Source organism: Dreissena polymorpha, chromosome 3 (assembly GCF_020536995.1).
Source record: "Dreissena polymorpha isolate Duluth1 chromosome 3, UMN_Dpol_1.0, whole genome shotgun sequence".
Classification (NCBI taxonomy): Eukaryota; Metazoa; Mollusca; class Bivalvia; order Myida; family Dreissenidae; genus Dreissena; species Dreissena polymorpha.
In genome coordinates, this window is record NC_068357.1 from 121,257,336 (window position 1) to 121,329,424 (window position 72,089).

Below are 72,089 nucleotides of genomic sequence, written 5' to 3' on the forward strand. Positions count from 1 at the left end.
GTCCCAAATTAGCCGGTTCGGGCCGCACATTCATCAAGCCCAGTTTTCCCTGAACGAGTCTGCTCCGTTATGGCCCTATTCCACTACGAAAACAAGCCCACGCTTCGCTACGATTTCTCACATTTATTGAATCGGGAAGACCCGTGACAGTCTGCGATTCAGTTACGACAGTGGTACGATTGAGTTACGACGAATCGTGGGGTTCCGTTTAAGTCTTCCGAATAGGGTCGCGACTTCACTTCGATGTGTAAGAATCTACTGCGACTGTACTACGAACGATGCAGATCGGTCACGACTAAGCTAGGACCTCACCGAACGCACCCATGAATTCGGCGCCAATATCTACTGATATTGATTCTAACATGGCACGCGACTTGTTTTCTATAGACAAAGAAGGAAATAAAGTGTGGGTTATTCTGCAATAAATTATGGAATAAGCTTAATGTTTCGAAAATAGTTCCGAATAAATAAAGAAAATATTGCAGTAAAATGCACGTGCTTAAATCCCGCTCTTAAAGAAATGTAAAAATGTAGCACGTATATAAATGTAATGAAACAAAAAATTGTATATTTGGTGATTGGTGATAAGTGGCATGACCACGACTGCTAAGAATTTGTTTGTTAAGAAACGTAATTAAGAAAACATTTATAGCATGTCAGCTTTCCAGAAGAATTAACACATGTGACGTCATTTAGTTTCTATGAGTGATGTTCTCAATGAAAGTGACGTAATTTGCAAAATATTTATGAATAAAAACGACGTCAAATGTTTGTACAATTCAATGACGTCACTAAATAGTGAACTTTGTACTAAGAAGGGCGGAGTATTGAAAAATATAGTTCACGTCCAAAAGCTTGAAGCAAATCAATCAGAATCGTGTAAGAATAGAAATAATATTTTTCTATGATGGCTTGTTGTCGAATAACCCACAGTAAGGAGTATAGATTCGTGTTATCAAAGCACTTGCGCTCTGCATTCGTGATTTAATTCCCAGCATCTATACTCCTTACTGTGGGTTATTCGACAACAAAACATGATGGAAAAATATTATTTCTTTATCATTTTTTACAAAATCGTAACTGTTTCGTAACTAAATCGCGAGAATCTTAGCGGGCTCGCAACTCAATCGGACTGAACCTCTTGAGAGTCTTGACAAAGTCGTAAATGATTCGTAGACAGATCACGTGATCACCGATTCCCCGATTGAGTCACGAATTACCTAAGATTCCATTACGACGCCAAAGAACGCACTACGACACTGTTACGAGTCAACTGCGATAAAATTCAGTCTTGGAGGTCTTGGTCAAATTTTAAACACGTTTAAAAACTGGCCGCGTTTTTTTGGGGGAGCTCGTGACTCGCCCGCGACTAGCTACGAATGAGTTAGGACCTTCGCCGATTGAGTTACGAATGTCCCCGACCTCAAAATATTGGAAATCGGGACAAACCGTGGGGAATCGGGTCGTAGTGGAATACCCCTTTTAGCTACGATTCTACACACGGAAGTTTCCTTTCACAAACAGTTTCCCACATATTTTGCAGCGATTTATTTGTTCGTTAATTAGCTAATCATCTTATATAATATTTGCTCATTTGTTATTAAAAAATTTAGTGCTGCGTTTTCTATGAATAATAACCAATATTGACTGTTAAGGCAGTTCTGTACTGTTCATATTAATATACTTTTATTATATGTGCGTCATTTCTGCATATTTTAATTGATTATGTTCTATGTTTATTTTGAAAATAATAAAATATCAATGGTAAAGTTCAATTCATGTTTTTATTGAAAAAAAAGTTAACGGTTTTTAAGGCCAATGTGATCGAGCTGATAAAACATATGATCATTGAGTAAAAAATATTCTTGCTTTTTTTTATTGGTTTTTTGGAACTTTACCTTGCAAGAAGCGAAAGTAAACATTTCCCGATTTGGAAATTTTGTAAACACGTACATTATAGCAGTCACTCAATCGTAAATACATCGACTGTCTTGTCCCCCTAATGCCCCTTAAAATTTGACATCAATATTGAAGTGTCATTCCAGATTAGCCTGCGCAGTCAACATGGGCTAATCTGGGACGACACTTTCCGATTTATTGAATGTTTCGTTTAAATGAAGTCTCTTCTAAAATCCATTCTCTGTGGAAATTGTCGTCCCGGATTCGCCTGCTGTGCGGACTGCACATCCTAATATGGAACGACACTGTATCATTGTACGCACATAATGATGCTTTAAGCTCGGTTTTCTCAGAGCGCGGATCATTTTAATAAGTAGGTCTTAACATTCTACGGTATGTCATTAGAAAAGAAATAACAATTTATGTCCCTATAATTGTTGCCATCGACTTACCTTGTATTTTTCATTTCAATTGGAACTGTGTGGATATAAAATCTTTCAGACAGCGCCTGTTCTTAAAATTGAACATGACTCAAAGTCAAAGTTAGTTAAACTCCATGGTTTATTACTATTGCCATGCCTTTGAATGTAAACAAATAAAGGGTTTCCAATAATGCGAGGTCTGAGAAGAGCAGGAGGTATCGTTACAATAGACTCAGTATAATAGAGACAACGACAATATCGGCATCGGCGATGATCAAATTGTATACACATACCCGCTTTTCTGTTCAGTCACATCTTTTTCTGAGGAGTGTTTTTTTACATTGGATGGGTTTACCTCCTCTTCTTCCTCTTCTTTGTCTTCTAAAATTGTCAATCTGTCTCAAAACTCGTTTCATAGCCTCCATGATTGTTGACTATAAATACGTCATCAGTATGATGACGTCATTACAACAGCATCAAGTATGGTGTCATATCGTAGTCTTCATACAAATAAACGCATATACGCAGGTAAAAAAAGTAAAGGAGTATTTTGAAACTGGTTAATCTAGTTTGCAGGACCGTAAGCATTCGAAATGTATTTTTTAATTTCTTGAGAATTGAAAATGTGATACGCTGTATAGAGTTGTATGAAATCGAAATTTATCGTGTAAGTACCTATTATCGAACAGAACCTGATATCGGACGGTTTGTTTTGGTTCTATATGCGCATGCGCAAAAGTGCGGCATGACGTCACATCCATAAACAAATGGTCATTTATGAAGTCCGTGACCTACTTGTCCACTAAGCTTGCAACAAATGCGCCGAAAACAGGTAAAAGAAATGCATTTATTGTTATTGACACGGTTTTATGTGTTTTTTGCTATTACTTTTTGAATGCATTTATCAAAACGTGCATTTCCATTTGCAATTTTGATTGCAGCAGACGTAGATTTTTTCGTCGAGTCCGGGTCACGTGACAGTCATGTAATAGTCATGTGACTTTGTTTTATTATCGCTCTTAGAGCTACAGCACAGTTCCGAAAAAATATTCAAGCTTTTCTTTCTTGACAATTGATCATCATAAAGTTAAGTTTGTTTTTCTTTTTCTTTTCAGTCTAAACCTAAGAAGATAATTAAACACAGAGGTCTTTACTCACCAACAGCTCTTCACAATGCATACCTAAAAGTAAAAGACAGTGGCTTGCCAGTAAGAACTGTTGCAAAACAGTATGGTGTTCCCCATACTACACTATGGGACCGTGTGAAAGGGGTTATTGACCCTGAATGCCTCAAAACCGGACCAGCTCCAATCTTCTCTCAGGAAGAAGAGGTCAAACTAGTTGACCATGTCAAGACAATGGCTGCCCTTGGGTATGGTTATACCATCAGTGAAGTTGTAGCAAGTGCTACTAACTATGCAGTGTTCCTTGGTAAGAGGCCAAATGATAAACCTTTGTCTGTGAAATGGTTTAAGGGTTTCCAGCAGCGATGGCCTGAGTTGCGAGTTGTTCGTCCGAGGGCATTGTCCAACTACAGAGCTGAAGCCACATTAGAGGTCAATGTTCATGAATAGTTCAACAATTTGATGAGCATTGTTGAAAAACATGACCTCCACAACAAACCTGAGTGTGTCATAACATTCTTGAATTAACATCTGGCAAAGAAATAACAGATCCGGTAATTGAACAGAAACTAAGGGAAAGAGCTGAAACAACAAATGAACAGAAAAACAAGCAACAAACTGAACAAGCCAACAAACATTCGAAGCTTATGCCCACAAAAGAAACAGTTTCACAAACAAGGAACAAACAACTGAAAAAAAAACAATCAACAAAACAACACACTTACCCAGAGCCTGGACCCTCCCATCTGAACACTGATGTTGAATCGTCTGAAGATGAAGATGGTGATGAAACTTGCTGTGTATGCAGCCGCTTTCAGCCAAAAGAACTTGCTAACTGCGTATCATTGATATTTGTGAAGTGGGCCAAGTGTGACTTTGATAACTGTAGCCACTGGGTGCACTTGCAGTTTTGCACAGCCACAAATGTTGTCAGGAGAAATGACCCGTTCTATTGTCCTTGCCACAATATTGCAGAGGAATAGACTTGTTTTTTTGTGTTCAAAGCTACATGCTTTTCTAATTTTGTTAATTTTCATGTTTCAATAAAAAAATATTCAGTTTCATGTTTGTTTATATTCACTGGAGTAGTATTTATGAACTGTTCGGTAATAGGTCATGTTTACATCGGCCGCCATTTTGTTTTGTCTGCTAGAGGTGACAATAAACAAGGAATCATTGTTATGAATTCTTGACGGATATTTGCTTGAAAACTTTACAGATAAGTTGTTTAATGATTGAACTGTTAGTCATTTGTTAAAACAAATTGTTTTTGTTATTTTAAGTGTTGCAAATTTAACTTAATTTCTTAGGTGTTCGATAACTGGTTCGTCTACCATAGTATTTGAAGCACAATAATTACTCTACATGATGGACAAGCAAAAACGTTTTAGACATATTTTAAGTATTTTTATTTTGTTTAAATCTATACTGATCATCCACTTCATGCTGTTTTCAAATTGAAATGTCTCGTTTATTGGTTGGCAAAATCTACCATTCCTTCGTGTGATGTTACCCCCCCCCCCCCCCCCCACCCAACCCCCCTAACCACCACCACCCCAATACAAAATGATAAAAGTTCTATTTATCTACTCAACCATGACCCGTGTCTAAAAAACTACCGTTTAGGATTTTGAAAAAGGGAACAAAAAAACGAGGAGCTAATCTCTCGCAAGTGGCTTTTGTTTTTCTCTTTTATCGAAGTGATATCCGTACCCGGATGATCAGAGTGGATTAATTATGGAAGAAAAGATTTATGATTTGCATTAACCGTTCCAGGGAGATGAAACCCCAGCTTGTTAATAATCAAGTGTATGCTTAATGTTGCGTTGTATGTATTGAGGTTACCACAGGGGCACTAAAAATTCCGGCATAGCTGGCGGCAGCAATAATGCATTTCGCTGGCAATTTAAATATAAATTCCCATAGATTGTAACCGCTGTTAATCGGACAATAAAAAATTATTTGTTTAGTTATAATAGCTCCATGCGAGTATTCAACAACTTGGGGCTATCGATATTAGGGATTTATGCATCCGCTCTGGACCTCAAAATCGTCGTCAATCGTTTATATGAGTCGTGTTCTGAGAAAACTTGGCATAATGCATGTGCGTAAATTTCCGCCTAAATTGGATTTTTGCTAAGAAGAGACTTCATTTAAACGAAAAATGTCAATGAGCGGAAAGTGTCGTCCCTGATTAGCCTGTGCGGACTGCAGGCGAATCTGGAACGACACTTTACGCACATGCATTATTCCCAGTTTTCTGAGAACACGACTCATATAAACTGTTGCAAAAAGTATAGCGTTCAATAACTTCTTGAACGCAAGCAAATTTCAACAACAACTTAGGGTTATCGCACTAAGAGATTTATGCATACACTCAGACCTCAAAATTGTCTTCAATTCACATATAAACAGTTGACAAAAATGTAGCGTTCAATAGGCTTAACTTCTTGAACGCATACAAACTCAACAGCAGTGGCCTAGTACAGTTAAGTACCAAGTGTATGTACACATCAGTACACCGAGATTAACATTTTAATAAACGTTATATTAAAATTATTGTGCAAACATGAACTGAATGATATGTTTGCAGAACTACTCAGGCAAAATTCAGCTCCTGTACTAGTTTCGATGTAATCATGAAAAAGTTCGGATGTTGCAGATCATATACGCAAATATTAGTTTTAGCTTACAGAATTGAGAGGGTGTAATAACGATACAAGTACTCGCAGAATAATGACACTTTGTTATTATAACAACGCGAGATTTGTTTAATTTAATTCAAATACATAGGTCAGCACACTTGCAATAAGGTTGAAGGCGACACTCGAGTTTGGTAACCTTAAAATAACAGATACATTATTAGCTGTTGTATTCCAGTGTATTTTATGTCGAAAATCGTTTATTTAATTGTGTTTTATCATCCTTCTGTTTCAATTTGTAAAAATCAAGTTTGCAATGTAGTGAGTGGTACTGTATGTTTTGTGCAATGTTCAACAATAGCTGACAATACCAATGAACCCTTTCCCACTTAGAAGCTACGTGAAAATGGCTATGTGCAAACAACATAAAACCAGAAAAGCCTGCGAGTTACTCGCAGTCTGTTCAGGTTTTATGCTGTTTGTTGCTCATCAGTATTTAAGGGTTGGAAATGAAGCCTTTAACACTTGAATTTAGTAAGAAAGGTACTTAATTCAATGTAATTTTCTAAGGGACTACAAGCGCGTAAAAATACGTATCTAAGCGGGAAAGGATTAAATTGTTATATATATATATATATATATATATATATATATATATAAGTCGCATAAAGCACCAGGCCGTGGCTGTGATCTCTACTCTTCCCAGGCATTTGAATGATCTGTATCCGACGACGAAAATGTCTCGACGGTGTCTACATAAGCATCTGGCTTTTGAGATATCCATGCGTCAAAGTTACATTAAAATAAAACTAGATGATAGTATTTCGTTTATCTATCTATAAAACAAAACACGTGTTACCGGTACTTTTAAACCACGTGTATATTTACAACCGTATGCTTCTAACATTTATGATAGATACACGTTGAATGTCTCGTGCAATTTGTATTGCATGGATTTTGTACAAGAAATTGACAATATCCGCTGTTTTCTTATTTAGATGCTAACTCAATAAATTACTCGTCAACTCAGATAATTATGCCTGCGAGACGTATACTTAGTTTGTTGCCAAGGTCATCAATTTGTCAAGGGGCGGGGCTAGAACCCTGATAAGATCGCCCTGCTGTCACCGACAAAACTTTTACCGTTATCCTGTATGTCTCGAACATAAAATATCCGATGAACACCCTCAAGTGTTTCATTAACGACTCGTAAAACCGTATCGATAATTATTGTTACGATGTAACAATGCAAGGCGGTGATAAAATTAATTTTTAACGAGGGTTGGCTCGTTAAAGTCATGATGACACTCAAACAAAAGATGTTTTTCAATTTCAAATATACAATCAAATATGCAAAATGTTGTACGGTTATCTCACATTTAGATTTGCTTGGCTGCGTTTTATGTTCTATTAGGACAAATATGCAAACGGTAGGAATTGTTATAAAATTATTTTTTATCGAACATACAATAAACGCTGGCATATTGGAAAAATTGTTCTCGCTAACAGAAAAACTAACATGTCGACGCTGAAAAAAGTTGAAAAACTAGACAATTCTCTTAATTCAAAAGGCGACTGTGTTGCAAATAATATTAATATACGTGTATAATTTTGAATCCAATACATATTAGGACGCAAAAGTCGGTTGGGTGACTGGAAAAACTTCACTATGTTTCATATGTCCTCCAGGGACCTATACAAACAGGTCCCTGTGTCCTCACATCTTCAATTCGCTTTTGCTTGTAGTGTTTTATGAATATTTTTTACATCATCATCATCATCATCATTATCACCACCATCATCATCATCATCATCATCATCATCATCATCATCATCCCATCATCATCATCATCATCATCATCATCATCATCATCATCATCATCATCATCATCATCATCACCATCAGTATTAGTATTATTATTATTATACATTGTACAATGTGAAGATTTAAAAGGAAACAGAGACTTCATTTGTTGCTGATTATTTAATGTATAGAATAATTGAGACACATTCCATGTATGTCGATGCTACGAAGCCAATTGCGGAAAAATGGAGCCTCGAGACATACCTTGGATAATTAATTAATTGCAAGTACTTCATAACATGATCAGCCTGAAATTATTCACCAAAATGTCAAAACCAAATCAAAGATGCATGAAGGGACAACTACAACAACTTAACAATTATTTACAGAGTTGCTTTCTAATATTTAACATGGCCCCTCGATTGTGTAACATAATCAAGTAAATTATTATACCGAAAACCATTTCATAATTGATCGCAACAATTCTTCTAGTAGCACTTTAAGTATTTAGTAACTTATTTCTTAGTATTACAACTTATTATTAACAAGGTAGTTAATACTGCAATTCAAATTACATTGACCTTAATACGGCGAAAAAGCCCTGACTAAATGATGGCACACAAAATGACCAACTTAACATTGACAGTAATTTCAACAAACTAATGCACCAATATAATTACCAAACGGTCCATAAAATGTCGGGGGATAACGCAGCATCTTTAAGCAACTCTAAGGCATCCATGCTAAGTAATAATTACTATTTTGGTGAGCTTGGTTACATCCGGGTTATTCAACAGGAAACGCCAGTTGACTGATACGGGTGGTTATCCGAAGCATTTCACATCGCTACCGACGATAATCCGACGTTCGAACAAATCCCCCACCCCGGGGGCGGGATAATCCCAGCCTCTTGTGACCAATAAATGACATCATTAGACTCGCCGGTCCGGCGGGATGCCTCATTTTCCCACTGATGGGTGGTTGTCAATGGTTACTGTGTGGTCAAATTGACATCGACTTTTCACTTTATTAACATATTGTTTAGGCCAGTATATGAGCCGCTCTCTGTGAAAAGAGGGTTTAATTTATGTGCCGTAAAGTGTCGTTCCAGATTAGCCTGTGCAGTATACACAGGCAAATCAGGGACAACACTTTCCGCCTAAACTGGATTTTTGTGATGAATAGACTTTCTTAAAAAGAAAACTATCATAAAAGCGGAAAGTGTCGAATGTGGATTAGCCGATGCGGAGTGCACAGGCTAATCTGGGACGACACTTTACGCACATGCATTTAAACCCCCTTTTGATAGAGCGCGGCTCATATGTCTTTGCGAAGGTTAGTAAAAATGCATGTATGTAACGTTTGATCAGGACAAACTTATATAATACATACATTATTTAACAGCGAATATATCAGGAATATTGTAAGTATATTTTTACTTTGATGTATGCATGTAATTTTAATATGAGCCGAGTAATTGGAAACCCGGGCTTAATGCATGAGCGTAAAGTGTCGTCTTAGTGAAGCTAGTCATTGTGCAGTCTGCACAAGCTTATCTGGGACAACAATTGCCGCTTTCGTGTGCTATGTATGTGCCTGGTTATAATACTTAAAGGGAAATAAACCATCAAACTTTGAATATTCAAATCAAACCTTTTCTGTTAAAATAAATCTAGCCGAATGGCTGGTATCAATGTATTCATTATGTGCATTTATATTATCTAAAACATAAATATTGCCAATAGTTTATTGTCGTACTATGTCGATAGAAAATAATTATTATTTATAGCAATATATTTCAATAACGATTTAAGTGGGATATACCAAGACTGCAATTTCTAGACTATTAACATGGCATCTTTAAGTTTTGTTCAAAATGCAACATGGTCATTTTAAACCGGCATAGCTCACTCCGTCAAATTAAATTAATTACACGAGCCTCGTTCTTGGAACACTGGGATTCATGAATGTGCGTAAAGAATTTCCTCATATAAGCCTGTGTCGTCCGTGCAGGCTAATTAGGGACGACACTGTCCGCTTTTATTGAACTTTTCGTTCAAAGGTGGTCTCTTCCTAGCGAAAAAAAACACAGTTTATGCGGAAATTGTCGTTCAGGATTAGCCTGTGCGCACTGCACATGCTTATCTGGATGACACTTTTCGCAAATGCATTACGTAAAGTTTTCTCAAATAATCTTAAAAAGTGGGTATGCTCCATGCTTGTGTTATTCAACCGCTTTATATGACGTCTGTCTGTATTTGCACAACTCATATACCATTCATCAAAACCTTCGTATGTATTTAATTGCTAGAATGTATGTATTTCACAATCAATTAAACCCCCATTAATAAATATCAAAATGACCTCAAACTTATTAACCTTAACCAGCCTTTTGATAATGATGAGTATTGCTGTCTTACCTGTTGTCAGTGGTTTTTCGGATAAAAGCTTTATCCGAAATACGAGGTCAGTTACTTGTCGCGGTTTTTCAGCTGTTTTCACCACTAACCACAAAAGCTGTTGACACTAAATACTCTGAGAAAACAGAAATGTTGTCACATACACTCACTATGAATCATAGGATTTATAGAAGAATTGGAACTAGATGATCAATAGAAAGTTACGGAATTCTGCCAAATCGTAATGTTATACCGGGTATATCAGGTGAAGCGTTGAATACAAAAGCACGGCGAAGCTTGCCGAACCGGATTTTTTATTTATGCCGAGCCTGATATTTTACAAAACGATAGGGCAATGAAAATGTGTTGTTGGTTTATCATACCTCTACGCCCCATTTTTAAGAAGTTATTAAAATATAATATACGAATGCATTTTTTGACGCTAATTAATATATTGTATGATGTTTGACGAGTTAAGTCACCATGACGTTGCGCTAAATATTTCTAAAGTTAAATGTTACTCAGGTTTGTTGATTTTTTGTATTAAATGTACTTCATGTACATATAAAATTTTAAACACCTTTAAAACGGGCCCCGGAAAAAACTACATGTTTTTACGTCCCTTAGGACTAGCTTCGCTTTTATAAAGAGAAAGCGGTGATTTTAACAAATAAATCCCTAAACTTAAAAAAATCACATAATCGTGTTTTACGTGAACAGTTTTATTATATTTTGTTTACATTTCAATAAAACCAGCATGATTTTAAAACATTAACATCCTGCGAAAACGGTCGATATTTTGATAAAAATAGTCGAGGAATGTATCGTACCAATCCAAAGACAAAAACATATTCACTTTTAAGCGAAAAAATAAAAATTATATACACGAAAATATGCCATGTAAAATAATTATTTTACAGATAAATTAACAAAAGAAACATGATTATTCATTATAATAACTGTTCCTTATTCATCAACAGCAAAGATACATGTCAGAACAATTCTAGTTGCAGTAAACGACCATATTTTCTAAGTGTTAATTAGCGAAATGACGGGATAACTTATTTTGTGTGCTGCGAAAGACGCATGCGCAAAACTTTGTTTACATTTGCTCATACCAGGGACCGCTTAGGTAAAAGCTATTCTAAAAGTATTGCCCTTGTAGAATCTAATAAATGTCTACCGAAAATGAAGACTTACTAGTTGATTCAGAGTAATACGTCGTTCCTCCGAAAATGGACTGTTATAAACGATTTCTAAACTGAAAAGTATATCAGTATATCAACACCTTTGTATCAGTCCTATATCAACGTAGAGGTGTGATAAACTGGTATAAAGTAGGACATATTCTATTTCGTAAAAAAATAAAAATAAAGTTAACATATACACAATCAGTGTTCCTTATAGCAATAGCCAAAATTTTGACGCTAGATGTGGTCTGGTATTAAAGATACAATGTATATAACGAGATACAAAATGCTCGTTTTTAATTTCTGTGTGACAATATATTCCACGTGAATTTCCCGCGACGATATCCGAACATTTACCCACGAGATTGGCTTCGGGCCATACCACATCAAGCGTTGAAATTGTGGATATTGCTATAAGGGACACTGATTTGTAATGGGTTAACTTTATTTTACGAAATATTTTACGAAATATTCGTTGTGTTTTAGTGTTTATGGATCTTTAAGTGACTTTATAGCGGACAGGGTAGCTCCTTGGCAGGTAGGTCTGGAGCTACGCTGGTTGAATTATGGCAACGGACCGATTTTAGCATGGCGCAGCCGATATGCTTCGGCGATATGATTTGACTACTAAATAAATGTCCCGAAAACGAATGTTCGCCACGACTTTATTGTTAGGCATTGTCAAACGCTTGCAAAAATACTTAACAAAATATGTGACACATAAAGGTAGCCACCCATATTCACCAAGGCTGATACAAGTACATGTATAATTACTTTTTCTTACATATAAATGACATTATCAAAATTAAGGCTCATTAAAACAAGGAAATGCCCTTCGTTTAAAGTATTTCTTAAAATACAGTGGCTCTTGTTTCTCGTAAAAACATGCAAAACACTTCAGAATAGCGATTGTTCTCGGGTATGCCCGCTTATTCATCCCGCATTCCAAATTTTGCGACTTCATTAAAACTAGAAGAGATTGTCGGTGACACGTCGTTAGCTGCTTCTATTCAAATAGTTTCAATATACGAATAGTTAGAGTTATTTAAAACTGGAATATTATGATAACATATTATCTTTATTAACCAATTCAACTCTAGGGATTAGTTATCAAGAAGTTGAAAATATTCAACATTAGTTTTATTGAAATTAAATCCACTGTCGCATTGTCGGAAAATGTCATGTCTTTCAATATTGAGCCGAGGCCAAAATATGAGAGGTGAACTATTTGAAAAATTACATTGAATATTGACGGTGCTATTGCATGCGGTGACTCATTCCAAACTGACAAATTAGGTTTGTGTTATTTTATATCAAAGCGCTGAGACCATATTCAGACTGTTAGGAGAGGAACCAAAATCAATTAAAATATTTGCATTTTCTGAGAAAACTTGGCTTCATGTCTGCGCCTAAAGTGTCGTCCCCGATTAGCCTGTGCAGTCTTCACAGTCTAATCTAGGTCGAGCTTTTACGCGCAGGCTTAAGCCAAGTGTTCTCAGAGAGAGAGAGAGTCTCTTATCTACATGTATTATTAGGCATTGTCAAAAGACAAGTTAAGTACTTAATAAAGGTAGCCACCCTCATTTGCCAAAGCTAACACACTTATCAGTGGTAGCCACCCTCATTTGCCAAAGCTAACACACTTATCAGTTTATTATCTAACATATAAATACCAATCGCAGAAGCTAAGCACTTTAAAACAAAGTGAATTCTATGCGCTTCAAAATACAACATGTATCTCTTAAAATACCATAACTTTTGTTTCCCGAAAAAACGTTGAGGCGCCTGTCAGATCAACGAGACTTCAGTCAGAATAGCGATTGTTCTCGGGTAGGCCCGCTTATTAACCCGACATTCCAAACTTCGCGACTTCATTAAAAACTAATACAGATTGTCGATTACACGTCGTTAGCTGCTTCTATTCAAATAGTTTCAATATACGAATAGTTAGAGTAATTTAAAACTGGCATATTATGATAACATATTATCTGTATTAACCAATACAACTCACGAGATTAGTTTATAAGAAGTTGAAAATATTCAACATTAGTTTGATTGAAATTAAACTCACCGTCGCATGGTCGGAAAATGTAATGTCTTCCAAGGTTGAGCCGAGGCATTATAAGGATGACTCATTCCGAACTGAGAAAGCTGGTTAGTGCTCTTTATATCAAAGCGCAGAGAGCATCAGAAGACCGTTTTGAGGGTAACCAAGATCAAAGAAAATATTTCATCCGCGCTCTGGGACAACGGGGCTTTATGCATGTGCGTTAAGTGTCGTCACAAATAAGCAAGTGCAGTCCGCATAGTCTAATCAGGGACAACACTTGCCGCTTTAATTGTATTTTTAGTTTAAAGGAACCATCTTTCCTTAGCAAAAATCCAGTTAAAACCGAAAGTGTCGTCCCTGATTAGCCTGTGTGGAATGCGGATTGCTAAGGACGACACTTAACGCACGTACATTAAGCCCTATTTTCCCAGAGCGAGGATCATAAGTATAGCTCTTATATTATGATCGAGTCACTGTTAATTTTATCATATAGGGTTTTAATTAAATATTTTAAACGATCGTCATTGTTGCCTGCACAACATATATAAAGGGTCCAATGGTGTGAATAATATCGCGATTTGTGTCAAATATGAAAACGTTAAGAAAAAGAAAAACTGTTCTTGATCTGGAAAGATTTGAACTTGATTGGTTACCGTTAGTGGAGGCAGCCAAAGCGAGGAGTTTGATAACTGCGATTGTTCGTAGCCTACAAAAAAGGAATAAGGTTTCAAGATGCAAATTCTAAGTACCAAGGCAAATGTTCATCAATAGGACAAAAATCGCTGTCAAATAAGGGAAGTGAAGTCAACGCATTACTTTACATGCAAACGTGGTATTTCGTCATATACTGAGCGGGGCATTGCAATATCATTAATTATTTCAAAGGCAAAAAAAACTTCGTAAGACTGGGTCCCAGCACACCAAGGAATAAACAGCTTGATCTACTTCTTGGTGTCACAACTGTTCTATAATAACTTCTTCCAAAACGGTCCCGAGATTTCTTTGTATCAGTATTTGATCAAATTTTCGTCGAGTGATAACGTTTCCACAATATCGCATCTTTCTTCCACTCAAGCCTGATTGAGTCCATCGAAAATTCAATTGCTACAAAAAATGGAGTGCCTGTGGTATTTGATTATCCGGAAAACTATCATCCGAATATTCAAACCCGTCTCTTTGGAACATTTACTTAAAATGCCGTAAAGTGGAAAATTGCGGGAAATCTAATTTAAGATCAATGTCGTAAAGCACTGAAGGCGACCAGCTTACGACAGACATCCAATCAAAACAACTAACCGTATTTTGTTTCCCTAGCTTTGTGTTTTAAGTGGGGTATGAAATGAACGTATTCCCATCAAAGATGCTCATCGCTTAACGAGGCAGACTGGAAAATAATTGTCGTCTGCAAGAAATGATCAAACCAATCGGGCTCTGAGTGTAAGAATTCGCGCGTTGTTTCGAAGCTTGAACGCTGATGAAAACCCTGGGGCATGGAATGGTGTTATTTTAAAACAAATTCATCTCTTTCTCCATAGAGTTCTGATATTTGATTATTTCTTGAGAAAAGAGAAACCGCGCTGGATTAAATGTCTAAGTGGGCCTTAAAATAATTGCGGCGATGCTCATTATATTTGTTAATGTTGCCAGTTGCTCAAATATTTTATCAGAACATGGTAGGCTCAATAATGATTTATTCCGTGGTTCATTAACATAAGGTTAGTGCATGTTTGGCTGGCTTTGATCGACTAATAAAAACAAAAATGGATATATTGATGCTGATATGGTGGTGGTGGTAGTGACGGTGGTGGCGGTGGTGGCGGTGATGGTGGTGGTGGTGGTGGTGCTGGTGGTGGTGGTGGTGGTGGTTGTGGTGGTTGTGGTGTTTGTGGTGGTTGTGGTGGTTGTGGGTGGTAGTGGTGGTAGTGACGGTAGTGGCGGTGGTGGTGGTGGCGGTGGTGGTGGTGGTGGGTGATGGTGGTGGTGGGTTGTGGTGGTTGTGGTGGTGGTGGTGGTGGTGGTGGTGGTAGGGTGGTGGTGGTGGTGGTGGTGGTGGTGGTGGTGTGGTGGTGGTGGTGGTGGTGGTGGTGGTGGTGGTGGTGATGATGATGAGGAGGAGGAGGAAGAGGAAGAGGAAGAAGAAGAAGAAAAAAAAGAAGAAGAAGAAGAAGATGATGATGATGATGATGATGATGATGATGATGATGATGATGATGATGATGATGATGATGATGATGATGATGATGATGATGATAATGATGTGAGGAGGATGATGAGGATGATGAGCATGATTAGGATGAGGAGGAAGAGGAGGAGGAAGAGGAGAAGGAGGAAGAGGAGGGTGTTGATGTTGATGATGGTGATGATGATGATGATGATGATGATGATGATGATGATGATGATGATGATGATGATGATGATGATGATGATGATGATGATCATGATGATGATGATCATGATGATGATCATGATCATGATGTCTAAATAAAATAGATACAACTCAATTTTTCATCGGCGAAACGCCCAGATTAACGCTTTTTATTATTATTTTTAAGCCGGGAAAAAATGCGTGCAAAGTTCGCAAACTTTTTGCCTGCATACCAATGTCAGAATGTTGACTAATCAGTTAATAAAGACAATATTTTTTGCGTAATTTATCAAATTAGAAATCATATATTGAAATTCCAACACTCGTGAGTTCACATGACGGAGGAAAACCCACGTGCGTTCTTCCCTGTCTGTATCATATTTCATCAAATTACGAATACTACACTTAAGATCCATCAAATAAAGTGAAGACCCGTGTTTGTTGGTCCCTCTGAAACGTCACAATTCGATCCTTATCGTATACAAATATCAAATATAAGCCACCGCCAATTGTTTGACTAATTGGAACCTGTGTCTCACGTCGCATTTCTTTCTGATTTTCCGTAAGACGTCTTTTATTGGCTAGATCATATTTCAAGATTCTATATTTCACTGTTTAGAAACGTCTCGATAAATAGAGTTATGGACAAGAATGAGTTCACTGCCTTGAAGGTAAGAAAGACATCTTTACATCACAGTGAACGACTGAAAGTGTGAAAATGTGAAAGTGTCAAAGTGTGTATCAAAGGCATTCTATATGGCCCTGATAAATCTATTGTTTATAAACATTGTTTTTGTGGTTGTTACAACAACTGCATAATACGTATATACTTTCATTTTAAAAATATTTTATTAGAATAATATGAAATAAATCAAAATTACATTTCAATTAACAGCTGCTGTCTGTAAGATACGTATGTTTGTAAAACAATCATAGGTCTTTATCACTCGTTTAAGATTCTGTATCGTTAAATAATAATCATACAGTGCAAACAAAACCTTTAACATACTGTAATAATGTCGCTGGACATAATAAAAATACGATACAAAAGTATGTAGATGGATTAAGGTAAGTACACTAATACCTATTTATTGTTTTATATTGAAGATGATTATTTCGATTGATAATAGTACACTATAAATATTGGTCCAACGGTACATGCCACATTTCATCTTATCCGATTACAATTTCTTCAAGCCTCGTTATTCTCATAGTCTCAGTTGTAGATCATTGATACAAGGGGCGATTCGGCAATATAGCGCACTTTTTCCAGTAAATATTTACACAATGCGTTAAACCGCTGCGTCAACACGTCAACCTAAGTTAGTGCACTCTAGCCTATGTATCAATATTTCGGTATTAGAGATATTACACATAATCTCCGTTAAACCGGAAATTCTGCGAGCACCTCTAAGTTGACTTAAAAAACAGCAGCACGCAACGCTTTAGTGTTTACTAAATGTCAAAGATACAGTACAAATGACACACAGTTTCATTGAAATAAAGTTTAAAAAAAACAACTTCTGAACAAAACATGATCGAATTAAACATGAGTTAACCAGATTTGTTTTCCTAGTTTTGTCGGTTTCGCTGTTGTTAATTCAGCCACTTCAGATGAGTTTGATTCAGTCCAAACAGCAACTTTAGATTCCATGTGCATACGTTTATTACAATTAAATACAAAATCAGCAAAACCCGGTAATTAAATCTACTTCTGAGTGCCCAAGAACCTTTATACTATGTTTATACAAAAACAAAATTGCTAGCAGGTAATCATTAAAACTTTCTTTTAAAACATATGATGATGCATATGCAATTAAAATGACAATCTATGAATACAATTTTCTGCATTGCTATCCTTTACAGGGCGCAGGATCACGTGACTTTGTGTGGTTGACAGTTAAAAGTTTATGGATGAAAACGCAGTGGTGTTGTTGTTTGTGTTGTTTTTGTGTTGTAGTTGGGTTTTTTTTTAATGTTTAATATTTTTTCTTAAGAATTTCAACTAGTGAATAAAAGACAGTTTGTTATGCTGCGTGTGGCAATTTGTAAAACATAAAATTGCTTTTATAAACCTGTGTCCTTGGTCAAAAGTCTAAGAGTAAATCATTAAATTACACGATTATGCTGCACGCAACCTGAAATTTTGGCACCGATTTCAGACGTATTCATTGTTTTATTGTTAAATCATAAGATATCGGCACAACCCGCAAGAAAAGCTGTCTGGTATGCGCTAAAGAGTTTTGCAAATGTATTTCAACAAATTGAGATATTTGCAAAAAATAACGTTCTTTACGGTGTGTTTACATTCTGTCAGGACCGTGTGTAAACCCCTATCAACCTCGTTGATCCTGCGCCCTGCTAATAATTCACAGATATGCACAAATTGAAAATTCAGCTGCACTGATAGGAGATAAACTGTAATATAATATGCGGTTCTTTGTAATAGACAAGGTCCTTAGTGCCACACTCAAACAAATGTACTAAAGAAGACAAACACGTAAATAAAAAAATTAACTAAATTTGTGTCACCGCATTGGAACGATCCCCATTCAAAGCATTTGAGTGTTTAAACGGTTTTAAGAAGCTCAAAAGCACACTCTCTGCCTGTCTACAATTATATTTTTTTTTAACTTTGAAGTGTAAATAAAAATCAACTTGATGGCATCAACATTCAAAATAATCACACGCGTATACGTGTTGAGTTTTGTTGAGTTATTATGTTTAGGTGAAAATAACCTCCGACCTTAACAGAACATGAAGGTGTTCCCCAAATTTGGCAATCATCTGACAATGAAACCCCATTACCGCATGAGAAAACTTACTTTTAGTGTGAAATCAACCTGTTAATAGGCAATATTCTTATCAAAACCGGAAACGTCATCGCAATAAGACACCTAATTCAGATGTCAACATTGAATCATACTTGGTCTTTTACTCGTATAACAGTAATACAACTATATCAGCTAATTGCATTTACCAACAAAACATTTATTGTTCCACGCTGCGTAGAAATCCTAACTTGATATCCCTGCTGAGGAACATGGAAAACAATATCTTTAAAATCTAATCGATTGACAATTCCAACACATTCGCTAATCAAGTGCAACTTTTCAACGCTCTTCAAATGTAAAGGTGAGAATGTTGGTTAACGCTTTCGTGTCTCCAACAGGGAAGAGTGAAGAAATGTGTAACATGTCAAGATGGCGTCGGTTAAATATTACGTCTTCTTTCTCACAAGAAAATACAACTGAGGAGTGACCCAATCTTGAACCCTGTGTGTAATCTGACCAAATCGTTTAACGACAGCATCAGACGTTTTTCGAATCATAACAATTCGCAAAATATGTATTTAAACGAAAACTCTTGATGGATAGAAGCTTAAACATGACACCTGATGTTGGTCGCAAAGAGCGTGGTAGACGGGAAGCAATTCTTTCGCGCAAAACTTATAACTCGGGGTGATATGCTTATATCAAATTATTTACGTCTATGTTTGATATTGGATTTTGTGAAAAAAGTTTTTTTTAATGGTACAAAAACGGGCAACCAAAATAGTGAGGTTCTGCGTTCAAAATGGATCTCAGTTACAGACCTCTTTGAGCAGGATCTTCTCGAATAATATCGTTCTGCGAAAACGGGGCTTCATGCATGTGCGTAAAATATCATCCCAGATTAGACTTGCAGTCCACCTATCCCAAAAAAGGACACCTCATCCCGCCTAAACGGGATTTGCGTTTCGATGACACTACATTTAAACGAAAAAATCCATGAAAACGGAAAGAACCGTCCCTGATTAGCCTGTGTCCATTTGCTAATCTTAGATGACAATTTACGCACATGCATTAAGCTCGGTATTCGCAGAACGAGGCTTAATAAATCCTTATTCGTGAAATGAAACCTGTTGTGTTTTCCCCCGAATGTGGGATGTTACACCAGCCACCTACACCTGTTAAACCACTCATGCTTTGTAGTAACCCTTTACCACTTAGATATGTATTTTCACACATGTGTAGTTCCTAAGAAAGTTAAATTTTATTAAAAGCCTTTCTTACTAGAATTAAATTTTAAAGGTTTCAGTTCCAACCCTTAGATATTGATGAGCAGCAAACACCATACAACCTGAACAGACTGCGAGTTACTCGCAGGCTGTTCTGGTTTTAGCAAACAGCATAAAACCTGAACAGACTGCGAGTTACTCGCAGGCTGTTCTGGTTTTATGCTGTTTGCACATAGCCAATTTCAGTTTGCTTCTAAGTGGAAAATGGTTAAATGTTCCAAGGCGGTCACCCAACGTTAAGCTTTAAGAGTTACACTCATGATAATATTTCTGTTTCCTTATGATTTTTAGGTGAGATATATTTAACTTAAAAGTTGCCTTCAATATCATTCTGGATAAATAAATAAATAAATAAATAAAAATAAATACATAAATAAATCAATAAATAAATAAATGAATGAGTGAATGAATGAATAATGAGTGAGTGAATGAGTGAGTGAGTGAGTGAGTGAGTGATTGAATGAGTGAGTGAATGAGTGAGTGAGTGAGTGAGTGAGTGAGTGAGTGAGTGAGTGAGTGAGTGAGTGAGTGAGTGAGTGAGTGAGTGAGTGAGTGAGTGACGAGTGAGTGAGTGAGTGAGTGAGTGAGTGAGTGAGTGAGTGAGTGAGTGAGTGAGTGAGTGAGTGAGTGAATGAATGAATGAATTAATTAATTAATTAATCAATTAATAATAGCCTTATGTCGCTCATTCAATCGATTCATTCGTCTTCAAATAAAAGAAGTGAAAATATTTATAATCTTATGCAGATTTACATGCATCCAATATTAATAAAGCAAACAAATTAAAAAGTGTAAACAGTATTGCGCAATCAAGTCGCATAAACCACTTTTTTCCTAATTGATCTCTAAATTAATCACCAATATTTATATTCGCAATATTTGATAACATAACTACAACAATACACTTACAAATCTATTTACTCGCCGCAGTTTCTTTTGTAGTGGTACATCGGTTAACAGTTTTGATAAAGAGCCGATAACGGCCTGCTGTTTTTTAGCTTACAACGCAATAGTTTTCCAATAACCGCGGGGTTATTGGGTGATGGTTGCACATGAGATAGATTCGAACTGTGAACCACCGCGCCATAAACTGCTATTATTTAGATCTTTAACGGTTGCAGACCGTGCAGTTACTGACCGTTTAATTTTGGGAAAGTAGACAAAATTGGCGCGTATTTAGAACGTCGCATTGGGTTATTGATATATTTTATGATGATTTAAAATCGAAACGGTCCTATTTTAAGATGTTTGATATAAAGGGTATTTCGTTTGATTATTTTTTAAATACTAAGTTTACCGAATGTTCATGACGACTTTTTAACCTTCTATAAGGTTTCATAATGTTTTGTTGTAAAATCCTTTAATATATGTTAAAGTAAGAAATTTTACAAAATGCATTAATATAAATTGGAGTATAAAAAGATCAATGCTTCGGTTTAGTTATTTCGAAAGCAATTCAAGAAAACTGATAAGATATATAGTTGATTGCTAAAAATAAGATGTATTAATACAATCCAGAATCGCACGAAAGTCTTACAGTCTATCATGGCTAATCGCAATTTAAAAATGCATTCGCACGCCATAAAATTTGATAAATACATTTGATCTTATGTAGTTAACAAATAAAACTGCAATTAAACGACCAAAACAAAACTATCAAAAGGGACCGCAAATACCATGCCTGCATGGATTGATTGCAATCTTGGAGAGACAATTACATTTAACATCGCAGGTAATCTGTTTAACGAAGGGTTTAATTGTAGTTACGAATTGCGCAATACGTCATGAGGTTGAGTTGTTTTTGATGCTGACAAATATGTACATGTATGCCTCGCTCTAGTTATACGGGATTAATTGCATGTTATTACTAACGCATAACGTCAATGTTCGCAAACTCTCCGTGTTTATGCATTTTTCGGCGAAGGGAAGTCTCTTTCAAAGGAAAGTCCAGTTTTGGCGGGAAGTATCGTCCCTTATAAGCCTGTGCGGAGTGCAGAGGCTAATCTGGACGACACGTTAAGCACACGCATTAAGGCCAGATTCCCCAGAACGATTACGATGTTACGTTAACCTGACCGTCGTACTAAAACCAGGAGAACACAATAATGAAATAAATGTCATTCAGGACAAACATTTGCGCATGCGTAATGCCACACGTGTGACCAGAGTCAAATATTGACTTGGAAAGAGTTAATTACGGAATCTAAACATAGCTGTATTAATCCGCCACACTGTTGTAAAAGACCACACAAAGTCGAGTGGATGTCCACGGCAGACGTGCTACAGTATAAATCTTAGACAAATATTAAACAAGCAAATACGTTTTCGAAAACGAAATTATTAAAGCCAGTTTTAATGTGACGGGGGCAAATGGTTACGATGCTCTGTTTGGTGATCGGTTTCGCTTTACTGAGACGTGGCGTTTTTATCTCATTATTTCTCGAGTTTTAGCAAGGATCGCGTTTTGAAGTGTGTTGACTTTTAGCACAGAAAGGAGCCCGAAAATTATCAAATCTCAGCGCGTAAACCACGTGCTACTGTTGACTTTGCAATCCTGAACAAGTTGTGATGTTATATGCAATAAAAGACCCTCCCTAACTGGTCTCTAACTGAACAGGTATCTAACTGAACTGGTCGCTAAATGAACTGGTGCTTAACTGACGTGATAAGATTTTTACATGTCATTTTAAATAAAGAAGCAGTGGATTTATTGTATACATGGTGTAATTTTCAAATTTATATTTTACGTTTCACGTGTATTTCATTATTTCTTACATTTGTGTACGGCTATATTTGGTAGAATATTACGAAGCCTCTTTTGTCATAGCAACCGGTTATCAATTTTGTGTAACCTAAATTCCATATTGGCGATTGGACTCATTGAACAAAACCACGACAAGTTTTCATTAAATGAACTACTAGTATTTAAATTCTGAATATTATTCACCGCTCAATTTTGAATAAAAGTTAATTTCAATCACGGTCACACATACTTCAGTTGATTAAAAGTATTATCAAAGATGTGCAAATTTCATCTGGAATTTAACCGATGATAATAACAATCAATTAACTATGCATTGAATTCCTCATAACGGCATCGCTAATGTCCGGTATATACGGTAAGTAACGGGGATAATTTTAATACCGAATTTCGACATCTGCAATAACATAAATTGAAAGGCGGGGGATTAAGTAGTTGGTATTGAGGTCTAGCTTACGAAGACATCGCTTGAATTTCATCTGTTCTTCTAATACGGAGAACATGATCTTTGAAAAGGAAAGCGTTTGACACGTTTAATAACCGCTAATATGACCAGCGCATGTTTTGAGTCGGGTAAATACGTGGTTCTCAATTTCTAAGACGGGATAAGAGAATCAGTTGATTATTGCGCCCCGGGGGTCTTAACGGATAATGGACATATGACTCATCGCTACAAAAATGTACGACACGGCACTTAGGAATGTATTATTCGTATTTTGAAATATTCGGTATAATTAAAATTAATACTAAACGAAATAAACTAATGTCTATTAGACGAATTAAGAATGATAATAGTATATCATTGCAATAATATTTAATATAATAATAAAGTTAGTAATACTAATCATAATAACAATAATTAAAAAAACACACTTAAACAATAATATTCATGGTGATAATAATAATAATAATAATAATAATAATAATAATAATAATAATAAATAATATAATATAAATAAGATAATAATATTATAGTAAAAATAGTAATAATAATAATAATAAATACATAATTAATATATTATTATTCTTATTATGATATATATTCTTATTCTAAAGTACTTATTATTATTATCTATATTATTCTTATTATTATAATTTTAATTATAAATATAATTATAATTATAATTATAATAATTATAATAATAATAATAATAATTGGTAGAGATGGTGGTGGTATGGGGTGACATTATGAGATGACGGCGGCATATAATTATATCATTTTTTTGTAGTTTATTTTGTTGCACTTTTAATTGATAATCAATGGTTACAACACGCATCATAGCATGTGGGAACATTTGTATCGATATACTTCCGCTCATCGCCGCATGGAAGTCGTAGAATTCACGAACAAACAAATGACAAGCTCCCAAAAATTCAAACCGGAAAGTTCCCACGAACGTCCATATAAGGATATCTGTCCGTGAAGATTTCAGCAAAGTTGTTAGTTGTCACAGCTACTTACGAACCAGACCCGTTAATATCCGCGGCCCCGTGCTTTATGTTTCACAGATTACCCGAGCATTCCGACTGTCTCTCGTTACATACTGGAAAATTAAGGTAATACGGACACGGCACATTTTAGCGCAGCGGTGAACAAGTTAGCAACATGTCGTAATAGCTTACCAGTTTTGTACCTGATCTGTTAACAGCATTTGGACACATGCGCTTGGTTCCTTATTTATTTAGTTAGAAGTAAATTGCATTAAGAGGACGGAGTAACAAGACGTTCCTACCGTCTGTTGTTAATATATAAGTCGGATTCCGTGAAAACTGGGCTTAATGCATGAGCGTAAAGTGTCGTCCAAGATTAGATTTTGAAGTCCTTACAGGCTTATTAAGGACGACGCTTTTCGCTTTTGTTGTATTGTTCGTTTAAATGAAGTTTCTTCCAGTTTTGGCGGAAAGTGTTGTACCTGATTAGCCTGTTAAGAATACACAGGCTGATCTGGTACGACACTTTACGCACATGTATTAAAATAGCGCGGCTCAAATTCAGAAGTTTTTTTTAATCACTATCATAATTTTTACAAGTTGCATTTTAGTACATCAGTCTTATTCTGCAATGAATAATTCATGAACCAAGCCGTCGCTATGTATTTTCTTTGAAACATAATTGTCGATATGTCAGTCCGCTGTTACTCATGAGGCACAGAGATTACAATTTTTCTAGTGCACACAATATTTGTAACCGTTTTTAATGCATACCGTGCGGGTCCAGTTATTAAAGAGTTTACGTTTGATTACGCCGAAACAGAAGAGATTATTGTAAGATATTGTTATAACAGTACATGGCTTAGTGATAGATATGTTATTGATATTATATCAGCTTTTAATATCAAACAATAAACATTTACAAGTTATATCCAGCGGGCTTTCATCTCGACCGGTAGTGTTGTAATAAGCAATAACAGCATTTATTGTATACGTTTATTTATTGAAAAATCTGTACAAATTATTTTTAATATTGTCCAAATAAAGTCGCATGATTGATTTATGTTTATTTCCATTTGTGTCGCGTTCTGAGAAAACTGGGCATAATGCATGTGCGTAAAGTGTCGTCCCGGAATAGCCTGTGCAGTCCGCACAGGCTAATCAGGGACGACACTTTCCGCCTAAATTGGCTTTTTGCTAAGAAGAGACTTCATTTTAACGAAAGATGTCATGATTGCCCAGGCTTATCTGGGACGATACTTTACACATGCATTATGCCCAGTTTTCTAAGAACACGACGCATTTGATTCCATAATAATTTCCTTCTTAAATGTAAATACTTCTCAAAGTTTCTGGTGTATTGTAACGCTGGTTGTTAATATGCGTCGTGTTATTTTATGTTTGCATTTAGCATAAGCATTCTTTAGAGGGATGCTCTTGAATGTATAAGAGTGTATTCTTTTCTATATTAAGGATAATGATAATGATATTTAATAATAATAATAATAATAATAATAATAATAATAATAATAATAATAATATTATTATTATTATTAGTATTTGTAGTAGTAGTAGTAGTAGTAGTAGTAGTAGTAGTAGTAGTAGTAGTAGTAGTAGTATAATAATAATAAAATTATTATTATTATTATTATTATTATTATTATTATTATTATTATTATTATTATTGTTGTGTTGTTGTTGTTGTTGTTATGATTATTATAATAATTTTATAAAACACACAGGATAGAAGATATACACGTTTTAATGAAGTTGCGCTTTGTCACTTCTTTGTGAAAGACAACTCAAAATCTACCTTGTAATGCTTAACTTGCTTCATTCAGATGGTCAAGGCTGTTGTGGATATTGCAATAATTTATCATATTTGTAAGTTATCAGGAATGCAAAATATCTTCAAATGACAAATGGCATTCTGTTATTTTCGTAAGTGAGAGACTCTCGACTATGGTTAACACACGGCATGATTATTTGCTGATCCCTCCGGAACTGTATTCGGATAAGCACTTTAATCCGGACGATTTACAAGTGTATGTTTTCACGTTTATTTAAGAAGATAACAGACTTTTCTTATCGAGCCACCTGTTCTATCAAATTCAACCCAGGCGATGATCTCTAGCATTAAAATATTTCTTGCAATTTATTCCGTTTATCATTTAACTAAATGTGCGAAGTTCCGAAACCGAAACCCCGCCCCAAAATCGATCACGTGACAGACTCGGAATGCAAATATTGAAAGCAACACGCTGACTGACAGATTGTACGCGACAACCCAGATCCATGTAAAGTTATCGGCCAATAGAAGCGGGCCGTATTATTGATACAAGGAGATGATTATACACGACCAATAAAACCGATATAAAATCTGACACCGTGTACGATTGAGAACCTCCCATTTGCTTTATATTAAAATACCACTATCAAAACCGAAGTACAATAGCGAACTTGAAAGATATCTTTTATTCATTTGACGATATGACAGTGTGAAAACAAAACCTCTCACGTCTGACATATAGTGCATCTTCATGATAATTTATCGGCCATAATTCAGAAGTGAGGATAGTTAACTAAGGGCAACGCGCGGCGAGCGTGTTTTGAGAATTAAAAATTATAACAGACACCATAGGACAGTTATTTAGCCATGTTCGCGTTACCAACTTTGCACTTTACGCCTCAGCAAGTTGCACAGGTCTGCGAAACTCTCGAGGACAGCGGGGACATCGAGCGCCTCGGCCGCTTTCTGTGGTCACTTCCGGTTAACCCATCCGCTTTGGAAGCTCTTAACAAGCACGAGTCGATCCTTCGAGCGCGCTGTCTTGTCTGCTTCCACACCGGAAACTACCGGGACATGTACCACATCATCGAAAGCCACAAGTTCGGGAAGGCGTCCCACGCAAAGCTACAGGCCATGTGGCTAGAGTCCCACTATCAAGAGGCCGAGAAGCTTCGCGGTCGGCCGCTGGGACCCGTTGACAAGTATCGCGTTCGGAAGAAGTTCCCGCTTCCCCGGACCATCTGGGACGGCGAGCAGAAAACGCACTGTTTCAAGGAGCGAACTCGGAACCTCCTGCGCGAGTGGTACCTACAGGACCCATACCCAAACCCCACCAAGAAGCGAGAGCTGGCGCAGGCGACGGGGCTGACCCCTACACAGGTCGGCAACTGGTTCAAAAACCGCCGCCAAAGGGACCGGGCAGCTGCCGCTAAGAACCGGTAAGTTTTATCGTGTTTTCTAAAAAAAATATACTTGTTATTATTCGCTTTTATATATTATATATTTATATGAATTTTTTATATTGCACGGGTCTAAATCGTGCAGGGCACAATAGCGTTCGCCTGGCGACCGAGAGGTCCCGGTTTTAATATTCTGAAGCGTTATTGAAATTATTTCGAAGACATTAAGTACGACGTATGTTTCGCGTTCTGGTAAAACGGGGGCATTTTCCGCTCTTTCGGATTTTTCGTTTGATTGAAATCTCTTAAAATCGAAAATTCATTGAAGGCGGAAAAGTAAAGTACCTGATAAGCATTTGTGGGCTTTACAAGCTTATCATGGTTGACATTTACGCACTTGATCTGAACCTAGTTTTCCCAGAATTTGTCTCTAATGCATTCGGTGTAGTCATGCTTTTATATGTTAATCGATATATCTATATATAATGTTAATCAAAATTGTATTTTTAACTTGTATTATCATGTAAGAATACAACATAGCATTTGCTGCAATTGCTTGAAAAAAAAATCCGAACACAATTTGTGCAGACAGTGCTACACTAGGAAAAATGAGGGGGAAATGGTTAACCCATTTATGCCTAGTGGACTCTCCCATCCTTCTAAATTGGATCAATTTATTTCCAAAATGAGGGATGTCTGGTAAATTAATTTCTATATTTAGAATATTTCTTACAGAAATTCTTTTAAGCAAACAGTGCAGACCCTGATGAGACGCCGCATCATGCGGCGTCTCATCTGGGTCTGCGCTGTTTGCCAATGCCTTTTTTCTAGTCGCTAGGCATAAATGGGTTAAGCAAATTTAATCTAAAAAAAACACACATAAGCAGAAATTGAAAGAAAATGTCAACAATAATACCCAAATCGTTGTCGTCGAGTCAGAAAAACAAACCATATTTATTTACCACAATTTTGAATGCAGATGCTTAATTTAACCCAGAAGGAATTAATGCAAATTGTTAGAACAATATAAATACCTCCGTCAATTTAATTTAGAAAATGCACAGCCCAAACATTATATTTTATGTATCGCGTTTGATTCATTATATGTTATGATAAAATAACGGCATTGTCCATATACCATGTGTAGATGTGCATTAATTGGAAATTATATCTGAAACATGTTTTGCACGTTTAATTTTATGGATATTTTAATATTCATTAGATTTCTTTTTGTATTCAGTTGATTAGTATTCGTTATCCATTTATAATAAATAGAGGTTAATTGAAATGTTATTATTTACGTACAAAGTTGATCTTTAATCTTTCTACATAAGCTCGTATTTGTAATAAACGAAGCATACCATAGAAGTTGAAAAAAACGTTGTATCATGATAAAACATATTTCATCCTGTTTTATTGTAAATTCCTTTAAATGGAAAACATACATCATAGAAAAAGATTTTCTAAGAAATGCAAATATAATTACTTTAAAACGAAATATATAAACAGAAACCTCACCACAAGAAACAAAAACATATACAAGATAACGGTTTGCAGTTCGTATAGTGTGTAGCTTTTGAAATTAACTATATTTTAGTAAAACAAACGTGTATCGAGTTAATGACGCATAGCTATTAAAGTAAATGATTCAGCCTTCCAAGTTTGACTATGTTTAATAATAAATCATACCGACTAGAACATGCATTAAAAAGAAAAACACTATATGTTTTACGTAGAACTTGACTGACAAAAATTACATAAAACATAATTGTGCCTATTATTTTCAATTCTATTTAATTCCTCTTGGTATCCGAACACACATTAAATAAAAATAAGTAAGTACAAATACTAGTATACATTTCAATATCATTTGTAAATCACAGTGTGATTTAATCGCCATAATTTTAGAGTATTAAATTCTTCACTTTAAATAATAGGTGATCATGGTACACAAAACAAACACACAATTAAAATAAATTATGTTTACGTTGGAAGTTTATTCAATAATAGCCCATTATTATTGTATTGTAATAATAATAATATATAATAATAATAATAATAATAATAATAATAAGAGTATCTTTTATAACTGAAATAAATAAATGGTTAACATTTTGTATAAAATAATTCATTATCCGCATTCAATATATTACTCGAGATTTGTTAATGAACAACATTGTACATAAGCACTACTGTGTATTAGAAAACAACGAATAAGAGATACAAAAAGCAACATATTCATTCAGTTAAGGACGAAATAGCTACTAAATGTCACATTCTTCCGAAAATAAAGTCTCTATTTCGCGAGAAGAACTTAATGACGTTTTCTGTATTAAAATCTCTCGACAACGCTGCGTTTTATAGCAAAACAATGAAAGTTTTATTGTCGCGTTATTGTACCGTTATTTAAAACACTGTCATGCATTATCGCAAATTAGATCACAATATTTATGTCAACTGACCACAAATTAAGTTGCGGACAGTTATTTGCCATCTTAAGAAGAACACCTTCTAGAGATTGTGACGGAGATAGTTTGCAAAGTGATTCGCAAGTTTCCTACAAAATTGCTTCATTATTTTCTAGTCCGATAGATAACAACCGCGCTATAATAAAGCAAGAGCAAAAAAAAAAAGACGCATACTAGTAGATCGATATAGGTTATTATTTTCCAACCAAAGATGATAATTTACTGATGCAAAATCTTTTCGGTGAATTAAACACTTATTATCGTGTTTATCAGATATGGCTGTGCTATAAACGTATCACAACAAAACGGCTCGAAACAAGCAAGGTGCGAATCAAGATTGCGCGAAATCTCGTTACGTAGCGTCCATATTGTTAACCGTATCTAAATCTTGACCTGCTATCTGATAATCGCCGGTAACATTGTCCGTGCCATATTGGCAGGACCATACAATCTTAGGCTTCGCTTTCTGTCCGGGTTCTTTGTGTAATTGCAAAGTCAAAGGAATCCGAACAGGTCCTTCTATGACTTACAACTTTAAAAATATCATTTTTGATTTAAGGTTGTTAATCGGCGCAGGAACAAAGATTTGAGCCTCGTTCCGGGATAACGGGACTTAATGCACGTGCCTTAATGTGTCGTCCCAGATTAACCTTCGCATTCCGCACAGGCTAATCAGGGACGACACTTTCCGATTTCATGGATTTCGTCTAAAGGAACATATTTTGATTCTAACATAATCTGAATATAATTATCATTGCAACAAGAACAACACTTTACATTGCCTCGCTCTCGTTAGTAATGTGTGTATCTGTTGTTTTATTAATCGTTTAACGTCGATGATGGTGTTCTTTATCTCGCCAAAAATCAATACGTGCGAAATCAGATTTTGTCCGTTTCTTTCGAACCGAAGTTTACAATTACCAGTTTTTATAAGGTGGCGATAGTGATTGAGTTGTTAACCCTTTCAGTGCGAGAACCGAATTTTTAAGGCCTTTGCAAACAGTTTGGATCCAGATGAGACGCCACAGAACGTGGCGTCTCATCAGGATCCAAACTGTTTGCTATTCTGATAGTATTCTTTGAAAAAAAATCGAAGAAAATGCTAATTTTAGAAATTCAGCAGACGACATTTTAGCAGACAACAAATTTCCCAGCATGCAAAGGGTTAATCATATGTTGTTGAACAGGACAGAACACGTCGTTTATTTCACCCAAGTATACAAAATATACAATAAATGCAATATACAAAGCATGATTATTTAGTAAATGATAAACTTCCGGTAATATTTACAAAAGGGATTTGCAAAAAAAACATGATGGCTGAAATATTGACAGGGGGTGGGTACTTACGTTGGTAGAAATAGTACAAAAATTTACGATAATAAATTAGTGTTTGTTGTCCGGAGATGTGCGGTGTAGCAATACGTTTTGCACACGGCGTTTATGCAGCTTATTTTCCAGAAAGATAGCTGTTTGCTTGGGAATATCGATGAGTTTCAATTCTAGATTTAATATAAACCAAGCAACTTAAATCATAGAGAATGAGTTGATGATAATGACGACGGAGATAATGATTATGGTCCATATTATGTTGTTTGTTTTGATTATCCAGAGCCTTAAAATTTAATTTGAGATAATTTTATTTTTGTTGTTCCGGCAATTACATTTTTGCTTCGGAAAAAGCGGATGTAAATTATGTGTAATTACTTTCCACACAACGCCGTGTTGTTTTAAATGACTGAACACTTATAAGTAATTTAATTTTTAACGTTTTTTTTCAAATATGAAAGTTCAGTTTAAAGTATGTCTTTCTAAAAATTGTCAAGACTATTTAATTTCATAAGAAAGGATATAACGTTCACATATCGTATAGCATTTGTTTACTCATTATTTCTTCTTTTTTTATATACTTTATTGTTTGCTTTTTTATATAGATATTCTAACTTTTCATTGCTGTTTCATTACTCTCTATTTTTATTCTTAATTTACAATCATTACTTATATTTTGTCCATTTATGCCTAGTGTCTAGAAAAAGGCCTTGGCAAACAGCGTAGACCCAGATGAGACGCCGCATGATGCTTTAAGGAATTTCTGCAAGAAATATTCTAAATATAGAAAAAAATATACTTGACATCCCTAATTCTGGAAATATTTAATCCAATTTAGAAGGATTGGAGAGTCCACTAGACATAAATGGGTTAATGACTAAATATATTCGTCGTCTAGAGTTTGTCCCATGAAAATGCGCATTGATTGAAGCATGTCGTCTACATCATTTTTTGTCCGATTTATTAACGTGTAATTATGTATTCATTAGATATCTGTGCCTTTCTCGTGTTATTGTGAAATGAGATGGATGGCAATTAATCAAATGGAGTAGGGACGGGTTTAAAGTAAAAATTGGTCTTTTTCCATATTGAAACAAGGTATAATTATAAACAACAAAATATTAAATAAAATGTATTAACTCTCAGAAAATGCTACCATAAAACCGAAGTCAAATCGGGCCGGCGATATTATAAAACGGGATTTAATGCAGTCCACACAGGCATGCCAGGGACGGAACTTTCCGAAGAATGATTTTCGCGAGGATTTCATTAAAACGAAAAAAAACCATAAAAGCGGAAAGTATCTTCACAGTCATCACTGGCTAATCTGTGACGACACTTTACGCAGGTGCATTAAGCCCCGTTTTCTCAAGGCGAGGCTCATGTTCAGATCGCCGAGGTTTCGCGCTGTGCAGTGTCCGGCAACGCCGTGGCAATGCTATAGGGTCTATCGCATAGAACGTCAGGTCGCGGCGATCATTTAATAATGTTCAAAGACATAGACTTCCTGGGCACCGCGAGACTGGTGTAGGGACGCTGCGATGACGCTGTAAGAACGCTGTGTGAGAGCCATAGAATACCAATGCAATATTGTTTTTTCATATTTCGCGTCGATCATACGGCGCTGTGAAGGTCTTTAAGAACGCCGTGCAAGCGCTGTGGCAAAGATTTCCATTTCGACGCGCCCTTAAATCAAATTGTGTTTACCTATATGGACCAATTCATGACCAACCTGTTTAAGCCGATATCGACGGGTTTACTCTTATCTGTTGCCATTCGAAAATTGTTTCTATGTGGCGTATCAACAAATCTGCACACACAAATGGGGATTTCCTGAAGTGTAAATGCTTTTTTAAATGAATATCGTAGAGTCGAACATAGTTTGTGATTGTATAAAACTTTTATTACGTTTATGTTTTAGTGCCTCTTCTTCTGAACCTTTCTTGTTCAACACAACATATCGACTTAGAGCTCGAACTTCTTCTTCTTCTTCTTTTATTCATCTAATTAACGCATCTTTCTTATTCTTTTTATTCTTATTATTCTTATTATTCTTATTCTTCTTCTTCTTCTTCTTATTATTATTATTATTATTATTATTATTTATTATTATTATTTTTATTATTTTTAATATTATTATTTCTTTTATTATACGTATTTGTTTTCCTCTTATTTTTTTATTCTTATTATTCTTGTTATTCTTGTTATTTTTGTTATTCTTCTTCATCTTATTAATTTTATATTTTTATATCCAAAAGTAAAAGTGACTGCGGCTCTATGAACATAACTTTCATAGAGTGACAAAGTATAAAAGTTTAGATCATGAATCTGTTCTAAGACGTTCTAAGACTCATTTGCATGGATTACGGATTTATCAAGTTTCATTGAGAGACTTCTAAGAATACATCTCAATTACAGTATCCGAATGGACAGTTTGTAATTAACTTTCAATTGAATATTTTGCCAGGGCCTCAGATACATTTCGTCCAGGGAATAGCGCATAATAAAACCACATATCATCTTATGTCTAGAGGGGATTTTAAGATATTAGTCTTTCTTTTATTACAGAAAACATCCTTATTAGTATTATTTTTCTTTTCTTATCGTTGGCTTGATTTGTTTTCTTTCGTCTCAATGTTTCCTGTCGGTTATTCTTTTCAGTAGAGCGTCTATCATACCTTGTGTACTGTGTTTTTGAAACCGACATTTAATTTCTCATGACCCCATCTAGAAGGCTAATCCAAATAAACAAAGTATTTCTTTTAAAAGCAGAGCTGAGATTTTAAGATTATTTATTTTCAGTTGCTGAGGAAATATTTTTATGATTTTATTACACAGTTGAACGGTCGTCGCTTTATTGCTATAGTGCTCTATCTCCATTTTTTAATGAGTTTTTTTATATCGCTGTGTTCGTGAGAACGAGATCTTTAATATGACGTAATCGGATTCAAGATTCAGGCGTCACAGAAAAAGTTTTTCGATTCCATTTTGCTATATCTCCCACATTTTTACAAACGGATGAGTACTGTTACATGTGTTGTTGTTTTTTTTTCAAAAAAAATGAAAATGGTAGTTAGAGCACTAAAGCAATCAAGCGACGCGGCATCAAACACGTTAATATTAAAAACAACCCTAATGCGAAAGTCTATTCCTGTTGAATCAGCTTTTTAAGACCCAGTTCTTAAAGGCCAGACTGTTAACATTGTCATTTTAAAATCAATGGCCTTTAGAAACTCTTTTATAATTATGAAGTGAATGTTTTATGACAAAAAATCAAAAAGTATTTCCCTAAACGTTTGCTTCTATGTTATGTACTCAACTTGAATACTTTAAACAGGTGCAACTTTATACAATACAATTCGATGCGCAATTCTCGAAAATACATAAAATGTTCTTGATTTGTTTTTCAAAAATAAGTTATATTCCTGATTTAATGCATGTTAAATACTAAATTGTGACAATGAGATGCTTTGTAATGTTAAGTTTTCTATTTTTTATATTTTTACCGAATTTTGAAGATACACTTCTATAGTTTTACTTGTATTCATCTTATTTCAATCCATTGTATTGAATATGAAACACTGTTAATAAGTCACACATAGGTATTGTACTGATATGCATGGTCTATGAACATTTAGTAGTAAGATGCAGCCGCAATACCGAGGGTCGTGCAATCTGTACAAAGAAATAAGCCTCGCTAAACGAAATCGGGGTTAAATGCAAGTGCATAAACAGTCGTCCTAGTTTCGCAAGTGCATGCCGTACAGGCTAATATGGCATAGGCTAATATGGCACAGGCTAATATGGCACAGCCCTTTAAGCCTAAAATGGATTTTCGCTAAGAAACAGACCTCCTTGAAACTAAAATGACATCAACAGCGAGCAAGTGTAGCAACTGGTAAGCCTGTACGGACTGCAAGGGAAAATCTTAGAAGACACTTTACGCACATGCATTAAACCCGGATTTCCCAGAGCGAGGCTAAAATATTGTTACATCCGTTGTTTATATATACTTGCACCGATAAGCAAATAATAAGCGTTGATCCGGCCTAAGAGAGGGATGATGCTTTGTGCCAAATTACTCTGTTTTTCTGCTTCGTTTTGCAAATAAGATGGCGTTAATAGATAGGAAGCGAGGCGGATTAACCGGAGGATTGGACCGGTATCGTACACACGTGGTGTAAATAAACAAGTCCCTCGGTTGAATGAAACCGCAGAAGACCGTCGACTTATCTTGTCAGGCCACATATCTACCCCTAATGCGATTGACGCGTTATGTGATATATGAAAGAAAGTAACCCAGTGTAGTTTCAATTCGAACTTATGGTGTTGTTTTAGAAATGCATGCCTAGAGCATCTGGTAGTCGACTCTAGTTTCAAAGCTGCCTTCGAAGCCTCGCTGATGATCTTTTTTTCGATAAACTGGCCTATATACTTTGTTATTTTAATTTTTGTATACAGTTTCAAACGTTTTGATAATTTCTATTTTTGTAATTTATAACTGTTGTCAACCAGCCGAGATCAATGTTCAATATGTCCACATTTTGTCTTACCGTAATAAAAGTGTCGTCTAATTTGTTTAAGTAAGAACAACGCTGAAAGTAGTACCTTATACAGATTGTCTCGTATTTAACACAAATATTAACACTTTACATAGAGCGAGGTGAACAAACCAGTTTCTAAATACATACAAATGTTGTCACCAATGTCAGCTTGTCTTGCTTACATCACGGACTTTTATGTCGCTTTTCACAGCCAGCTAGCGTACGAAAGCGCCATCATTGTTTCAATTGAAGCGACACAGATTTTAATTCATTTGGAAATTAACATTTTCGTCTTGGTGGTCCGTTTACGGATGTTGACAATTTATAAAGCTTTCATCATAAGGCATCCGCCCCTCTACTTGATTCGGAAGTAAATGATGAAAGTAAAACTAACCATTTGGCTGATATTTTTGCTGAGAATAATTACTTTGATTTTGTGTAAGCATTTTATATTAATTTAGTAGTTGTAGTAGGAGTACTACTACTACAACTACTACTTCTACCGCTACCACTACCACTACCACTACCACTACTACTACTACTACTACTACTACTACTACTACTACTACTACTACTACTCCTACTTCTACTATTACCACAACCACTACCACTACTACCTTTACTACTTTTACTACTACTACTACTACTACTACTACTTACTACTACTTCTACTACTACTACTACTACTACTACTACTACTACTACTACTACTACTACTACTACTACTACTACTACTACTACTTCTGCTGCTGCTGCTGCTACTGCTGTTGTACATATCGCAGAAGAATCATTCATGTACAGAATGCATTACACTGATAGAAAATCCCCATTAGCCGATGTAGATTCGTTCAGACGACACATAGAAACAATTTTGGTTCTGTAACAAATACGAGTAAATGTGTCTGTATTGGCATTAACGTGTTCGTTATAAATGTCATTGAAGTAAAATATTTGATTGATGGTACCATATAAAGATCGTAAATTAATTAAATATTACATTCCTTGTTCATATTTGTATGTTGGTTTGAGATTTCGATAATACAATGATGAAACTGAAATCGTATATACTTGCTTTAATGTTTAATGAATGGATACTGTATGTGAGTTATGTGCTTAAATCGTAGTTACTTTATCTTAGGATTGGAGCCGAAGCCCTTAAAACTTTGGTAAGAATCTGGTAAGAATCTGGTAAGAATCTGGTAAGAATCTGGTAAGAATCTGGTAAGAATCTGGTAAGAAAGGTCTTTAATTAAATTTAACTGGCCTACACATGCGCAAAAAAATACTTGTCCAAATGGTAAAGGGTTCAAACCGGTTAAAAGGGTATCAAACCTAACGCTGCACATAAACACAACTCAAAAACGTTGACCTTACAGCATCGTATGGAGACTTTTTGCGGATTTTCTCGACTACTTAAAAATTGCGAACCTTTAGAAGTAGAAATTGAGATTTCCTTAAATGCTATTTTTATAGCAGGTCGCCTAACCCTGTACCACGTAGATACGCATTTTGACGCATTTGTAGTCCCTCGGAAAGTAAAATGTAATTAAAGACCCTTTTTTTTTACTAGATTCAAATTGTAAAGGCTTCATTTCCAACCCTTACACAATAAGATGAGCAGCAAACAGCATTAAACCTGAACAGACTGCGAGTTACTCGCAGGCTTTTCTGGTTTTAATGCTGATTGCACATAGCCATTTTCACTTTGCCTCTGAGTGGGAAAGGGATAATAAGGCGTTCGTTGAATGATTCACGTTCATGTCACATTCCTGTGAACGAAAATGATTAAAACTTGCAATTTTTTAAGTTCAAACCACAACTTGCAACTCTCGGAGATTAGAACAGCGAAGTACCAGATGTCCCAATGTAATTGCTTTCATTTATTACAATCTACGCTATCCATTTCAAGCAATCGTCAAAATTCAAAGACACGACTAAACAATAACCGTTTCAATTGAGGATTTTCACTCGTGTTTACAAATGTCATTATTGTATGTGATATCTTGTGGTATCTCGTAATATCTCGTTCAACTGTGATCTTCGCGAGTTTTCGGATTGCAATGTTTTCAATCCTGAGCCGTATTTGGTAGATAAGCCTGTCTCAAGCAATTGTCAACATGTTTGTTCTCAACACCTGCCGATCTGGTCCCTATCTAATGATGTTCCACGGATTTCATACGCGTCTCTTGGCGTTCCAATGACCCCGCTTCGTTGCCATGACATCCCAGATCGATCGGCGGGCAATATCGATGCTACCCGACCCATGAGCCCATAATGTTGTGTAACTGAGACGGGTAGTTTGATAGACGGGTGTTAGGCGTGGGGATACCACCGGGGATTAGGGTATGTGACTGATAGTGCCATCCATTATCCGGTGTATCTACAGAAGTGTCAAACAGATCATGTAAAACAATCGACGACCTTGATACCCGGTTTAACACTACAGACAAACAGATAATCTCTATCAATAAACTGGAAAGGGATTTGTAGTTGATAAATGTCGACATGGGCAAACACAAAATTATTTGATGGGCACCGATGAATCATTTCATTCAAAGAAAAAAAAAGAGATCACTGCTTTGTGGTGAGGAATGAGGAATAATTGAGTATCGATTATGCTCCACAAATCCGGAAATGCACCCATTTGGTAAATACGGTATATTTGTATTGAATCTTGTTTCGTTGGCGTCGCGTTTAAATTATAGCAGCGCCATGCTTTATACTAATTTTTAAAATCGGTCTCTAATTATAGTTGGAACCCTCACTTTAATACGCGAGGCTGTGCCGATAGTTAACTGAGTACCAGGGTAAAACCGCTTTCACAAGATCAAAAGCCATGTTCTGTGCAATTCTTAAAAGACTGTCAACATCTCCATACCATCCTTAGCAATTCCACAAACTGAGATTAAATTTACTGGACGTTAAATGTAAAGTCGTGCCCTCGACCTAACTTCCCTGCCTCTCTAACACCGCCGACAACCAACTTCATTGAGATGTCAGAGCAATTGAGACCGTCTCTCTCAAACGATCAACCGGTCCGTGCGCTTTATAATAACGTTAGTCTAAGCCAATTTTCCTCTAGATGACAAATCCGCTTTGGTTTTCGTCTTGAGTAAGCCACACAAAGCGTACGAAGCGCCGGTTGACATTGATCGCTATTTGGTACCGTGATTATCCTCTGTTCGAAATAAGTTGAGGATGCATCTAAACAGCGAAAAGACGATAATTCCTCTGGAAAGATAATAATTTCTAGCGGGTGCTCGTCCGTTCGAATTTTCCAGATTTATTTCGGAAGCGTGCCCCAGTGCTCTTGACAAACTAATTACCTGTCTACGTTACCCCGACATGCTTTATATCCTCTCATATCATCGCATAAAACCGATTGTTATACTTGATCGGAATTGTACCAGTCCTCTTCGACATGTCTTGTCATAGATGTAAAGGAATCTTATTGCGTACATAAGAATATCTGTGTTTTTTTAATAACTCTTAACAGGTGATTAGTGCATGATTTTTTTTAGTTCAGCTCCTTTGCTAGTGATTCAATTTTCTGAACGCTTCTTCAAAATGTTAATATCAAATAAATGCTGCAGTAGAACATATTTGGAACTTCGTGAATCATTCAGAAATATTTTTATTCCAAACGAAAACAAAACAACTTCGGGTTACGCCCAATACAATATGTTATTTCATCTGCAAACATTGCCGTGCATTGCTGTACATATTTTACATGATATCTAACCCCGGTGTCTAAAACATCAAGTTTTCTTTATTTCGGTATCATAAATAAACATTCCATCATACAATAGCAGACACTTTCTGGCTCCAGAATTTCTGTGCAAACACTTTCTTCACTTTGTATTGTCACATGAATCCGAATTCTTCAGGTATCCGAATTCCGTATTTTAGTTCTTCATAAAAACGTCTGTATAGCTTCATGACAAATATAGCATTGTGTAACCTAGACACGTAGACGCAAATGGCACCAGTTATATTTACACAGGGGACGGGTATTTAACAAGTAATACATACTTAATGTAACACATTTGCAAATTATAACAACACTTTCAATAGCTCAACAAACACTTAAGACGTGACATCGTTGATTAACGGAAAACGTAATTCTTTGATATTTTTTCGTAATTATAAATGTCATAGGTTTGCAATTTCTCCTGTCGATTTTCAACAATGAACTTGTAATTTAAACCAAAATGAGTTTGCTATGATAGCTATTTGATATTGTTCGAGGACTGTTGAATTGTGAGGACTTCATTGCAGGAGTATTTCCGCTAATATGTTTGCATTGCAATTACCACCGAAACCTACTAATAACAGTTCCAGTTTATTGGTAGAAGCAGCAAATTTATGCATTTGGGCACATTCGAAACACATATACATAAAGATGACTACACACATAAAATACGAAACAATACGCATTTCACTTATAATAGATTATTAAATAAATAGGTGAACAGTTAATCGTTAACATCTTTAGTATTATCAAGAAGCAACACAATAACTAACTAGCAGGTATATAATTTCTTTTTAATATAGGATTATAAGTGTCTATTGTTTGTACATGTACATCGTGGATGTGATCTTGTAAATCGATTGGTTAACTTTATATTTAATTATTAAATAACGAGAATGTACATATACATACACAAATAAATTCAACCACTGCTACTGCTACACAGTTTTCATTTCTCGTTTTCTCTAGCAAGTTTATTGTATCTACCAGTTTCATGTTTTAATGAGTGTGTGCTTTAATTAAATCTAGTCAGAGATTTTCTATGGAAATTATGGAATCAACACATTCAGTATATGTTTCAAATTTAAACCTATTTATTTTAGCTTGATTGCATTTAAAACACTTGCTACTTACATGAAACACCCTCGAGTCCGTTCCTCAGCCTAGAACCAGATCTTGTTGTCTTAAGGGGAGATCTAAAGAACGCTCCCACAGTGGGGATTAAACTCGTTACCTCCCGGTCGCTAAGCGGACACTATATCTATTGCACCATGGCGATATTTTTTTCCAAATGCATAATCCTTTTTAAATTTCAAAATTACAATCTAATTAACGTTGCGAAATTATCAATAACAATTGTGCATTTCTGACAACAATCAAAAGTACTGCAATCTATTAATAAACTAAAGTTCACAAATAAAAGTACGGGGTCATTATTAATAATTAGCGATTGCCATTGATTGAGAGATTTGAAAGGCAATTGAAGCTGTGACAAAGTGGATTGTGAGTAGATAAATGAAATGCGTTGAAGAAATGGCGTTACAGATTATTTATTTATTTATTTATTTATTTATTCATTTATTTATTTATTTATTTATTTATTTATTTATTTATTTATTTATTTATTTATTTATTTATTTATTTATTTATTTATTTATTTATTTATTTATTCGTTCATTTATTCATTTATTCATTTATTCATTTATTCATTTATTCATTTATTTATTTATTTATTTATTTGTTTGTTTATTTACTTAACGTCACTGTTGATAGAGTAGTACTTTCATACGGAATACTTGTGTGTCTTGCTATTACTTTTTCGCTTATACTCAAAGCAGCAACTAAAAACTTTATCAAAGAGGTCTTATTTAATACGATAAGTGGAGAACTTGTCACTTGTCGACCTTACACTTTTAAGAGATTTGTTTCAAGGACTAAACTCATTACAAGGTCGCCATCTCAAAGTTAATCAATTGTCCGTATAGCGACCGGGAATTCATGGGTTCGATCCCCACGTTGGAAGCGTTCTTTAGATCTCCACCAAAGACAGCAAGTACTGGTTCTACCCAGACAACTGATTCGAAAGCGTTTCAATAACATTTAGGCAATCGAACTATAATAACGATGTTTAAAAATATATTTGATATGATATCAGAGTTATCTTGTCTAATCATACACATCAATAATCATTACGCCGTGACCTCTGGCTCCCCCATATCCCCCCCCCCCCCCGTCGTATACGTGACTCATCCTTCCACTGGGTACGAAATCTTACACTTACCGTGAAGCATCTAGGGTGTTTATTCTAAACACTGCCTATCGTTTTATGCAAACACTATGGTCCTCTAAACAAACACATTCTTGGCCGTATCTTAATCCCGCTCTTCAATGAAAACGTTTACATTTAGTATATCTTTGTGCAGGTGTAAAAATATTCAACAATTCGTTAAACAAACAATATGTCATACAGTAATTTAATGGGTTCTTATGGCCAATATTGAGCGCCATAAAGCATCGGAGACAGTCCTTTTAAGCAGCTTAAAGACTATTTTATCTGTTTTATCTATCAGAAATACTTACACGTCATTTATTGCAATTTTATTGACTTTAAATCGGCTTATTTGTAGTATTCGAAACTTAGTCGACTTAATGTTTGGATATGAAATTGCAACTCTAATCTATAAAAATAACTCGCACGCTTTAGATACTTATTGTTATCCGCACGTATTGTAGGGCAATTGAAACTATTTAGAAAAGGAGTCCGTCAAACATAAGCATTGGTTGTTATTACAAAATATTTGTATGTGTTTTATTATTTATTTACATACCGGATTGTGCCATAATGCTTAATGTTTTTAAATACCGGTATATAATGGTTTTGAAAATTTAAGTAGGCTATTGGTAAAAATATTGGTATATTGATAATAAGTATTTCCACTAAATAATTAATAATGCTTTAATGGTGATGTTATAGATGGGTCTATATCATTGTTATTTAATAAGGTTGGCCTCATATCTTTAGTATAATCTACACCAATACTAATAGTTTTAACTTCATCAGCAGCATTGTAAAATATTTAATGCCGCAATGTTGAATTCCTTATTCAATTCAATTATTGACTTAGTTTCAAAATGTTGAGACATGCGAACATGGGGCTTCATATTCGGCCAACGTAGCTCCACACGGGCATGCTCAATCACGCAATTTGATCGGGAGCTGCCCAGTCCGCTTTAACCCATTTATGCCTAGCGTCTAGAAAAAAGGCCTTGGCAAACAGCGTAAATCCAGATGAGACGCCGCATGATGCGGCGTCTCATCAGGGTCTGCGCTTTTTGCTTAAAGGATTTTATGTAAGAAATATTCTAAATATAGAAATAAATATACTGGACATCCCTAATTTTGGAAATAAATTGATCCAATTTAGAAGGATGGGAAAGTCCACTAGACATAAATGGGTTAAAGTCACACAAGGTTTCGTGGTCTCTCTAACAAAGAGGGTAGCTCCTGATCAATGCGCTGGCTGTCATGGATTTGTTCTTGTCGCAAAATGGCATAATATCCATTTTCGCATGACGCGGCATACTAGACTAATACAATACAATGCAGCAAGTTTTGCTGCGTATCAATTAAATAACGAGAGAGAAAGCCTGCGCAGACATGTATGTGCGTCAGACCGCAAACTCCTGATTTTGATCCTAAAATTGCCAGAAAACACATTCTGCAAATACATTGCAAATGACGTTTAACGATTTTATAAACTGCTAGCACTATACGTTTCTTTTATTGACTGAATATTTGTACAAAGTGCATTTTTAATTTGAGTAAATTTGTTAATATTTATATTACCGTCAGTTTGATTCCTGCAATATATATGATTGAATTGTACCTTCAACTCGTTATACTATTCTGATGGCGATTATTCGATTAAGCAAATCAACCACCGGAATTAGCACTTAATGGAATCAAATATGATTCGATTATGTATTGCATTCATTTGAAGTGCCACTACCTTTTAACATGATTACAGCAACATACAGGAACAAAGGTTTAAAGATTTATTGCTCAATGACGGATGCCATTGAATTCCAAAGGGATCATTTGTTCACTCCGGTTCCAAATACCACGTGATCGGGACTGAGCCGAGCTCGATCGACAGCTCCGTACTGATCAATGGAATACAGAGCTTAACTATGCCTTTGATACCATTGCATATAAGCAATTCCAACGAATTGAGTCATATTCTGTTATTAATTATTTCAATTTGTAATCCCGCTATCGATAAACTTAAGAGGTTCTTGTCAGATATACTGTCGACATGATATGTTTGTTTTATATCATTAAAACACACAAACCTTTCCTATTAATGTCTAACCTGCGAACATTTCAGATAACCGATACGGCTATAAGTGGCTCCAGTTTGTTAGGAAGTTCCATTAATTCGAAAATGGGTTATTAAACTTTGTTGACAAAACGATACTTCGGAGCGGGTTTAATAAAAACGGATAATAGTTCTATTTGAGAATTACGCACAATGGTGTCAGTATTCATCTATGCTTAGCGGGTATTGAGAGCGGACGGATTGAGTATTTTTGACGGATTTTGATCAAACTTCATCTGAAAACAATGCTGGTGTCAATCTCGGGTTGTTGATTCACTGTGGCGCCTGTATTATCCAATTTATGATCGGTAGCACATAGCGACCTTCCAGCTCAGTTTAAACAGAAATGTAAATACTATGACACTTTAAGAGGAATCTATGATATTAAGAGGTTCTTATCGCCCGAGTGTATTTTTTATTGTCATTAAAGCTTTGCCCGCCCTCTTCAATTTCTTCGCTTATATGTATTTGACAAAATATATTGCTTATGACGCCTGCGTGGATAACGTTTCTCGAGCATTATGCGTACAAAGAGACCGGAATCGACAAAGCTTACCTAACTGAAAACAGTATTTTTTGGAGAACAAGGGTGTAGTACATGTGCGTTAAGTATCGTCCTAGATAAGCCTGTGCAGTCCGCACAGGCTATCGGGGACGAAGCATTCCGCTTAAAATGGATTTTCGCTCAGAATGAATTGACTGAGTGATTTGTGACTGATTCGTCATTCAGTAATATATTTTTTTTATATAAAAAATGTATTACCAGCCCAAAATAGGCCATCTGTCACTTTAATTCCATGTGTTTTCTGTGTATTTTCAGCCTGAACAGTCAGTCCGGTGACGGTTCCCGTCTCGAGCAGTACCAGGGATCCTCTCCGGACCGCGACTCCTCTACCGACTTCGACGATATCGACGTCGATGACAAGTCCTTTGACGACGACGACGACGAAAAAATTGATATCGAGAACGAGGACGACTCGATCCTGCGTTCCCCCGTTTCCGTGAATTCTGGTCACGCGACGTCATCACCGCCGCAGATTTCGCCTACCTGACTATATGGCCTGCAGAACCGAGATTTATCACCGTCGTCGTCGTCGCTTCCGGCAGGGGTACATGCCCCAACCGTGGGCCCTTAACCTCGCCACCGCCAGGGGGCCACATAACCCCCTGGGTAGTCGCTCCCGTGAGGTCCTTCGGAATTGACGATATTTTGCACAAACCTTTGGACTTTTCGCAGGGTAATTTACAGCAACTGCAGAATAACTTAAGTCAAATACACCATAGTTTTCCGTACAAATACATGAACAATTATCTGTCTAATTATCCGCGCACAAATCACGCACACACCGTTACGTCGCGTGATTTGGTGCAGACGGCAAACAAAACTGAAACCACGTGTCGGGAAAGTCCGGAAACTAACGGGGCGAGCCGATCCGGCAGCGAAGATTAGTGCCAGCTTGTATTTGTTTAGTAGATCTACCGGCAACTAACATGGAACCGGAAATTAATAAGCTTTACTTATGGGGTTTTAATGGTCGGTGTGTTTTCTATGTAAATATCTTAATGTCGACGGCGATCTTGGACAATAGCTGTCAGGATTAATTTGAATCTGTAACTCTCCGAGACCCAAGTGCGCGGCGGAAGTGCCATGTCCGCATGCGCAGTGGGTCAGTGCTACACCCGGACAGATTCGTCCGAATGCGTACAGCATTTTTACGTATAGAAACGTGATAAGTATTTAGGGGCATTACGCATTATGCAAAGTAAAGATTTTTCGAAGGTTTAATTATGTGGCGATTTTTTTTATCAATTTAATACTGACACGATATCTTTTTGCTATGTTTATATTTTATTAGTAAACGCTGCAGTGATAAGGTTCGGATCAATTTTTGCTATTTCATACTTTTCCCCACATTCAAATGTAATTTATATACATCTTGTTGATAAATTATATGAAAACTAAAATGCTAGCGACGGCATGAACAATTAACGTGCTATTTCAATATTTGTATAACTGTGTTCTTGATTATGTTGAATTATTATCTGGTTTCTCGTCATTGGATCCTGTTATTTATGAAACAGTTTTTATGAAAAATAGTTTTGTTCTGATAAATTTTAATGTACGTGTTGTAAAATTAATAAAATAATTTAAAAATTATTATTACCATTATTATTATTATTATTATTATTATTATTATTATATTATTATTATTATTATTATTATTATTATTATAATTATTATTATCATATTTTTTAATTTGTATAGGGATATCCATCAAGAAGAAGGTACGACTTTCGATGTTAGTGTAATAAAATGCTGTTAATGAATGCGTCATTATAAACTAGCTTAACCCATGTATGCCTAGCGGCTAGAAAAAAGGCCTTGACAAACAGCGTAGACCCACATGAGTCTCATCAGGGTCTGCACTATTTGCTGAAAGGAAGTTATGTAAGAAATATTCTAAATTTAAAAATACATATACTAGACATCCCTAATTTTGCAAATAAATTGATCCAATTTAGAATGATCGGGAGAGTCCTCTAGGCAAAAATGGGTTAAAATAAGCCTGTTGCTTTGCCGTTGGTGTTCCTCTTTTTATATAACTATATACACGATAATTATAAATATATAAAATTCATACGTTCGCGGCATATGAGTAACATACGTAAACTATTAATTGTTTATACAATGTATATCTATCTCGTTGTATAATTAAATACCAACAACATTATTGTGTTTAAATCTCAGCCTATTTAATAGGAAACAACAACATCATAAACAGGTTTAGTATAATATTAAATTCAAATAATTATATTTTTTATAATCAATTTTATACGTTTCATTTAATGTAAAATTCAGAAAACGTTTCTTTGATACTCTTGATAAAACGCAGTAATTGCTTATTATCTGGCCCCTAAATTCTCGCCCCTTGTAGTATCCAAAATGTTATATAAGTGTTGCCTTTTGTTGTGTTGTGTGTTAAATTTGAAAATCATATTTTTATTGTACAGGAGATGATATTCCTTGATGTGCATAATTATATTGAATACCGGACTGTTAGTTGTTTATTTATTTTTATCAATGAATAAATACTTCCTTAAATGACGATAGTTTTGTTAAATGTATATCCACAACTTTGAATTATTCATATCGTATCTTCTCGGAGAAATGAAATAAAAATTCTTCAAGTTAAATTTAAGGGACATTTTCATAATTTTGACCCAGATGTGTACTGTGTGTTTATTTTTCAAATTGTGTGCATCCCGCGTAGGCTCATTAGGGAAGACGTTTTTATCTCTTGCGATATTTAATTAGCGAAAATGCAGTTTCAGCGGAAAGTGTCGTCACTCATTAGCTTGTGCAGACTGCACAGGCTAATCATTGACGACGCTACGCACATGCATTAAGCCCAGTTTTCCAGAACGAGGCTCATATGTCAAATAAGTCCCTTACTCCTTGTATTTAGTGCTGGGTAACCCTACTCTTTGTATTTAGTGCTGGGTAACCTACTCTTTGTATTTAGTGCTGGGTAACCTTACTCCTTGTATTTAGTGCTGGGTAACCTTACTCCTTGTATTAGTGCTGGATAACCTTACTCCTTGTATTTAGTGCTGGGTAACCCTACTCTTTGTATTTAGTGCTGGGTACCTTACTCCTTGTATTTAGTGCTGGGTAACCTTACTCCTTGTATTTAGTGCTGGCCATCTTACTCCTTGTATTTAGTGCTGGCCACCTTACTCCTTGATTTTAGTGCTGGCCACACCTTACTCCTTGTTTGTAATGCTGGGTAACCTTTCTCCTTGTATTTAGTGCTGGGTAACCTTACTCCATGTATTTAGTGCTGGCCACCTTACTCATTGTAACTAGTGCTGGCCACCTTACTCCTTGTATTTAGTGCTGGCCACCTTACTCCTTGTATTTAGTGCTGGCCACCTTACTCATTGTATTTAGTGCTGGCCACCTTACTCCTTGTATTTAGTTCCGGCCACCTTACTCCTTGTAATTAGTGCTGGCCACCTTACTCCTTGTAATTAGTGCTAGCCACCTTACTCCTTGCATTTAGTGCTGGCCACCTTACTCCTTGTATTTAGTGCTGGGTAACCTTACTCCTTGTATTTAGTGCTGGGTAACCTTACTCCTTGTATTTAGTGCTGGGTAGCCTTACTCCTGGTATTTAGTGCTGGGTAACCTTGCTCCTTGTATTATAAGTAACCCTACTCCTTGTTTTACGTGCTGGGTAACCTTACTCCTTGTACTATAAGTAACCTTACTCCTTGTATTATAAGTAACCTTACTCCTTGTTTTAAGTGCTTTATAATGTTCAGGGTTTTAAATCGCCAAAAGATGCATAAAACGGATATTTAAGAGTACGGTAAATGTTCAGTATTGCTGTTTCCTCACAAATATCATAACTACAACGAAAATTTGCGAATCTGAAACCATTTTGTCAATTTTGTCAATTTACCAAAACGTGAAAAGGTTCCTTTAATCGTTATGTTATCTCAACCAAGGAAACACAACTCAGTATGATGAAACAAGAAAAATCACTTCTAAATTCCAACCATTGTGTCATCAGTCAGAAAGAAAACTGTTTTTATTCCGCGTTTAGTTTAAACCTATTTATTATAGCTCGATTGCGTCGAAAGCCTTAGGCTTATATAAACGCTCTCGAGTCCGTTTCCTGGGCCTAGTACTTGGTGTCTTTGGGGGAGATCTAAAGAACGCTCCCACGGTGGGGATCGAACCCGTGATCTCCCGGTCGCAAGGCGGACACCATATCCATTACACCACGGCGACCTTTGAGTACAAGCTACATTAGAGTACAAGCTACATAAGAGTACAAGCTACATTAGAGTACAAGCTACAATTGAGTACAAGCTACATTTGAGTACAAGCTACATTAGAGTACAAGCTACATTAGAGTACAAGTTACATTATTAGAGTACAAGCTACATTAGAGTACAGGCTTCATTTGAGTACAAGCTATAAGAGAGTACACGCTACAATTGAGTACAAGCTACATTAGAGTACAATCTACATAAGAGTACAAGACAGGTCGTCCGTCTACGACGGTCTGTATATATCCCACAACAGTTGCACCATAATTGTATTTATAATACATAAACATAACGATGATGACAATTTAAACGTCAAAAATGTATGAACCGCTTCGTGCGAAAATGGGTCTTATGTCATTTGCGACCAGCGTAGCTCCAGTCCAGCCTGCGCAATCGCGATATCTGCTCAGGAGCTACCCAGTTCGCTATTAAGTCACACAATGTTTCGTAGTCTAATAAGCGGACACGGTAACACATGGCCAGACTGTGCGGATGCACGGGCTGGTCGGGAGCTACCGTGGTCGCATATTGCATAAGAATCATAAACGTGTACTCCGGGAGCTAATGAAATTCAGTGAAATAGAATAACTGTTTTGCAAATATAAAACAAACAAAAAGCCTTATGTGCTTCAAGCTACAAATGACAAATATGAAACGCCCTTACGTTCCAAAAAAGAAATCTAATGCTTATATAATTATTGATATATGTAACGACAAAAATACACAAATGGACGCATATTTTAAATAAATAATCCGATTAATGTTAACGAATCATTCACGAAATAGTAACCAATAATATCAATAATTAAAGTACATTTAACTAAAAATATATTTTGTCAAAGCATACAGTCTGCGTAAGTTTTTTTTAAAGAGTTGATCATTTATAAAAGCACATGCACCATGTATGGGAAAGTTTTGTAATCATGTCAAATCGTCTTCCACTGCACAGTTATTGCATGTTTATGTTTGCACAATAAACCCATTCCCAATAGAAGATTACATACACACATATTGGTGTATTTGTTTATTCAATCTATACAATAGACATACAGTCCATGAGTATACATGATCAAATAATATATATATATATAAAGGCATGACAAGTGATCAGTATTGAATTTCATACGTTGTTAAATAAAGTATTAATACATGAAAAGGTCTAGGACAAATTATTTATTTTTTGGATGACAGCATTTAGAATGTATTTAACAGTGCTATAACGATAACATCAAAAACAACAATGACGAATCTACAAGAGAGCGAGAAGTCAAGTTTGAGCAATTAATTATATAGAATTAACTATATTTAATATTTATACAGGTTTCTTTGACTAAATGCTTTATGTACATGCACATCTAAGTGTCTGTTGGTACTTCTATTATTTGATTGAATTAATTCAATAAATGTTAACATGTTTGGTCTTTTCCAGTAATATTTATTTATATACAATTTCCCGATATCATCATATAAAGAACATTCTGTGCATGTAATATACAGAGTATTTCATGAACAGGTACTTGGTGGGTACGTAAATAAATGTGTTAACATCCATTCGAGTACAATTCATATAAGTTAAAATTTCTAGACATTTACCAAAAAAACACAACTAACTTGCACATATATGTATTAGTTCTATACCACGTAGATACATATTTTCACGCATGTGTAGTCCCTTAGAAAGTTATATTTATTTCAAGATCTTTCTAACTAGATTCAAGTTTTTAAGGCTTCATTTTCAACCATTAGATACTGATTAGCAGCAAACAGCATAAAACCTTAACAGACTGTTTGTACATAGCCATTTTCACTTTGCTTTTAAGTGGGAAAGGGTCAAATATAGTTAGTTGTAAGTATGTATATCTTTTGTTAATATAATAATGCACATATGAAAGGTAACATAGGTGCTGACTTGCGTTGCGAATACTACACGGATAATGAAGACTTTATTGTTATACTCTATACTATATTTATTGCTGCCTTTGACCATTAACAGGGCAACGACACCTGATACTGTGGCTGAACTATGCGGGCCATCGCATAGAAACAATAAAACAATGGATACAACAATTGATATAAAGCTTTCAAATGAAACGTATACCTTTAAACTCGATTAAGGCCCGGTGGTATAAACCAGCGTTATACACAATTTGCCAATAACTAATCACTCATTGCGGTCACATCAAAGGGTAACAGAAATGAAGATGAGGCTACTAAATCTAACGTCACACCAGCTTCACCGAAGTTTGTCATTTATATCAGTAAAAAGGTGATTTTATGACGTCGCGTTCACAACTGCCCTGTATCAATAATGTCCGTATTATGACAATCAAGTCATACGAATCACGTTCTTTGTTCTTTGTAATACTTTACTACTTTTCGACTTCTTAACCACATTCGGACATACAACATAAAATATTAGCATATGAACAGATGGGAAACTACTGAATCGTTAAATTAAATAATTAATGTGATAAAACTGTTAACAAATTAAAAAGTCATTACTGAATAATTCATTTTTTTTACCATACCAAATTATAAAGCTTTACGTTTTTAACTTACTGTAGTTTTTCTTTACTTTCGACGCTGGATCGGATTTCCTAACTGATGACATTTAAGGAGTCTGTTGTAAGATGTACCGTAACTGGCGAATTTACCATATTCGAATGTTTTTGTCAAAGATTGAACAACGCAAAGAATAGTACATGTATATATAATTTTATAGCCCATATACAACTAAACGGAGAAATAAATTTCAAAGTTTTGTGGTTTTGTTTGTTATTATCGCATAATCTCGGAAGCCCGATAAACATTTCCGATATATTCTGGTTAAACTCAGAGGTATTATATGTGTGTTCTCCAACCCTAGTAAAAATATGTAAAGACAATTTCCTTCTAGCTAAGTTTTAACGAGGGAGAAACGCTCGAAAACGTATAAAAAATAAATGCGACTTCATCATAAGATTCATTTTTGACTTAACGCAATAATTGCAAATTTATCATAAGATTTGATTTTGACTAAACGTAATAATGTGTTTAAGTTACGTTTGTCTGGTAACATATTATATTTAACGGTGTACGACCGCGATGATATTATTGCTGAATGACAAAATTATTGTTTTTAAAGCCACACACCTTGAAAATGCAATACATGGCATAGTAAATTGCAGTATACATAAAACACATAATTTATCTATTCCAATTAGAATATACCTGGTGGATACAAGGTAGAAATCCGTCTCTTTTGCGCTTTAAAACTTAAAAAAAAATCGCATTTGTCGAAATGGACGTATACGTCTAGAAATTCTACTTTCTTAAAAATAACTTGCTAAATATGCTATTAATTTAATTTTATCTATCTCAATTACAATATATTTGGTAGTTAAAAGGAATAAATCCGTCTTTTTGCGCTTAAACTTAAAAAATAATCGCGTTTGTCGAAATGTACGTATACGTATAGAAATCCTACTTTCGATTTAAAAATCCAACATAAATAGTAAATTACTTGCTAAATAGACTATAGAATTGATTACAACTTTGCACACCTTCAAATTGCATCTATATGTATTGATTAACGTGTACTTCATTTCAAGGTGTGTGGCTTTAATGGTTTATGTATTCGATAATCAGCAGTACATGCTTTGGGCAAAATTAATCATATCTTAAATGCATATACACAGAGAAATGAAGTTCGGCTATATAGAGAATTTTTGTTTGCAATATTGATTATAATTATTCCACAAGTATAGGAAAGTAAATCATATCATACAGATAATGTCAATAGATGATATAAATAAACCAAAACAAAAGCTAAAGCAACAGGACAATGAAGCAGACAAAATATAAGTGTATATAGGCTGAAGGAATTTTAACAACTAGTAGGCAACAGAGGACTCAATGATATCTTTTCGTTTTAATATTGCAAAATAGATAATTTTTTACACTTTACGTATACGTTTTATAGACTTTGCTGACATAATGTTTTCTAAATAATTCAATATGTTAAATGACAGCGTTATGCTGTATTCTGACCTAAGATCTTTATAAATTGGACAAATACAAAGAAAATGAAATTCAGATTCAATCATACCAGTATTGCTCTTTTTACACTTACGACCATTGACGTTAATATTATTAAATCTTCCTCTTTCTATTTCTAAGAGATGCGAACACAATCGAAATCTAATCAATGCAACTCTTTGTTCGTTATAATCTGTACAATTCAAGAAGGTTTTATTTTTTAAATGTTACAGCTAACTTTGGGACTGTATACATTCAAACCAAGTTTGAATTTAAACACCACGGACTCTCTGTTTTAGCAAACACATGTTTTCGATTTCGTGATACTGGTGCAACCATAAATTACTGAAACCAAGTTTATCAAGTGTAGTCAGCATTTGGCCAAAACAGTTTGTTATCAATATTCATGCAAGCATCGTCAGTACCTTATGTATTAGATACCCTATTGAAAGTGATATTATGGGCATCTAACAGTATATGCTATGTTTATAGGTGTCTACCGCAACCCTTGGTTATTTTTGGTGTTTTTACTTCATATACACTTATATTTGTTAATGCAGCATCAACATACTAAAACAATATCCCGGAAATAGAAAAATAATGCATTTGAATATCAACCGTACTTTCGTTTTGACAACTGACGACAGAAATGAATCGATGTACGATGTGAGTCTGAATGTAGTTTTCCTGCAGATTCGTTCATACGACAAAAAGACACAATTTTGTTTTACGGATCATTTCGGCTTAGGGGACTGGGTGAAATCAAGTAAAATATCGAATATAATATATATTAATTTATAAACAACTGGTAGCAAGATGAGTTGTAGATAATTGGTCAGTAACCACATTATAAGTAACTCGTTTGACCTGTTAATTCTTTTCAGCTCAATGCAACAGTAAAAATTGCCCATAATATCAAAGTATTCTGTGATCTCCTGATTTTACACCACTAGCTAAGAGCTCGTTCTTTACAAAAGCCAGAAAATGGGAAGCGACCTAGTTAACCTAGTACAACCGTATAAGATGTTTGTTGATGAATCCAAAGTCTTTGTTTACATAATTTGAAACGCAATTTATCAACATCGGGCATATCGTAAATTCCCAAGACGTCGCATTTATACGTGATAATTGGTGCTACCATTGGGTCATAAAGTAACAAGTTAGTTGTAATATCTAATTTGATTCTGCTAAATAATGACATATGGTGATAATATGCAGTAAGAGCCTGCCCATTCAGTGCTCAACTGCGCGCTTAAGTGAACTGTTATAGAGAAATTTAACACCTAAGTACGTAAAAACGTCTACTATTTAAATATTGTCGCCGTTGAGTTCCCATTTGTGAACATATTTATATATTTGAAATATACATTCCTTAGTTTTCCCGACATTTATCTTGAGATACCACTTCTTAGAATATTCATTTATACAATTGAATTGTTGTTTTAGACTACGGGGATTAGTTGAAAAAAATGCAATACCATAGGCAAACATTTACATAAAAACAGATAACATAAACATCATTAGGACATAGGTTTGTAGAGCTCAAATATTCACCAATTTCATCGACAATTAACAATTAGAAACATAAAAAAAAGAGGTGACAATGATTCACCTTGTTTTACCCCTAATGATACATCGAAATATTCTGAGCATTTCATTGAACATGAAAACTTTATACACAATTTCACATTTGCATATATGGATTTCAGCATAGCATTTTACAGCTGATACCTGAGATCATAAGTTTTATCCATAGGGCATCATGAATGACAATATCAAATGCTTTTTCAAAGTCTACAAAGGCACGAAATAGTTTTAAATTATTCGCTTAAATCTTGTGAATTATACTATGTAAAATAAATATGCAGTCAGGCGTACTACGATTGTTTCTAAAACCAAACTGACATTTATTGAAAGGGCCTTTTCACGTTTTGGTAAATTGACAAAATTAAAAAAAATGTTTCAGATTCGCAAATTTTCGTTTTAGTTGTGATATTTGTGAGGAAACAGTAACACTGAACATTAACCGTGCTCTAAAATATCCATTATATGCATGTTTTGACGATTTAAAAACCCGAAAATTATAAAGCGTTGCAACGCGAAACGATTAAATAAGTTGGAGTCTGTTGTTGTCATTATATTTTATGATACTACGAGGAGTGCTTATATAAAGTATAAAATACACCACTCATTGTGTGATCACGGATGGTCGAGTGGTCTAAGGAGTAGACTTTTTACTCCAGGACTCTAGAGGTCAGTGGTTCGAGTCAAGTTGACGGTTACTTTTTTTCTCTTTAAAAAAAACTTATATTCGTGTTTTTTTACTGAAGCTTTTTAGATACAATGTTTACATTAATCAATATCAAGCATTTAATGACAAACTTCAATACATGCAAAAATCTGTGAAAAGGCCGCTTTAAAAAAATGGAGTCATTCTCAAACCAATAATTAAGACGTTGCACAGCGTTTAAGGAAATATTTTAGCCAGAATATTAACTAGAGTTATCCCTCTATAATTTGCCGGATTAGATTTATCGCCCTTTTTAAACAATGGGGCAATTGGGTCTTTGGTCAAAGACTCAGGATATACGCTGTTTCATAATTCAATATTTTAACTATGTATGGGGCAATACATTCTGTACAATCAATAAAAAAAGTCCGCAACGTTACCGTCCAAATCAGCGCTTTTATTTCGGGACATCGAAGATATCGTCTTAATAATTTCATCGGTCGTAAATGGATCATCGGTAGATTCAATATTTATACCGTCAGTTGAATCTGCTTACTTGCAATGTCTTAAACAATTTTCGTTCGGCGTTGCAGTCATTTGTTATAAGTGATTTACAAATTTATTTAGATTCATATCGGTTTGATTTTTATTACCGCCTTTGAATTTCTTAATTTATTTCCAAAATTTTCGGGACTCGGATTTACTCATAAGCTAAAGACGACGTTGCTCTATATTAGTGTGACTATATTTAGACGACGTTGCTCTATGTTAGTGTGACTATATTTAGACGACGTTGCTCTATGTTAGTGTGACTATATTTCTTTGTTATTGTGGCTATATTTAGCTTTTCTCTTACAACCATAGTATAACCGTATAGCTTCTAAAAAAATTAAACGCGCTGTATCATTTTGCTGGTTGTAAAATAATTGTTTTGTTCTATAAAATATGTCTTTGCTTTCTTTAAATAACACTGAGCCATGGCACTTTATTTCGCTTGATCCAGTTTTACAGATAACATAGTTTTTTTTTGTATACAGTAAATTCATTGACAGCAGATATACTTTCTGTATATCTATTATGAGTTCTATTAATTAAATCGTCTCATTAATTTTACAGCCATTGTCAATCACTTTATATGCATTAATGCAGAAACATATTGATCACTTCGCGTGTTGAAAAATAATAAAATCTGCAAATTGTATGAGTTCTGTTTAACAAATCGTTCGCATAAATTTTCAAACCATTGTCAATTCCTTAATATTTATTAACGCAGAAACATATTGATCACTTCGATTAGTGCAAAATAATGAACTCTGCAAAATGTCCAACTTATTTGTTCTACAATCAATTACCTGTGAACAGGTCCAACATGTGATGGGCACTGACGTAACGGCGTGTTTATAAATTGGAAAACACACACATTCATTTGATTGAACATTGGTAACACTATCAATCTGGTCGTTGTTATGCCAGGGTTCGAATGCATATGAAACTTGAAACTTGCTTATTTGATAAAACGCCTATTTATATAATTATATTCAATGGCGTTGTACAAAACATATGTTTGTACATAAAATTGATAAAACAAAGAGTGATTGATACAATTACGAAGCATTAAATAAAGGATTACAAAATATAAATGTGATATAAATAATGATGTAAGAAACTTAAGCAATAAAACAATGCCGGCTACAATATCCGCAGCTACCGGTAAAGTGTCACCCTTACGGACACTTATTTTGGGTTTTAACCTTATTTCAACTATGTTGACTACAAGTCACACATAGACTGACCAAGTGTGACTACAAGACACAACTTGAAGGTTAAAATTACAGTGAGACTATAAGACACAACTAGATGGGCTAAGCATGACTAAATAGACACTGCTTATATAACCACCATGTGAGTTGAAGATTTTAGAATTCAAACCCCGTCAGGACAACCTTCGCACTCGTCAGTCATCATAAATTATAATAAATCTATAACAATGAGTCTCGATTATTTTTTGAATCACAGGTATTCAAATTAAAATAGGCTGTAAAAGTCTCTGACGAGAAATGTTTTCAAATTCCTTTTGAAAATGTGTATTGAGACAGAAGTCCGGATGCTTGATGATAAGTCATTCCTAAGTTTCAGACCAACAACTCCGAAACTCCTGTCCATGAAAGTTTTTCTCTTTGTGCGTTTAACATCATAACATCCGTCATGCGAGACTGTAGATCATAGGTTACGTGCTGGTAGTTTTTTCTGTTTAAAGTTATGTAATTTATTTTGGCGCGTGACCAACAGAACAATTATACATGAAGGTCAGTAATTTGAATGTTATCCTGGCCTTTACTGGTAGCCAGTGTAGTTCATACAATGCATCTTTTGAACTGTCATACTTCTGTCGGCTGAGTACCAATTTGGCACACATGTTTTGGATACGTTGCATTTTGTTTATTTCTCATTAAGCTGTTCCATACAAGATGGGATTACAATAATCCAGATGGGATATTACCAAAGACAAAATGAGTATTTCCGTTGCTTCTTTTGTAAAGAATTTCCTTATGTTTTTGATTTTTAGGTAGTTGTACATGGCTGTACGGCACTTAATTTGTATGTGCTCTTTAAAATTCAGTGTTTTGTCTAAATATGCACCCAAATACCGTATACATGTTTCTGCTTTAAAAGTGTCACCAGCAATATTGATTTCTTTGAATTGACATTTATTTTTTTGGGGTATACTACCAAACGTGATGAATTCCGTTTTTGACGCGTTCATTTTTAGTTTATTCTTGTTCATCCAGTTGTTAAAAAACGAGTGCGCAACTTTCAAGTTCACGAATGGCAGATCTTTCAACAGAAACAGATGAAGGTTTGAATTGCTTGTTTGCGGTGTGGTCGTCTGCAAAACCGTAGACTGTGATGGATGGAGGAACGACATCAAACAGTGTTCCAGCCTACGTAAGGTAGAGACATGGACCTAGACAACAACCCTGGGGGACACTACACTCCAAAGAACGTGCCGACGATAAAGCTGAATTAACACGTATACGACAGCTTCTTGGACGAAGATAAAAGTCCATCCAGTTTAGTGCCGTACCACATGCACCGTATTGTTTTTGCAACACGTCTAGTAGAATGTCATGATCGACTGTATCGAAGGCAGCACTCAGATCAATGGCGATATGTGCTGTAACCTCTTGTTCCTCCATACCTTCGAGTTTATCATTGACTAGTCTAACTAAAGCAGATTCACACGACTGGAATTGTCTGTAGGCTGACTGATTTTTTGGAAGGAGATCATTTTCATTTACATGAATGTTAAGTCTAAAGAAAGCAGCCTTTTCGATCACTTTCGATAGAAATGATAAGTTGCTCACTGGTCTATAGTTGGCATAACTCAGATCAAGTCCAATTTTCTTAAGAAGTGGTGTAACTATTGCCTGTTTAAAGTTTGAAGGTCAAACTCCTTGACCCAGAGAGAGATTAACCAATTTTGTCACGAACGATATTAACTCGTTTCAAAATGATTTTAGTACTTTTGTTGGCAATGCATATAGTTCTTATGATTGTGTTTGCAGATGATTGATAATCTTTTCCACTTCATCTTGGGTGAGCTCCTCAAACATACCGAAACACGGTACTGCCTTGTGATCGGGTGTGAATATTTCGCAGCTTGCAAGGGCATCTCGAATTTTGTTAATTTTATTCAGGAAGTGATCGGCAAAATTTTCAGCTATCACGGTGTCGCTTTCATGTTAGGGCACATGGTTATCAGTATTATTTCCTGTTAATTCTTGACAAACTTGTAGAGATTTTTTAGAATCTCCTTGAAAATCAATTACTTTTTGACTAAGCGATCGTTGCTTCTCTGAATTCAACTCGAAAGTGTATTTATTTCTGGCATTTTTTTTAAAGTTCATACTGGTCTGATTGTTTGTATTTTCTCCACATGCGTTCTAGTTTACGTGTTTTGCGTTGTAGTTCAATAATGTTTTCATTACACAATGGTTTTGGTGCACGCAAAATTGTGTTTTTTCTCAATGAATGGAGCGTGTTTATCAAGAATTCCACAGATTTCATCTTCAAATTTCTCCACAAAAGTATCTACTCTGTCTGCTGTAATTGACATTTCATTGAGGTCATTAGTAAATGCTGAATGGTCTATGCTTTTAAAATTTCGAAATGTATGGTTTGACTCTGATATTTTCTTATTGTACTTTGGTGACGACTTTAACTACGCAATGGTCCGAAAAGAAAGAGCCTGGTTCACACGATTTGATTTCAACACCATTTGTTGCCTCAGAGATAACACGGTCGAGTGTATTTCCCTCTGTGTGTGTTCTGAAATTGACATGTTGTTCCAAACCCATTGCTACAAGAGAATTCTTAAATTCAGTCACGACACTGTTAGTTTTGTTGACGTGCAAGTTAAAATCTCAAAGAATCATAAGATTTGAATAGTTGTAAACGATTTCCTACATGATTTCGAGAAATTATGTCAAAAATTGATGTCCAGTCCCTAATGATTGTGGTCTGTAAACGCCAATTACATTATTGTTATGCATATGCTATTTGGGGTTTGTTTGTTTTAGATAGCCCATTAAATGAATGAAACCGCACCGAGTCTCCATGGAAATATAAGTTTCCTTTCATCTTTTTGTGTAATGTGTAACATTTACTTTAAAGCATGTTAAATTGTCCAATCTTGTTGACAGTCATTACGTATTGTATATAATGTATTCTGGCATGCGCTCGTAAATCTTGTTTCGATAATTTTCTCATGGAAATATAAACATTTTATAAGCCGATATGTCATTTACAATACTTTGTCATATATAAGAAGCGTCGTGCGAAAATGTCTTTTATGTCATATTCGGCCAACAAAGCATCGGCCCTCTATTTGGTGTAAAATGTTTAGAACAGTTGCCTGGATCGCGTACAACGAAAACTATACATTCTAACCTCCCCTTCGTTACTTCGTTAAGATTAAGTTTTCTCCTGCTAATATAGTTGAATAAAACCTAGGACCCGGATTAAGGTCATCAGTTTCTAAAATATCCTCACACTTGAAAGCACTGGGTTCTTTCCCAGAATATTTACGCATTCAGCCGGATGCGATACTTTGATATTTACTTTGGTATTTCATTTGTAAGCTTATCAGGGACGATACTTTATGCACTTGCATTAAACCCTGTTTTCTTAGGGCGAGTCAGTATTGTGCGTAAAGTGTCGTCCCAGATTAGCCTGTGCAGTCCGCACAGGCTAATCAGGGACAACACTTTCCGCTTTAACTTGATTTTTGCAAAGAAGAGACTTTCTTGAAACGAAAAATATTAAAGCGGAAAGTGTCGACCTTCATAAGCCTGTGCGGACTGCACAGGCTAATCTGGGACGACACTTTACGCACATGCATTAAACACCGTTTTCACCACGCACGTGTGCTGGATCTCAAACACAAGAACATCGTAAAGCATTTTTCCACTGGAGCAAAACGAGTTTGACTGCTATGTTAGTTAAAAGGAGATTACATGATTTTTATATTTGTTAAATTGTGATATATTGATAAAAAATATGTCTGGGACGACACTTTATACACATGTATTTAACTCGGGTTTCCCAATGCGCGGCTCATACACACTAATAAGTTTACGGCGTTTGTTTGGCATCATTGTTTTCTTGTAGCGTAATATTGCTTGAATAAAAACAACATATCGTCAGTGTAAAATTAGAACTCTAAGCAACAAATGTGCCCGTCAAAACTTGAAAAAATACAATGCATAAAAACTGACAAGAGTATTATGATACAACATGTCCGTTTGATAAAATTCATCTGTGTCCTTAAATCACCAGTTCCCTCGCAGCAGCCGCAGTGAAAGGTGCGCGATGGTCCGGGAGGGTGATCAAACACATCGCCGCCTTTCAAGTACGCGTTGCCGCGTCTCATTGCAAAGTCATCAATTACAACTTCGCCGATTGTAACACACGTTTATTACAATTGCAATATATGATATTGTTTAAAAAGTGATATTACTCACGGCGCAGGTATTTTGAATCGAGTTTGAATTATTATAAAACGCAGATTAATGAATTGTTAGGATTGTCAGGATTCAACATTATTGTGATAGATGACCTTACATTACCGGAGCTGTAACGTTATTACCGATTATTATTGGAGATTAAGTGTGCTAATCGAAAATATACTGTTTTCCGATGAGATGGTAATGAAGACATAATGCTGCAACTCCAAATGCCTCGTTCTTAGAAAACTGGACTTAATGCATATGCGTAAAGTGTCCTACCAGATTAGCCTGTGCAGTCCGCACAGGTTAAGCAGAGACGATACTTTACACTTTGATGGAACTGTTCGTTAAAAAAGTATCTTCTTAACGAAAATCCAGTTTAGGTGGAAAGTGTCGTACCTTATCTGTCTGTGCGGACTCCGGGACGACACTTTGCGTTCATGCATGGAGCCCTGTTTTCTCGAAAGGTGTGAAATGCAATTTTTACACTTTATTTCTTGCTTTATTTATTATTATTATTTTGACAAAGCAACATTAATATCAAATGAAAAAGAAAATATTTTCAAAAGGAAAAACATACCATAACATTTTAGGTTCTATTATTTTAATAATAATAAATGATTTTCACAACCGCGTATATGTTATTTTACACCATATATATATCTTAATTTAAAAAAATTCCTCATTTGAGTAATCAAGAAGTAAAAAGAATAAGGGTCCGTTTAAACATGTTTATAAGTATTTTTTTTTCAAGTAAATCAAACGAAATGATTTTAAAATAAATTAGGCTGAGTGCTTATAAAGACAGGTATTTCTCAAATGTCTAGTCGATAACATTCGTGTGCTTTTGCAGCTACTATAGATTTAGCGTTAACAGTAGAATGTTGTAAATTTTAAGCGCAGTAATTGCGCATAATACAAGAGTTTAAAGTTAAATACGATTACTTTTAATATGTTACCCCAAAACACAAATATAAAAAGAACGCATTTTTTACGTACGAACAAAAACGAAATTATTTAAACCAAGTATATATTTAAAGATTATTCTGTGCGAATCGCTTATCACATTCGTTTGGTCATCGCTCTGGGAAATCAGGTCTTCATGCGTTAAGTGTTAACCCAGATGAGCCTGTGCAGTCCGCACTGGCTAATCAAGGAAGACACTTTCCGATTGTATGGTATTTTTCGTTAACATGGCGTCTCTTTTCAGCTAAAATCAACTCAAGGCGGAAGTTGATGTCTCTGATTAGCCTGTGCTTACTGCACAGGCTAATTTGGGACTACACTTTGCGAACAGGCGTTAAGCCTCGTTTCCAGTGCGTGGCATATATAGCGTTTAAACACGCATACGTTGCAGACAGTGACTGTGCTACGGGCAGTGTTACAAATGTCAGCAAATCCGTGATGCGGAAGTTGAAAGTTGAACTTACATAAAGATGTCACACTGTCGTTTCTTGTTTGTAAAGATATGTTTAACATAAGTGGCATACATGTGGGTGGCATAACGTGAATGAAACAATCAAGCTGGTATTTTGAACAGCGAAGCCTTTATAACGCTGAAGTTTGACGCGTTTAACGTCACTATGTATTAACGTAAGATGTTCGGAGGCCTTACGCCATGCTTGCGGTTTTCAGCCGTCTGTTTATGATTTAAACAAGCTATATATTTCATTATTTTATGGCAGTTATGTATATGATAGTGTAAACATGCTTATACGATGCGCGACGTGGGTGGCGCTATAAAATATGAAACATTTCAACATTGAAACATTGCCGTGATTAAGACAGACGCACATATGAGTCGCGTTACGAGAAAACTGGGCATAATGCATGTGCGAAAAGTGTCGTCCCAGATTAGCCTATGCAGTCCGCACAGGCTAATCAGGGACGACACTTTCCGCCTAAACTTGATTTTCGGTAAAAAGGGACTTCCATTAAACGAAAAATATTATTAAAGCGGAAAGTGTCGTCCCTGATTAGCCTGTGCGGACTGCACAGGCTAATCTGGGACGACACTTTCCGCACATGCAAGTTGCCCAATTTTCACAGAACAAGACACATATAGCAATTTGCTATAATATGTTTTATATTTAACATGTTGTTGGTTTTATTTATGAATATTTCAATATTCATGCGAAAATTTCAAGTACATGGGTTTTAAACTGAGCAGAATTAACTAGCATAAATCACAATACAACGAAACACTAGTTATGATTAAATTTGGATATGCATGCAAATATGACAAAATAAAGGTTATTCGGTATTGCTATGCATTTATAAGAGGTGGTTTAAATATTCAAATCTTTTATATATACACTGTAGATCTATTTATATTGAAATGAATAATATCAAACAATCGATTTATATAAGCTATCATTTAATTTGCGTTTGGGCATTTATATCTTTTGCTTGCTCGATGCAGAACTTTGACGAAATCATTAAGTGTAAACGTTCTTTATCAGAAAGTTTCAAATTCCTAACGTGTTCAATGGGTTGTGAATTTAATCTAAATTTGTTACAACCCTTAAACTTTGCGTTTACGGGCTGATTTCACTCAAGTCCATATCGTTATGTCATTTACTGATGTTCTTCGTTAGAATGGGAGAACGATTTCCTTATACGCATTTTATAAATTGCTTTTAAAATCATTGTTGATTCTGGCATTTATTGTCTGTGCAAATTTTGCATATGGCGCTCTGTAACCCCGGGTCACTAAACATGGTGTAATGTAATCTATGACCATCAATCACAAACTCGTTCATGTGCATGCGTTCTGTTGACTTCTATTCAATGCGCATGCGTCGTGCTGCCCTCTATACACGAACCTTTTGTTTTAATATAATAATCATCATTTACATTCTTCTTCTTCTTAGTCTTCATTATCAATAATTTTAATATTATTTTCATTTACCTTTTTTATATCATGTCGTGCTACATTCTATTTGATGGTGTCTGTTTTTTTTTAATGTTTTTACTGTTAGGACTAAATTTTGAAATATGATTGGCCAAGGCAAATACTGTTCATTTAGTTTTGTTATATTTATCCATTGTATGAGATTAAAGTTAAAACAATAATTACAAATTAAATGTTTTGAGAAGTTTGCATATGCCTGAATAAAGCTCTGTTGCGTCAAGCAAAAGAACATCCCTCTGTTGAAACAAAATGGATGTTGTGAATAACTGTCAATCAGTTCTGTTACAATTATAATACTACTTGTGTCCACATATTTTACGTAGATCATATATTATTATTTAAATGGAATTATTGATTGTTATTAATTAAACCTGGTAATCTTATAACAAATTTATAATCATTTCAAGGCTGACCCTCTCAGCAATTCTGGGTGGTAATTTATATTGAGGCGTTCTACGTTCACACTGCGCTGTATGCGATCACCTTATCGCATCCCCTTCGGCGGAAGAAGACATCAATCTGACTGGTGCGCAGTTAATATGGGCATCAGGTCCTTCATCAATGCAAAACATTTCATAAGTATGCACGAATGTATTCGATTTCCTAATTATTATTTTATCCTTTAAACATACACCGTGCAAAACAGCGTCGCTGTGCTTTACACCAATTTCAAAATCTAAACGTCTAAATTAGAAAAGGAATTCGTTTCATACAAGAGAGTGATAAGTTTAGAGTTTCGTCTCGGACTAATGAAGTGATCTAAGCTTTCTGTCATCTATACCCAGCCCTCGCTCGTTTGTAGATAACATCACTCATCCGCCGTTATAGGTACGTGGCTCCACGCGGTTCCACCGGCTCGCATTACGCTGGTATTGCGGAGCGACCAGATGTTCCCCTTCCGGGCATGCCCGTCTCCCGGCTCAAATTGCCGGCGTCGTCATTATACCGGTCGCGAATAATGCTGAAATTGACAATAATAAAAATGATGAAAACCGAACAAAGAACACACAAATAGTATCCAAGATCACAGGGATTATTGAATCCAAATAACATGATAAAAATAATGGCGGACCGTGTTGTTGCCTCGCCCCGGGGGTGAGATGTGTTCATGAAAGTCGACAAATGTAGGGCTTGTTTATTTTTAGGTAATTTAAGGACCGGGGCGAGTAATGAGCGAGTAACAATTACCCAAACATTAAAGTATCTTTGCTAACAGACACAGTAGGGCTCCTCAGTGCTACCCGAACCTCGTTCTTGCTAACAGTGTAATTTGTTACCCAGCACAAAAACGAAGACATCTTCCCATAGTTACTCATTGACACAATAATGTGCCATGTTTCGGTGTAAGTGGTAATTTCTGTACGTTGGTCGGAGAGTATTTTGCATGGAAACGGAACCGATGCACTTGAACAAAGTCAAAAGGCGTCCAAGGCGGTGAATGAAAGACCACGGATGCTAAATGTCGCTTTATTCACAGCCGCCCGCTGCGTTGAAATTTGTGACGGTTTTCCACTTAATTATCTCTTCTGATTATTCCTAATTTGGCTTCACTAGCGCGCATTGTTGGTGCAATTTTGACTGGTCGGGTTTTGCGACAATGCCTCAATCATCATCGAGTCCAGGTCGCGCATAGAACAAAATATGGTCACCGCTCAATTTGGAGAGCACAAAAGCAAACGGTCTCCTGGTGTCAAACAGGTGAACAATGTGTGTTCTGACAATTAACACTAATGAAGTCTTCAATGAGGGAAAGGTAAATTAATTTGCTAGCAGGGAAAACACGCTAACTTGGTATATTAACGCTTTCTTTTGAAAGGTGTCCGGGCGGAAAGCTGGAGCCGAGAAACCGGCGGGGCGATAGATTGTTACTACGAGATCTGAGCATTGGTCGCTGTGGGAGGCATTCGTCATTATATTGGTGGTGTCGAGGACACAGATAGTATGGGTGTAACATATGATAGGTTGTCACATACCACTGTGTTGTGGGCAATTACTGATTGATATTATAACGTGTCGTTATCAAAGGCGAGAGAGAAAACGGACGCTCAGTTTCAATTGTGATTTTAACGATTGTTTACCGGTATATTTTATTTATTACATATACACCAAACGGTAAATAAATGAAAAACGACATACATTTACAAAACTGTACACACGGACTATTTTTACCAATAAAATGCGAAATTTTAGCTGCGTACCTAAATGTTATACCTTTTTTATAAGATAATGGAACCCTTACGAGTCGTCGCAGACATTGCGTCGAATAATAAAAATAAACGTAATTTAGTACAACATACATTATTCAGAAATGTATTTAAAATTATTTAATATTTTAAACAAAATCAAGAAGATTAATCGTACGACCAGCTGTGAGAAATCTCTCCTTTCGAGCAAAAAACAACGACAACTGGCGATATGTACCTTTTACAAAATCATTCATGGTATTCAGTTCGGAGTATAAAAAACAAAAACTTGGAACTATTGTGTTGCCCTATTTATACGTAAGACGAATATCCAATGCCTGGCTGTTTCAATCATAATCTATAAGAGTGTGATAGTTACTTCAAACATTATTATACAATAAAAATAGTGTTGACTGGAGCAACGTGTTGTTTATATTCAAATGAAAATAATACAGAAAATAACGTGTTTATTTTTTGTATTTCAGACTGCGGCAAACGAATACGTTCTAATACGTTACAGGTGTGCAAAGGATATATATATATATATAAACGAACGTGCTCAAACCAGTAATGATATCAACATGCATACATTTTTACCCCACTTTAGACAATCAGCGAATACTGCACATAGCATTTAATATAATGCTTATGACATGAAAGACCGCAATTCGTCGCCTTTCATTGAAACGCTCAGTTTTATTACTGCAGACAACGTAAGACACATGATATGTAACATGTAGCGCAATTAACCCATTAATGCCTAGTGGACTCTCCCACCCTTCTAAATGTGATCAATTTATTTCCAAAATTAGGGATGTCTAGTATATTTATTTTAATATTTAGAATATTTCTTACAGAAATTCCTTTAAGCAAACAGCGCAGACCCTGATGAGACGCCGCATCATGCTTGGCATAAAATGTGTTAAACATGTAGCCGATTTCTTTATTATATTCGAATGATTTTATCTCATCATATCTAACTAAAGATTCTCATAACATTTTCGATCGTGGTATTTATACATTTTTTGTGCCAAGGTGCAGTCATCCCAAATATGTAAAAAAGGTGACAACAAGGATCCTGCAAATTATATGGAAATCATCCTTATTAATGTTATTTCGAAAATATTTCCGTTATGTATACCAAACATAGAATCTATTGTTGGTGAATGGAAGGAAAACTATTTAATCCACTTCAATGCGGGGTTTAAGACAAAGGAAATACAACCGATTGTATTTGTAAATTACACAGTAATATAAAAATTGTTCTATTGCAGTAACAAAAAATATTTTGTGCTGTCATTGATTATGAAAATGAACTCGATACCGTAATCCACGAAGCAATATGGATACACAAGTTCATTCATGAAAACTCCTGTATACGCCGGCATTAAAATGCGACATTGAACACATTGGAGCTCAAAGACTAAAAGATCACTTGGTACAAAAAGGTTCGAATCTTGATAATATCTTGACATACATAACCGATACAAATTCCAGAAACTAAAATAGCCATTTCCGTTCATTATAAAATGAATTACGCATAAAATATATCAGGATAGCCTGGCCTACCATAAGTGTATACTTATCTATAATGTCTTGCAGAAATGTTTAAAAGCTCATACGTATTGCAAAATGTTTGGTAGAAGCGTTCTAACTTCGATTTGAGAAAGTATCTCGTTCAGCTGCTGCATAATTGTATGTTTTTACACACATTAATGTACTAAATAGTCTAATTATGTGATTATGCAAACTTTTCTCTATTGCCATATTGGTTTATCATGAAAAACGTGATATTGTATGGTTCCCTTACTTTGTCATATTTCTTTATGTATGTGTACTCGGTCAAAGGTAGAATGCAGGAGTGCAGATACAGTATGAAAACTGTTACAACGACGCCTGAATAGCAAAACAATACATAAATAAATGGCGTTAAAGTGATATTATGCGCATTTTTCACTGTTGAATTGAGCTGAAAAGAATGTACAGATCAAAAGAGTTAATTAAAATGTGGTAACTGACCAATTATCTACAACTCATCTTGCTACCAGTTGTTTATAGAAAATATATATTGTATTCGATATTTTACATGACTGTACAGTCCTCTAAGCCGAAATGATCCGTAAAACAAAATTGTGTCTTTGTGTCGTATGAACGAATCTGCACCAAAACTAAATTTAGATTCATATCGATCATCGAATCATTTCTGTCGTCGGTTGTCAAAACGAAAGGATGACTGATATTTAAATGCATTATTTTTCTCGTACCATGATATTGTTTAGTATGTTGATGCTGCACTAACAAATATAAGTGTATATGAAGAGAAAACACACAAAAAACGGTTGCGAAAGACACCTATAAACATAGCATACACTGTTAGATGCGCATAATATCACTTTAACTGAGTCGGTACGATCCTTCGTTAACATAATGCAAACATATTGTTTCATAATTACCACACACGGGCAGTTAAATACAATGCATATGAATTAAGAAACAGTTTACGACCTGAACAAAGAATTTGTTCTGTTTTTTCAAAAAACTGTTCTATACATGTTTATTTATTTGGGCAAACATATATGTTACAAGTCATTGGTTTTAACTATTGTTATATAATATCCATTTTGCGGGAATTCGGTCATCTGTCCAGTTTGAATGTGTTCATTTTCTCCAGCAGAATGCACCTGCTAATATAGGACGACACTTAAAGCACATGCTTATATAGGACGACACTTTAAGCGCATGCTAATATAGGACGACACTTTAAGCACATGCTAATAAATGACGACACTTTAAGCACATGCTAATATAGGACGACACTTTAAGCACATGCTTATATAGGACGACACTTTAAGCACATGCTAATAAAGGAGGACACTTTAAACACATGCTAATATAGGACGACAATTAAAGCACATGCTAATATAGGACGACACTTAAAGCACATGCTTATATAGGACGACACTTTAAGCGCATGCTAATATAGGACGACACTTTAAGCACATGCTAATATAGGACGACACTTTAAGCACATGCTAATATAGGACGAAACTTTAAGCACATGCTAAGATAGGACGACACTTTAAGCACATACTTATATAGGACGACACTTTAAGCACATGCTAATATAGGACGACACTTTAAGCACATGCTAATATAGGACGACACTTTAAGCACATGCTAATATAGGACGACACTTTAAGCACCTGCTAATATAGGACGACACTTTAAGCACATTCTAATAAAGGACGACACTTTAAGCACCTGCTAATATAGGACGACACTTTACGCACATGCTAATATAGGACGACACTTTAAGCACATGCTAATATAGGACGACACTTTAAGCACATGTTAATATAGGACGACACTTTAAGCACATGTTAATATAGGACGACACTTTAAGCACATGCTTATAAAGGACGACACTTTAAGCACATGCTTTTAGCCAAGTTTTCCAGAACGATGCTACCTTTTTTCTGATGTGAGATACTTAATTATGAGCCATTCAACGAGATACTTAGATATGAGCCATTCAATAGAGCTGTTTCATGCGAGATACTTAGATATGAGCCATTCCATAGAGCTGTTTCATGCGAGATACTTAGATATGAGCCATTCAACAAGATACTTAGATATGAGCCATTCAAAAGAGCTGTTTCATTGCGAGACACTTAGATATGAGCCATTCAATAGAGCTGTTTCATTGCGAGATACTTAGATATGAGCCATTCAATAGAGCTGTTTCATGCGAGATACTTAGATATGAGCCATTCAACAAGATACTTAGATATGAGCCATTCAAAAGAGCTGTTTCATTGCGAGATACTTAGATATGAGCCATTCAAAAGAGCTGTTTCATGCAAGATACGTAGATATGAGCCATTCAATAGAGCTGTTTCATGCGAGATACGTAGATATGAGCCATTCATTAGAGCTGTTTCATGCGAGATACGTAGATATGAGCCATTCAATAGAGCGGTTTCATTGCGAGATACTTAGAAATGAGCCATTCAACGAGAAACTTAGATATGAGCCATCCAATAGAGCTGTTTTATTGCGAGGTACTTAGATTTGAGCCATTCAACGAGATACTTAGATATGAGCCATTCAACGAGATACTTAGATATGAGCCATTCAATAGAGCTGTTTCATGCGAGATACTTAGATATGAGCCATTCAATAGAGCTGTTTCATGCGAGATACTTAGATATGAGCCATTCAATAGAGCTGTTTCATGCGAGATACTTAGATATGAGCCATTCAATAGAGCTGTTTTATGCGAGATACTTAGATATGAGCCATTCAATAGAGCTGTTTCATGCGAGATACTTAGATATGAGCCATTCAATAGAGCTGTTACATTTCAATATGAATTTACTGTCCAAACTTTCATTTGCCAAGGCCTCTAAAGGACGCAAGTTTAAATAGACCATTTTGTATTGTTATATTATGAAATGTCAGACACATTAATTTGATATTAATTTCGTTTGATATTAATTGATTTTTCATGTTTTGCTGGTGTTGTTATTGTCTTTGTATAGGTTTTTCCTTCCTGGATTATATTAGATTTTGTCGGCAATAAAATGAGTATAACATCCATGTTCTGTGTACATCATTCACACCAATCCGCAACACTACACATTTTTTTAAATTAATAAATCTATAAATAAATGAATAAATACATGATATAATTAATTATTTCATGAATGAATGAATGAACTCATGAACGAACTAATAAATGAAAGTATGGTTTAATAAATGCATGAATGCATAAATGAATGAATGAATGAATGAATACATAAATGAATGAATGAATGAATGAATGAATGAATGAATGAATGAATAAATGAATGAATGAACATCCATGAATGAATCAATGAAACAATACCCGAATGAACAAATAGATAAATGAATGCATGAATGGATAAATCAATGCATGAATGAATGCAGAAACGAATGAATAGACCGATAGGCAGGCAGACAGAATCAATTAATCAATTACTTATGAAAAATGAATTTAAATACAAGCTGAGAGTCATTTTACATGCAGTCCGCTCAGGCTTAACAGGGACGACACTTTTCTGTGCGGGCTGAATATGTAAATCTGGAATAAATAAATACATAAGCAAAATAAAATGAATGAATGAATAAATAAATGAATTAACATAAAAGATGAGAGTCGTTCTCTATCAATTAAAAGTACGAAGCAGTAATTTGCACATTAAAGACAGTTTACGCCATAAAAAGTTAAAATAAAAACACCACTTGATTAAGTACGTGTTTGTATATTCATGACCTTCTAGCATCTTTCTTCTTTCTATTTATACAATCAACAGGTTATGTACTGTGGCTCATTTCGTTGGCGCATTGTCGTCTTGGCGACCGTGTAATCCGTCAACATGCACACCGCAGAAACGACAATTATTCCCATGCAGAATGATAAAAAGGACGAAACATGTCACAATTGTCGTATCGGCGTACCTTGTGTTGTTCTGTTGGGTATATCTATCGTCATTTCGTCTTGGCGACATTATTGAAACGAACCGATTGTATGATATATTTCGTTTCAAGAATGTCTATTCTTAGCAAAAATCAAGTTTATGCGGAGAGTGTCGTCCCTGATTAGCCTGTGCGGACTGCAAAGGCTAATCTGGGACGGCATTTTACGCACATGCATTAAACCCCATTTTCACAGAGCACGGCTCAATAAAGTAGGTATATTGTGTATTTACTAATGACACATGTTAACATATTGTGAAGAAGAGGACACCATTTGTCTCTTTTTTTCTTTTTCAAAATAATGTAAAAAGTCGCGGTATACATGAGGATTGAATAATGATTATATTTTGTGTCTGTATAAAACTGTACCGCAGCTATTGAATAAACCAATACAAAATAATTTAACTTTTCCACTTTGAAGACTGATACCCCATTTTGTGCGGCAGTAACGGCTCTAATTCGGAATGAGATATGGTCCCTCTGGAAGCATACAATTTCAGTGATGTATTTTATAATCCTGCCATTTTATGTTGTCGTCTCCTAAGAAATTCCTGCACGAACAATTGGGATCATTACCAATGTATGGTGTCTG

At 35.4% G+C, this 72,089-nt stretch overlaps 2 protein-coding genes across 3 annotated transcripts in view; one reads left to right on the forward strand and one right to left on the reverse strand.

Moving 5' to 3' along the window:
- Positions 1 to 3,028, reverse strand: part of LOC127871240 (leucine-rich repeat-containing protein 74A-like) — a 317,610-nt gene extending 314,582 nt beyond the window's left edge. Inside the window, exon 1 of one of the 2 annotated variants that reach the window (XM_052413985.1) lies at positions 2,615 to 2,795. The gene's annotated coding sequence lies outside the window, so the exon portion shown is untranslated. Of the gene's footprint in view, positions 1 to 2,614 lie in introns of both variants that reach the window. The other variant, XM_052413986.1, reaches the window with a different exon arrangement.
- A 23,760-nt stretch (positions 3,029 to 26,788) lies between these two features.
- Positions 26,789 to 45,994, forward strand: LOC127871251 (homeobox protein SIX6-like). Its single transcript, XM_052414003.1, has 2 exons — positions 26,789 to 27,375; positions 44,628 to 45,994. Exons 1-2 carry the CDS (start codon positions 26,804 to 26,806, stop codon positions 44,857 to 44,859), a joined length of 804 nt encoding a protein of 267 aa, XP_052269963.1. The 5' UTR covers positions 26,789 to 26,803; the 3' UTR covers positions 44,860 to 45,994.
- The last annotated feature ends 26,095 nt before the right edge of the window (positions 45,995 to 72,089 follow it).

Coding starts and splice junctions, on each gene's coding strand:
- LOC127871251 (XM_052414003.1), top strand. CDS start 26,804: ATGTTCGCGTTACCAACTTTGCACTTTACGCCTCAGCAAGTTGCACAG. Junction 27,376..44,627: donor GCAGCTGCCGCTAAGAACCG/GTAAGTTTTATC, acceptor GTGTATTTTCAG/CCTGAACAGTCAGTCCGGTG.